A 72,089-nucleotide genomic window follows, 5' to 3' on the forward strand; every position below is an offset into this window, starting at 1 on the left:
CCTGTTTCTCTCTGTATAGGATTCTGAGGGTGCTGACAGGATAGATGCAGGGAGGATGTTTCCCCTCCTGTGGGGAATCTAGAACTAGGGGCAACGCTTCAGGATAAGGGGTCGCCCATTTAAAACGGAGATGAGGAGGAATTTATTCTCTCAGAGTGTCGTGAGTCTTTGGAATCCTCTACCCCAGAGAGCGGTGGAGGCGGAGTCATTGAATATATTCAAGGCGGATATAGGCATATATTTGAGCTACAGGGGAGTCAAGGGTTATGGGGAGCCGGCGGGAAATTGGCGTTGAGTCGAAGATCTGATCAGCCATGATCTTACTGAAAGGCGGGGCAGGTTCCAGTGGCCGAATGGCACACTCCTGCTCCTATTTCTTCTGTTCTTATCCTTATTGCTGTCCCTTCTGCCTATTTGCCCTTTGTTCACAGGTCGATTTTTGCTCTGACAGATTCGACATTTTTCAGGTCTTCGTTAGTATAGTGGTGAGCATCCCTGTCTGTCACGCGGGTGACTGGGGTTCAATTCCCTAATGAAGGAGGATTATTAACATTCCCAATTTTAATCCTTTGGACAGCTCCTTAACATGCCCCTGGGAAAGTTTGAACAGAACAAAATGAACTAAAATAATTTAAGAATATTTACTGGTATATGAAGAACTGTATAACATCTGTCAAATGGACACCTACCCGCACTTGGTGTTATGGTTTTGCGAACATGTCCTTTGTGTTCTCGCCTAAAAGATGTCACCTTGTACGAAAAGTTTGCCTGGCGTGAAAGTGATCTGAAGTTCAAAGCAGCACACAGGAAAGAGGCAGGAAATGTCTTGTAGCTTCCCTAATGGTCTAGTGGTTAGGATTTGCCGCTTTTGCCGCCACGGCCCGGGTTCAATTCCCGGGCACAAAACAGTCCATTTGGGGCTGTTTGAAATGCCACCAATCAAAGCACCTGCGAGAAGTAATTCTTGCTCCTGAGCCAACTTTGAACACTGCTGCTGCTGCCTCACTAGGTACAAAACGCACTTCCATGCCTGCTGTTTCAAAGTCAGCAGGAAATCATATTTGGAACGAGAAAATGTAAATGTTTACATGCCCATATTTAACTGCAGCTCACAGTGTCAGAACAGTCACGGTTATTATCAGTTTTCCATGTATTTTCTTGCCGACTGCATCTCTCTAACTAATTTAGCTTATCACAGCACGGCTATCAATCAACTCAACGCCAGTGTGAAAGATGCAGCATTTGAAAGTTAGCAACGTGTGCAAGACTGGAACAAGAGAGTGCCTGGGCCTTGATAATTATCCTGAGCCGTTAGATATTCATTAGGCCTGAGCCCTTGCTGCGTAAGACAATTCCCCCCATACTGGTTCTTTTGCTGTTTATCTTTAATCGTTCTCCTCTGGTTACCATCACTCCTGCCACTAGAAAACGTTTCTCCGCATTACCTCTAATAAATACCCTTGTAATTTTGACAGCCTATTATGAAATGTCCTCTTAACCCTCTGAGTAAAATAATCCCAGAATCTCAACATAACTGAAGTTCCTTATCCCTCGGACCACTCTGCAAGACGTTAAACTGAGGGTCTCGCTCTGTATGTCTATCTTTGTCTCCCTCTTTGTCCCTGTCTCTCTCTGTATAGGGTTCGGAGCGTGCTTGACGGGATAGATGCAGGGAGGATGTTCCCCTCCTGGGGGAATCTACAACTAGGGGGCAAAACTTCTGGATATCCGGTCGCCCATTTAAAACGGAGATGAGGAGGAATTTCTTCTCTTAGAATGTCGTGAATCTTTGGAATCCTCGACGCCAGAGAGCTGTGGAAGCGGAATTATTGAATATATTCAAGGCGGAGATAGAGATATATTTGTGCTACAGGGGAAACAAGGGTTATGGGGAGCGGGCGAGAAAGTGGTGTTCAGTCGAAGATCTGATCAGTCATGATCTATTTGAATCGCGGGGCAGGCTCGAGGGCCCGAATGGCACACTGCTGCGCATATTTCTTCTGTTCTGATACTTATTTCTGTCCCTTCTGCCTCTGTGTCCCTCTGTTCACAGGTCGGTTTTTGCTCTGACGGATACTGTATCCTTCAGTTCTGCGTTAGTATCGGGGCCTGTTACGCTGGGAGACCGGGGTTCAATTCCCCGACGGGGAGCTGTTATAACATTCCCAATTTTAAACCTTTAGGCAGCTCCTTAAAATGCCCCTGGGAAATGTTCAACAGAACAAAATGAACTAAAATCATTTTAAAATATGTTCTGGCATATGAAGAACTGTATAACAAATCCCTGCACCAGTTCCTCATTAGTATAGAGTTCTCCGTCAATTTGTCTTTTGTGTGGGGCACTGAGGAGGGAGAGAACAGAGACAATGAGATAACAGCGGGAGAAAGCACGACTGCTCTTTCAAAGAGACAGCACAGGCACGATTGGCCGAATGGCCTCCCACTGTGCTGCCAGCCTCCATGAATCCTTGACTCTGATATGGATATCTGACACATACCCACACAAAGAGAGCACTTACGGGTATTTTGTGTGTGTTTGATGCTTTGTCTCTAGCACTGCATAACCATTTCCTCTACAATGTCCTTGATATTATAGTGGTAGTTATAGTATTCAATACCCCGACGGCTTCTCTCTGACTGTGTGTCTCTGTCTCTGAGGAAAGCACAGATGGAACTAAATTTCAAGTGGTTGCCTACCCGCCCTTGTTGCTGTGCTTTCTGGAACATGTCCTTTTGTCATATCGCTCCTGATCAACCTTTCTACTTTCCACACCGCTGTTGCTGCCTCAGCAGCCAGCAGCACCTTATTCAGTACAGAGGTACAACATGAATTTCTTGCTTTCTTTTAAATGCCTGCTGTTTCAAAGTCAGCAGGAAATGCCATTTGGAACTAGACACTTTAAATATTTACATGCCCAAATTTGACTGTAGCTCGCCGTGCCAGAACAGTCACTGTTATTATCCATCTTCCATCTATTTTCTTGCTGACTGCATCTCCCTTACAAACTTAGCTTGGCTATCAATCAATTCATTGCCAGTGTGAAAAATGCCACATTTGAAACATTAGCAACATGTGCAAGACTGGAATGACGGAGTGCCTGGGCCATGATAACTTATCCTGAGCAGTAAGATATTCTTTAGGCCTGAGCTCTTGCTGCGTAAGACAATGCTCCCCATACTGGTTATTTTGCCAGTTATCTTCAATCGGTGTCCTCCGGTTACCTTCCTTCCTGCCACTGGAAAGCGTTTCTCCTTATCTCCTCTATCAAATCCCTTTGTAATTTTTAAAGCCTCTATTAAATTTCCTCTTAACCTTCTGAGGAAAGCAATCCCAGCTTCTGCACACTCTCAATATAACTGAAGTCCCTTCTCCCTCTGACCACTCTGTAACGTCAAACTGAGGCTCTCACTCTCGATATCTGTCTTTGTTTCTGTTTTCGTCTTTGCCTCTGTCTATGCTTCTGATGGAGCTTGACAGGGCAGATGCAGGGAGGATGTTTCCCCACCTGCGGGAATCTAGAGCTAGGGGGCAAAGTTTCAGGAACAGGGGTCGCCCATTTAAAACGGAGATGAGAAGGAATTTCTTCTCTCAGGCGGTCGTGAATCTTTGGAATCATCAACCCCAGAGAGATGTGGCGGCGGAGTCATTGAGTATATTCAAAGAAAGATAGACATATATTTGAGCTACAGGGGAGTCAAGGGTTGTGGGGAGCGGGCGGGAAAGTGGCGTTGAGCCATGACCTTCTTGAATGGCGGGGCAGGCTCGCGGATCCGAATGGCATATTCCTGCTCCTATTTCTACTGTTCTTATTCTTATTTGCGTCCCTTCTGCCTCTTTGTCCCACTGTTCACAGGTCGATTCTTGCTCTGACAGGCTACGCATCACTCAGCTCCTCGTTAGTATAGTGGTGAATATCCTCCATCACCAATTTGAAACCTATGGGCTGCTCCTTGGAAAAGTTGAACAGAAAAAAATGAACTAAAATTATTTTAACTGATGTATTGGGATATGAAGGACTGTATAACAACATCCTGAACGAATTCTTCGTTAGTATAGTGTTCTCCGTCGGTTTGCCTTTTGTATGGGGCACTGAGGAGGCTCGAGAGGCCAGAGCAAATGAGACAACAGCGGGAGTAAGTACGGCTGCACTGACACGATTGGCCGAATGGCCTCCCACTGTGCTGCAAGCCTCCATGAATCCATGACATTCAGATGGATATCTGAGACATACCCACACAAAGAGAGCACACACCTGTGTGTGTGTTTGAGTCTTTGTCTCAAGCACTGCATAACCATTTCCTCTACATTGTGCTCGATATTATAATGGTAGTTATAGTATTCAATACCTCGAAGGCTTCTCCCTGACTGTGTGTCTCTGTCTCTGAGTAAAGCACAGGTGGAAATAGATCTCAAGTGGACGCATACCCGCCTTTGTTGCTGTGCTTTCGCGAAGATGTCCTTTGTGATCTCGGCTAAAAAAAGTCATCTTGAACGAAAAGTGTGCCTGGCGTGAAAGTGATCTGAATTTCAAAGCAGCACGGAGGAAAGCCTGCATTGCTCTGCTTGCTGGCAGGATGCCTCTGGCACCTTCACTGGTGGTCTAGTGGTTAGGATTCGGCGCTTTTATCCCATGCAGCCCGGGTTCGATTCCCGGTCAGGGAACGGTGCGTTTTGGTGCTGTTTGAAATGCCACCAATCAGAACACTCGCGCAAAGCAATGCTTGCTCCTGATCAACCTTTCAACTCTCCACACTGCTGCCTCAACAATCAGCAGCACATCATTCGGTAGAGAGGCGCAAAATGAATTTCCTTGCTTTCTTTAAAATGCCTGCTGTGTCAAAGTCAGCAGGAAATGCTTTCTGGAACTAGACGCTTTAAATGTTTACATGCCCACATTTAACTGCAGCTCACAGTGTCAGAACAGTGACCGTTGTTATCCATCTTCCATGTATTTTCTTGCCGACTGCATCTCCCTAACAAGCTTAGCTTATCATAGCACGGATATCAATCAACGCATTGCCAGTTTGAAAAATGCCTGGGCCGCGATAACTTATCCTCTACTGGGCTCGCTAGACGGGCTCCTATCTTGTTATCCAGCCAGCTAAACACTCATTCAAATAATTCCTGGAGAAGCGGGTTTGCTGTTTTGAAGCTTTACTTGGACACATTTGTGAAACTGTAAACAAAGACAAAGTATGTTTTGTACATAGAACTGAGTACTATACATTAGATGTTAAATAAGATATAAACATATTTGCAACAATAGAATAGACTAATTGTATAACTAAATAGCACTTGAGCTAAACTTCTGTAGCTAACAAATATTAACTTCTTATAAACAACGTATTGTCAAATACTACACTGACAAAGTTGCTATCATGGTAACAAACAAAGATTGTCACAGACATAACAACAGAAAATGCTGGAAAAACTCAGCAGGTCAGGCAACATCCGTGGAGAGAAATTTGAGTTGACTTTTCGGGTCGAACCCTTCTTCAAAACTGGAAAGAAAAGAAACTAGATCGAAGGCAGGGCTGCGATCGGACAAAAGAATAAAAGAACCAAAAGACGTAAAAGAGATTAGAAGCTAGACGAGATGGTAAAAGGCTGAGATTGGGTGTAAAGTGTACTGGCAGGGCAAGAGATAGCTGCCAGGTGTGAGAGAGAAACAAAAGGAAAGGGGGGGGGAAAGGAGTGGAAAAATTACATGAAAAAATGAAACAGGGGCCGAGCTGATGATCTGAAATTGTTGAACTCGATATTGAGTCCGGAAGGCTGCAGAGTGCCTAATCGGAAGATGAGGTGCTGTTCCTCGAGTTTACGTTGAGCTTCCGTGGAACAATACAAGAGGCCAAGGACGGTGAGGTCCGAGTGGGAATGGAGCGGTGAATTAAAATGACAGGCGACCGGAAGCTCGGGGTCACCCTTACGGACTGAACGGAGGTGTTCCGCAAAGCGGTCACCCAATCTGCGTTTGGTCTCCCCAATGTGGAGGAGACCGCATCGTGAGCAGCGAATACAGTATACTAGATAGCGAGAAGTACAAGTAAATCGCTGTTTCACCTGGAAGGGGTGTTTGGGGCCCTGGACAGTGGGAAGGGGGGAGGTATAGGGGCAGGTGTTACAACTCCTCTGCGTGCTCGGGAAGGTGCCAGGCGAAGGGGGAGGGCTTTTTGGGGTGATAGAGGAGTGGGCGAGGGTGTCTCAGAGGGAGCGGTCCCTGCGGAATGCTGAAAGGGGAGGGGAAGATACGTTTGGTGGTGGGATCACTTTGGAGATAGCGGAAATGCCAGAGGATGATCCGTTGAATGTGGAGGCTGCTGGGGTGAATGGTGAGGACAAGGGGAACCCTATTGTGGTTCCGGGAGGGAGGGGCAGGGGTGAGGGCAGAAGTGCGGGAGATAGAACTGACACGGTCGAGGGCAGTGTCAACCACGGTAGAGGGGAATCCCCGGTTGCGGAAAAGGAAGACATATCTGAAGCACTCGTGTGGAAGGTGGCATCGTCGGAGCAGATACGGCGGAGATGGAGAAACTGGGAGAATGGAATAGAGTCCTTACAGGAAGCAGGGTGGGAGGAAGTGTAGTCCAAGTAGCTGTGGGAGTCAGTGGGCTTGTAGTGAATATTAGTCGATAACCTATCCCCAGAGATGGAGACGGAGAAGTCGAGCAAGGGTAGGGAAGAGTCAGAGATGGACCATGTGAAGGTGAGGGAAGGGTGGAAATTGGAGGCAAAGTGAATGAAATAGTCACAGACGTTGCATCCTGCCTAACGTATGAGAAGAGATGGAACCGGATTGAGAATCTCACATTAGTTTTTTTTTTAATTCATTGTTGGGATGTGGGGGTCGCTGGCTGACTAGGCCTGCATTTAGTGCCCATCCCTAACTGCCCTTGAGAAGATGGTGGTGAGCCACCATCTTGATCTGCTGCAGTCGATATGGTGTTGGTACGCCCAGAATGCTGTTAGGAAGGCAGTTCCAGGAATTTGGCAAAGCGACAGTGAAGGAACGGCAAAACAGGTCCAAGTCAGGATGGTGTGTGGCTTGGAGGGGATCTTGCAGGTGGTGATGTCCCCATGCGTCTGCTGCCCTTGTCCTTCTAAGTGGTAGTGGTCGTGTGCTTGGAAGGTGCTGTTGAAGGAGTTTTGGTGAGTTGCTGCAGTGCATCTTCTAGATGGTATACACTGCAGCCTCAGTGCGCCAGTGGTGGAGGGAGTGAATGTTGAAGGTGGTGGATGGAGTGCCAATCAAGTGGGCTGCTTTATCCTGAATGGTGTCGAGCTTCTTGAGTGTTGTTGGAGCTGCACTCATCCAGGCAACTGGAGAGTATTACATCACACTCCTGACTTGTGCCTTGTATTTGGTGGAAAGGCTTTGGGGAGTCAGGAGGTGAGACACTCGCCGCAGATTTCCCAGCCTCTGGCGTGCACTTTTAGGCACAGTATTTATATGGCTGGTCCAGTTCAGTTTCTGATCAATGATAACCTCCAGGATGTTGATAGTGGGGGATTCAGCGATGGTATTGCCATTGAATGTCAAGGGGAGATGGTTAGAGTCTCGCATGTTGGAGATGGTCATTGCATGGCACTTGTGTGGTGCGAATGTTACTTGCCACTTGTCAGCCCAAGTCTGAATGTTGTCCAGTTCTTGCTGCATATGGTCACAGACTGCGTCAGTATCTGACGAGTCTCGGATGGTGCTGAACAGTGTGCAATCATCAGAGAAAATCCCCACTTCTGACCTTATGATGGAGGGAAGGTCATTGATGAAACAGCTGAAGATGGTTGGGCCTGGACACTGCACTGAGGAACTCCTGCAGTGATGTCATGTGATTGAGATGAATGACCTACAACAATCACAGCCAACTTCCTTTGTACTAGGTATGATTCCAACCAATGGAGAGTTTTCCCCTTGATTCCCATTGACTTCAGTTTTGCTAGGGCTCCTTGATGCCACTCTCGATCAAATGCTGCCTTGATGTCAAGGGCAGCCACCCTCACCTCACCTCTTGAGTTCAGAACTTCTGTCCATGTTTGGACCAAGGCTGTAATGAGGTCAGGAGCTGAGTGGCCCTGGCGGAACCCAAACTGGGCGTCAGTAGCAGGTTATTGCTGAGCAAGTGCCGCTTGATAGCACTGTCGACGACACCTTCCATCTCTTTGCTGATGACTGATCGGACGGTAATTGGCCGGGTCGGATGTGTCCTGCTTTTTGTAGACTGGACATACTTGGGCAATTTTCCACATTGCCGGGTAGATGCCAGTGGTGTAGCTGTACTGGAAAAGCTTGGCTAGGGGTGCAGCTAGTTCTGGAGCACAAGTCTTCAGTACTATTTCCGGAATGTTGTCAGGGCCCATAGCCTTTGCAGTATCCAGTGTCTTCAGCCGTTTCTTGACATCACGTGGAGTGAATTGAATGGGCTGTAGACTGGCATCTGTGATGCTGGGGACCTTAGGAGGAGGCCGAGATGGATCATCCACTCGGCACTTCCGGCTGAAGCTAGTTGCAAATGCTTCAGCCTTGTCTTTTGCACTCACGTGCTGGTCTCCACCATCATAGAGGATGGGCCTATTTTTGGAGCCTCCTCCTCCTGTTAACTGTTTAATTGTCTCCCACCACTCACGACTGGATGTGCCAGGACTGCAGAGCTTTGATTTGATCCGATGGTTGCGAGATCGCTTAGCTCTGTCTATCGCATGTTGCTTCTGTTGTTTGGCATGCAAGTAGTCCTGTGTTGTAGCCTCACCAGGTTGACACCTCATTTTTCAGTGTGCCTGGCGCTGTTCCCGGCAAGCTCTCCTGCACTCTTCGTTAAACCAGAGTGAGGGATATGCCGGGCCATGAGGTTACAGATTGTGGTTGAATACAATTCAGCTGCTGCTGATTGCCCACAGCGCCTCATGGATGCCCAGTTTTGAGTTGCCAGTTCTGTTCTAAATCTGTCCCATTTAGCTCGGAGATAGTGCCACACAACACGGTGGAGGGTATCCTCAAAATGAAGACGGGACTTCGTCTCCACAAGGACTATGCGGTGGTCACTTCCACCAATGCTGTCATGGACAGATGCATCTGCAACAGGTAGATTGGTGAGGACTCTGCCAGGTTCTTCCTGGAATACTACTTCCGGAATAAAACAGGAAAAAGGTCAAATGACCTATTGCAGTATACTAACATTGCTATACACTAACTACCACTAGAGGCTGCTATCTGCATGTATAAAGTCCAGAACACTCCCCGTCTGGGATCGTTAGCGACTCCACATAATCCTAACTTTAATTTCACTGGAGTCCTCTGGCGACAAAGAAGGACCACCTCTGAGAAGTCCGCCAGTGTTGACGATAGGATGCAGCTTCCGTAGACTTCTGTGATGGGGCAGGTTGCGTTCTGCTGCTATGCACTTCAACCCTTCTGAGTAACACTCGTGTTGGACACTCTTAATCACAAGGATTTTGGCGCTCTTGATCTCCTCCTCAGAGGGACTCTTACGAAAGATGTGCCACCCATGGCAGCTCCTCTCTTGTGTAGACTGGGAGAAGGTACGAGCGATGTGTGTTCGGCGTGCTACTGTCTTTATGAGAGTGTTCCATTTGGAGAAGCGCTCGAAGCGTTTGGTGCTCATCAGGTCCTTAGAGATTTGAGTAACGTTCGCTGTGACTTGTGGGCGTATCTCGGAGTCAGAAACAGGGTGGAGGATGTCGAATGTCTCATTGAGTTCGGAGGAGTACAGGGACTGATTCTGAAGACAAGCAGGTCCTGACAGCCAATTCATGCTGCTGAGAAGGGACGCTGTTACAGATCTAGACCCATGGTCAGCTGTAATACGTGATGCTGTCGAACTTCAGATCAATCTCCTCTACTATGATCTCTGCAATCTCAACTGCTAATACTGCTGCACACAGTTCCAATCTGGGTATGGTGAGGTCTGGCTGGGGTGCCAACTTGGCCTTACCAAAGACGAAGCCGACTTTGCTTTGTCCATCTTGAGTGGTGACCTTCAGGTAAGCCACACCTGCAATGGCCTTAGCGGATGCGTCTGCAAAGTCACAAAGCTCTTTGAATTGGGCACTTGAGGGAGAGAAGAACGTATAGGAGCGAGGTATTCGGATCTCCTGTATGTCTTGGATTGAGTCTCTCCATCTTTCCCACTCTGCTTCCAGCTTTTCAGGGAGGGGTGAATCCCAATCTACAGCGTGTGCAGAGAGTTCCCTGAGGAGCAGCCTGCCTTGTATGCTGACAGGGGCTAAGAAGCCGAGAGGGTCATATAGGCTGTTGAATGTATAGAGCACTCCTCTACGTGTGAAGGGTTTCTTGACATCCAATGTTTGGAACGTGAACGTATCTGTTGCTATGTTCCAAGACACTTCTAGGCTACGCTGTAGGGGGTGGTCATCAGTGAAGAGGTCTAGATACTTGAGGTCCTCAGCACGATCTTCAGGGGGGAATGTCTCCATCACTGCTGGTCTGTTAGAGGCTGCCTTGTGCAGCCTGAGGTTGGATAGTGCAAGTAGTTCCTGAGCTCGTCCGAGGGTACTGATGGCCTCTGCTTCCGTCAGGAATGACTTCAGTGCATCGTCGACATAGAACTCTCGTTCGCTGAACACTCTCACATCACTGCCAAAGTCGTCTTCTTCTTCCTTGGCAGCCCTCCTTAGTCCGTATATGGCGACAGCAGGGGCCGGGCTATTCCCGAAGACATGGACACGCATTCTGCAGTCCACAATGTCTCTGTTGTGGTCGTTGTTGCGATACCACAGGAGGCGGAGGAAGTCTCTGTGGTGTTCTCTCACCACAAAGCAGTGAAACATGTGCTGGATATCGGCAGTGATGGCGACGGGCTCTTTCCTGAATCTCATGAGTACCCCCAAGTGGCTGTTGTTGAGATCGGGCCCTGTGAGGAGTAGGTCATTGAGAGAAACTGCCTGATATGGTGCACTGGAGTCAAACACCACGCGGATCTGTTCCCGTTTTGGGGTGATAGACTCCGAAGGATGGGAGGTACCAACACTCTTGGCCTTCCTGGAGTGGAGGAGCTATCTCTGCATGATCGTTGACAAGCATGTACTTGACAAACTCTAGGAAGTGTGCTTTAATCTTCGGCTTCTTCCCTAGTGTGTGACGAAGTGAGTTAAGACGATTATAGGCATACTCCCTGTTGTTCGGCAGTCATCGTCTGGGTTTCTGTAAGGGTAAGGGTGTAACCAATCCGTTAGAGCTGTCACGAGAGACCTCATTATCCATAATCTGGAGGAATCTCATGTCGTCGATCAATGGAGGAAGTTTGTGGTCATTGGCGGTGCGACAGAGGACTGACTGACCCGGGTTCTCTCCAGTGAGCATCATCTGTGTGCTGTTTGTGGAGATCAGCGCTGGGGCTTCTGAGGCTGGGCCATATGACTGAACTTCTCTGTCACTCGGATCTGACTACTGCATGGGGTAAGGTAGCTTGGACGACCATTCTCCAACATGGAAGTCTTGAGTGTGTTCACCTGAGATGGCTTGTGAGCACACATGAGGCACACATCTCCAACAACGACCCAGCCGAGGTCTTGCCTTTGGGCGAAAGGGGCATCTTGTGGACCGTTTATCTTTTTCCTTATCTATGTGCCCTCAGGATGTTCCTTCCCAACAACAGAAGTATGTCTGCGTCTGCATCAAGAGGTGGGATCTCCTCTGCAATGCGTCTCCGATGACGGTGGTGATGAGCTGCATTCAGATTGTGAATCTCAGAACGGTTGTCTGGGACTCGATACATTTGATGTGTGTAGGAAGGGGGAAACTAATTTTCCCGTGGGCTGACTCAACAACGTAACCATAGGCTCTCCTGCCGGCTGTCTCTAAAAGACCAGCACACGTCTTCAACGTGTAAGGTGACAGACTTCATTTGACCTTGAAGATGTCGAAGAACTCGGATCTTGCTAGAGAATGGCTGCTTTGTTCTTCTAGTATGGCATACATCTTTTCAGATTCCTGGCGACGTCCTACAGGGTACACTTTAACGAGCCATATCTTGGAGCATGCACTTGCGCTCACTCCTTCTCCACACACCTGGGTGCACTTGGATGTAATCTCCGGACCGGCAGCTCCCTCTCTCTCACCGGCGTGCTTTGAGGCGGGAGGAGGCGACCCTGGCTTCCAAGGAGCTGGGCCTGGGTGGAGTGCTGAAATGTGCCGATCACTTTCACATTCTATGCATATTACATCTACCTTGCAGTTTTTGGCGAGATGGTTCGTGGAAGAGCAGCACTTGAAACATATAGAGTTCTCTTTGAGATACAGTTTGCGATCTTCCAGGGACATCTCCCTGAACCCTCTGCACGTCTTTAATGGATGGGGCTTGTTGTGGATGGGGAATTGTTTGCTCATATCCTCAGATATCTTCTGATCCCTTGTGTTCTCAGTTGAAGACACTTGCATTTTGTGGACAGATATTGGTGTCTTTCCATGTCTGTCAAACTTATCTCTTCTGGCAAGTGCCGTGTGGGTGGAGAAAAGGTTGAAGCTGGGGTCGTTCCTGGCTTTGGCATCTTTATGGATGAAGTTGGCAAACACGGAGAATGGAGGGAACGTAACGTCATGCTTTAGCTTGAACGCTGACCCGAACGATATCCACTTCTCCTGCAGATTGAATGGAAGCTTCTGAACGATGGGACTTACCCCTCTGGAAGTGTCTAAGTACGATACACCGGGTAGGTAGCCGCCCTGCATTGCTGCTTCGAGTTCCGGCAGCAGATCTCCAAGGTTGCGGAGCTTCTGGGGTTCCTTATTTGTCAACTTCGGAAAGTTCTCTAACCTGTCATAGAGAGCCCTTGTAATGGCTTCGGGCGAGCCGTAGCTTTCTTCCAGCCTCGCCCAAGCCTTCTTCAACCCCTCTGGCAGCTGTCCCACTTTGGCTGCTTTTATCCTGCTTGCCTGTCCAGTGGACTCTGGGCTGAGCCATTTGATAAGGAGGTCGAGCTTTTCTCCTGCCGACAGGTCTATGCCCGATATGGCACCGTGGAAGGAGAACATCCACGCCCGATAATTCTCTGGCCTGTCATCAAACGTGGTTTACCCTGTTTCCACCAGCTGGCTGCGTGCAAGATATTTGGCAAGGTCTTAGGTGGTGGGGCCTGTGCCAGGGTTGCCTTGAATAGGGGCTCTGATGGTGTCTCAAGGAAATGAAAGGGGGTTTGCTGCTGACTTTCTCTCTTCAGCGTTCTATTCCTCTGCACCGTGTCTTCTGTTTTGCAGCAGAGGATCCTGCGGCTTGAGGCACACTGTCTATTTTGACCTTGGTTGGTGAATTGGGGCATGTTATATGAAGTGATTGCGTCTGTAGAGATGTGCGGGTCTTCATCCCTCTCTCTCGTAAACTGTTTGTCGGCTTGGTCACTCACGTAATCTCTGGTGCACTGTCATTGACTCTGCCACGGAACAGCATTGGTTGGTTAGCTGTCTCGGGATCAGCTTCCTCTAAAATTGCCTCGAATACTTGTGCCTCAGCTAATGCAGCATCTATCTCTTTTTCTTGCTGCAGAGCATCTAATGGGTCTTGGAGACGGGCCTGTTCAGCCTGGCGTCCAACCTGGTGACGGGCCTGGTCAGCTAGGATTTCAGCTTGGAAACAGGCCTGTTCAGCTTGGCAACGGGCCTGTTCAGCTTGGAGATGGGCCTGGTCAGCTTGGAGTTCATCTTTGAGACGGGCCTCTTCTACTTTTATTTCTATTTCTCTGTCAGCATGCGCAGCTCTGGCTTACGCTGCTTCTAGCTTAGCCCGTGCTTTGGCAATGGCCATGCTTACCCTAGAACCACCTGATGACCGTGAACCAGCTTGCGATCTAGAACCAGCTGATGACTGTGAACCAACTGATGACCATGAACCAGCTTGCGATATTTAGTAACTGGAGCTTTTAAACCGATTGTCACATTCTACAGTTTCATCTAACTGTTTAAAGTCTTCTACTCGCTGAGTATCATTTTCGGTATTATCTTCTGATATGTTAATGTGAGGTAAGTGTGGTGTACAAGGGGAAGACTTATCTGGCTCTGTCGTGAAGGCCTACTCTGATTTCCTGCAGCTCCGCTCTTCACAGCTAGCCGTATTGCTGTCTTTTTATGTACTGGTCTCGCTAGACGTGCTCCTATCTAGTTCTGCAGCCAGCTAAACACTTATTCAAATAATTCCTCGAGAGTGTGACACCATCCACTTTGGAACAAAGTAAGATAGCTCTGAGTATTTTTTAAATAATGGGGATCTATTAACTGCTGAGGAGCAAAGATGTTCATGAGCCCAGTTCACAAATTTTTATTAGCTGGTAGACATGGAGCAAAATTCATTTGATGAAGTCTCGTATAAGGGACTTTTAGCTAAATTTGAAACGCATTTAAGTTAAGGCAAATTATTGACCTGGTTAGGAACTTGGCTGCACAACAGGAGACAACGTTTATGGATAATGATCAGGTACATTAATTGACAGCATATGACGAGTGGCGTCTCTGAGAGATCACTTTTGGGGCCTCAACTATTCACCTATTTCATTAACGGCTTGCTTGATGGGATTGAGAGACACACACATCCAAGTTTGACGATGACAAAAAAGATAGGCGGCATTATAAGCAGTTTAGATGGAAGCAAGAAATTTGACCAGATATTGATAGATTAAGTGAATGGGCAAATCTTTGGCAAATTTAATTAAGTATTAGGAAGTATGACGTCACCAACTACGGATCAAATAGGGGCGTTTAGAATACACTCTATATAATGATAAGCTGGAAACAGTTGAGATCCACATAGACTTAAGGTTCCATGTACATATATCATTAAATGGTTATGGGCAGGTACAGAAAAGATTCAAAAAGGCTAATTGAATGGTGACATTCATATCTGTAGGATTACAATATAAGAGGGAGAAATCATGCACTGGTTAGACCACACCTGCAGTAGTGTGTTCAGCTCTGGGCATCACACCTTAGGAATGGTTGTATTAGGTATAAAAAGTGAAGCATAGATTTACCAGAAGGATACATAGAATCCAAGGGACAAATTACAATGGGAGGTTGCACAAACTAGGGTTATATTCCCTGGAATTTAAAAGTTTAAGTGGTGATTTCATTGAAGTATTCACGATATTAAGTGGAACTGATCGTGTTGAAAGATCCAGCTTGTTCGCAATGAATTCTGGGATACTTGACTATTGTCACACCTCTTTACCCATAGTGTAGGTTTAGCTGACTGAAGCTCATTTGCAGACTGCCACTTTACTTAACAAATTTGGAATGCTTTTTTTCGCAGCCTTAGTAGAACCATTTTCTAAGCACGGCCTGCCCTCCCAGGAGATGAGGGGACAATTAACCACCAACATTTTTCCAGTTACAGGGTACATGAATCACTGCGGCCTTGTAGCCATCCTGCTTGGTCGACAGTTAAGGATAAACATGTTTTCTCAAACTATAATCTATACTGGCAATGGGGAAGAGATAACAGCAGGAATGTGGGGAGTAGGATGAAACGACTAACATCTGTGACTGGCATGGTCAGAGGGTACCTGAGTTCAAGGGGTGGGCCCGACAGTTGAGTGACTAACCACATAAAACAATAAAGAATAGCTGTTGTGACACTGTTTGTACGTGTACGCCCCATTATGTAGTAGGTGGTCATTGCTTAAATAATTGTACAACTTGAATGAACAACTCCTTGTGCTCCCAGCGTGCACCCCTAGCTTGAGGAAGTTGAGTGGCTCTCCGTTGTGCGCAAGTCTTTTGGTTGTTTTAATAAATTCTTTAAATGTCCTCAATTCCGTCTCGGTCTGGAGTTTCTCCAAATTCGAATCTAACAGTTGGTGTCGGAAGTGGGATACTGCAGGTAAGGACCATGGGAGTTAAACGACACTGGAATTGACGGCTGAAGCGAGAACCGTGTCGTGTCCTAAGGGAAGAAGCCACATTAAGTATTTTAGGAGGAACAAGGACTCGCTCGTTCACCAGTGTGGCTAAAATCGTGTATGGGCCAGTCAGTATTAAATTACCCACATAGTAAATTATTCCTCATGGAGACCGCGGACTGACAGAATCGATTAGACATAAGTGTGTATTTCTGATTTAGAGTATAAGGTGATACGTTTGTGCCGATAAAGTATAAGATAGATTATAACAATATACGTAACAGTTAATACGGGACACATGGGTGATGAGGGGAGACTTCTTTCACCGGACGTTCCAGCTATGGCCACCAGTGTCACTGTCGTACAACGGGTCCGAGAGGCTAATTTGAAATTTCAAAGTGGGATGATTAAAAATGGGTGGAAAGAAACAAGCCCATTAGTTGACCAAATAAAGTGGTGGGAGGAACAATGGACGCCAAACAAGCTAATTATGGGGCGGTTTTTTGTGCTAGTTGGATGGATCAAATGGGACCCATAATCATGGACAAGGGGGGGGAGACTGGCCCCGTTACAATAATTCTTGAGACCCGTGCGGGAGGCTAAAGTCCAATTCAGTAGTCTCCTGCACCTCAAGCCACCAGGGACTGAGAATTTGGACGACATAAAAAGCTGAGGTGAAATTGTCGAGGCTCTACAAAAGGAGACTCGAGACATGTCGTCCTTACATCCCAGGCCCCCATCTGGGACCGTAGAGTTTCAACGAGTCGAGGCCACCCAACCCACGTGCCCTGCCGAATACAGTCATATCTACCCGCCGTTACTTCTTCAGTCTGGGGCTGTAAAATCAAATTCCATGGCCCCCGTCTGAGTTAATCAGACGGTAGGAGCCCAAAACCCAGAGATCGGTGGATGAGGTACGATGGACGAGGCACAGTCTTTTATGCCCCAGGAGAGGTCCAGCGTCACCTTTCTCATTCCCGACCTCAAAAGGCACAATCCTAATGTAGAAGTATGGGCAAAAATGCAAAGTGCTGCTCAGCACTTTAATTTGTCGAAACAAGACATCAAAGCTATTATCGACGTGAAATGCCCCTCTATGGTTTATGGGGCGTTGGGACACCATGCCCTAAATGCCCCAGCCACAGCGGCGGAGTATGAGATCCAATTCGATGGTTTGAAAAGTTGGATCCAGTTCAGACTGGGCAAATGCACCGCTATCTGGATGGGGCTCACCGCCCTGCAACAGAGTCCCGGGGAAAACCTCAATGTGTACATTGATCGAGTAATCGAGTAGTATGAACATTGGGGCCAGACAAATGACATTCCCACTAATCACGACGACCCACGGTTTGTAGATAGTCTACTCCAGGGATTGGAAAAGCCCTACCAAACTGCCCTCCGAATGGGGGCCAGCCCCCAGGCCACGGAAGCTGCAATCTGGAAGTGGGCTGGTCGACTTTTTGGGCTCCACCAGGCGGAAATGATGCCACCAGTCAAGCTCCCACCCACAATTATCTGCCATGGTCCACCATAGCTTCCCCGGGCATTAAAACCGAGCCTGTAGCAGTCATACAAGAGGCTCGACTCTGTTACAATTGTAACACACCGGGCCACGTGGCTACAGATTGCACCCAGCCGAGAGTTAAGTGTAACAATTGCGGGCGGACAGGGCATCAAAATGCCAACTGTTATGAACAGGGTGGAGGTAAACAGGGGCAGGGACCGACCCGACCCGCTTCAGGCCCTCAGCGACAAACGAAGAGAGGCTTGTCAAACCAAGAGATGGAGGCGCTCCGAGCCTTCCTCGCCAGCTATTAGGATTAGCCAGTCTCCATGGTCGGGGAGCAGGGGTCCACACGCCCGTCTCTAAATGTACAGTTAGGAGGCCGACAATACTGTGCCATTTTAGGCACGGGGGCCTCGGTGTCGATAACTAACACAGAATTTCCCACCTTAGATCAAAGCATTCCGATAACTGGCGTTAGTGGAGAAAGGGTGATCTTCCATCGGAGTGTTCCACTTCCCTTGCAGCTGTCACCAGGAAGTCATACCTGGTGGATCACCCTGTGGGTAGGTCCTAACGGTGAGGGCCTGCTCTTAGGTATGGATATTCTCCATTAGATAGAGGCAGATATGCTCCTAAGGGATCATCCATGGACTTAGGGGGGCCCCGAGTGGGGAGATTTCCCTTCCAGGAATATAAATCCCGACAATGCAGAGTACAAGCCCTCTGGCCGGTAAAGCGCGCATGGATAGAGGAAGGACCATGGGGGAGAGTTTGTGAGGTTTACCCTCTTGCATGGGCCAGCCACAAATTAGACTGTGGTAGAGCGGAGATGGACCCAGTGCGGGTCCACGGACCCTAACCCGAGACCCACCGACAATACCCCCTCCAATCAGAAGCACATAGTAGTAGACTTATTAGAAACTGGTATAGTGACAAAGACATGCTCCCGTACCAACTTCCCGGTATGGCCAGTGCAGAAGCCAGATGGATCCTGGAGAATGACCATTGATTATACAGCACTGAAACGGGTCACTCCCAAGCTCCATGCCTTAGTGGCGAAACCTGCCACTATTTTAAACGGCCTCCACAAAGCCCTGTCCATATTCACGGCACTGGACATCCAAAACGGACTTATGACATGTCCTTTGGATCCCGGATCCCAACAGCACTTCGCTTTCACTGTTCGATCCACCCAGCATACTTGGACCCAGTTGCCTCAGCGATTTCACAATGCCCCTACTATTTTTCACAAGACCTGGAAAAGGCTCTCCAGCCAGCATTAGCAGATAGCCAAATGCAAGATTCAGCCTGCCTTCAATATGTAGATGACATTCTGATTGGCAGTCCCTCGCCCTCAGCTCATCTGGCCGCCATGACGTGTGTCCTGGAGACTTTAGTTCAAGGGGGGTAAAACTGAATCCGATCAAAGCTCAAATTGGGCTTCCTCGGGTTACCTTCCTGGGTCAGATCATCTCCCCAGAGGGTAGGACCTGACCCCGAGAGGGTTCAAGCACTCTTGCAGATGCCGTGACCCGTCACTGTCTCTGGCCTGCGAAGCATGATGGGATTGTTTCAATATTGCTGCACCTACGTAACCGACTTCACCTAATTGGCAAGCCCAGTAAACAACCTCCTAAAGGGAGGGCCTCGGGAGAGGCAAGGTTAACTTGGACACCAGAGGCAATTGAAGCATTTGAGATGGTCAAAATCACTTTGGCCAACGCACCTGCCCTAGGTCTCCCAGTCCCAGCTAAATCATTCCACCTGTGGAATTGGGTGGGCAATCGGGCGTATAGTGCGGTAGTGGGACAATCACGGAATGATCAAATACGACCAGCAGGATATTACTCGTGCCCGGTACCAGTCTCCATGATGGGACAGGCCCCGTGCCTGGTGCCCACTGATTGTGCAGCCTGGGCGGTAGATTCAATAGAGTCTATGGCAGGTCCCGGGAAGGTAATCTTTCATAGCCGCCACAGCCTCGTGAAAGTTCTTGCAGGCAGCCTGGATACTATTTCCGAACAGAGACGTGCAAAATGGAAGGCTTGTTTATTGGGTAGGGGGTTTCGGCTCGAGGTGTTAACAAACCCTCGAATGAACCCTGCATCCTTCCTAATCGACGAAGGAACCCCCCATGATTGCACCACTATCTTACATCTCGATAGTCAGGGACCCAACCTAACCGAACCCATTGCCGTGGCCTGCCTAGAGATGTACGTGGATGGGTCCAGGAATAGGTCAGTTCAGAGAGCATTAGATGGAAGATAACAATGTGCCATCTATGCTCAGAATTTTATTACCACAATTCTCAAATATTTGCCTATGGAAATGATTATCTTTCTTGCTTTCTACCGTTGTTTCTTTCTTCCCTCAGGCTCGTTTTCACCGCTCTCACTGACTTTCTGCCACTAGTTCTCCCTAGCGGCGGTGGCAGACCTGAGTGGACCGAGGCAGCGGCGGTGATTAAAAGAGGGGGAGAGGCGCAGGTAGGCCCCACAGCGGCGGCAGCGGCGGATCTGAGTGGCGCGAGTCAGCGGCAGTGATTTAAAGAGATGGAGAGGCGCAGGTAGGCCACACAGCTGCGGCGGCGGCGGACCTGAGTGAAGTGAGGCAGTGGCAGAGACAGTGTGACATCACCAGAAAGCATGTAAGTTTTTTCAAACTTAAATTTGTGGTTTATAGTTTATAGGTTGTCTGTGGTAGAGTGGGGCCTGCTGGTAAACCACGGACCTTAAGTATATCATTTATTTGTATTGGAGTTGGTACGATTGATTTGATCTAATTTAATTTGAATTAATTAAAGGGTAATTCATTACAGGGCTGCTCGGCCCCGTGAAATGCTCCTCCTGCGCTATGTGTGAAATCAGGGACACTTCCTGTGTCCCTGCCGACCATGAGTGTGGGAAGTGCATAAAGTTGCAGCTACTGACAGACAGCATTGTGGCGCTGGAGCTGCGAGTGCATGCATACTGGAGCATTTGCAATGCTGAGGAGGTAGTGCATAATACGTTTAGGGAGTTGGTCACACCGCAGGTAAAGGCTGAACAGGCATAAAGAGAATGGGTGACCATCAATCAGAGTGGTAGGCGCAAGCAGGTAGTGCAGGGGTCCCCTGTGGCTATCAACCTCTGAAACATTAATACCGCTTTGGATATTGGTGAGGGAGATGGCTTATCAGTGGAAGGTAGCAGCAGCCCACATCCTGGCACCGTGGGAGGTTCTGCTGCACAGGACGGGAGAAAAAAGAATGGGAGATCTATAGTAATAGGGGATTCTATTGTAAGGGGAAGAGATTGGCGTTTTTGTGTCCGCAAACTAGACACCAGGATGGTATGTTGCCTCCCTGGTGCGAGGGTCAAGAATGTCTCAGACCGGCTGCAGAACATTTTGGAAGGGGAGGGTGAACAGCCAGTTGTCGTGGTGCGTATAGTTACAAACAATATAGGTGAAAAACGGGATGAGGTCCTAAAAGCTGAATATAGGGAGTTAGAATGTAAATTAAAAGTAGGACCTCAAAGGTAGAAATCTCAGGATTGCTACCAGTGCCAAGTGCAAGTCAGAGTAGAAATAGAAGGATATTTCAGATGAATATGTGGCTGGAGGAATGGGGCAAGTGAGAGGGATTCAAATTCCTTGGACATTGGAACCGGTTCTGGCGGAGGTGGGACCAGTATAAACCAGACTGTTTGCACCTGGGCAGGACCAGGACCAATGTACCAGGGGGAGTGTTTGCTTGTGCTCTGGGGGAGTGTTTAAATTAAAATGGCAGGGGGTTGGGAACCTGAGCAGGGAGACAGAAGAAAGGAAAACAAGGATAGAAGCAAAAGAATGGAAGATGAAAAACAAAGGTGGCAGCCAGTCTAATCAAGGGTTTAAATCAATCATGGCCACAATAAATAGTAATTCTAAAAGGAGTAAGAGTGTTTAAAAAACAAGCCTGAAGGCTTTGTGTCTCAATGCGAGGAGCATTCGTAATAAGGTGGATGAATTGGCTGCGCAAATAGAGGCAAACGAATATTATTTGGTTGGGATTACGGAAACGTGGCTCAAGGATGGCCAAGACTGGAAACTCAACACCCAGCGGTATTCATAATTCAGGAAAGATAGTCAAAAAGAAAGAGTTGGTGGGGTAGCATTGCTGGTTAAATAGGGGATTATCACAATTGTAAGGAAGGATATTAGCTCTGATGATGTGGAATCTGTATGGGTAGAACGGAGAAATATCAAGGGACAGAAATCTTTTGTGGAAGTGCTTTATAGACCTCCAAACATTAAGGCGGAGCTCGGGGATGGCATTAAAAGGAAAGTTAGAGAAGCGTGCAATAAGGGCACAGCATTTATCATGGTTGACTTTAGTCTACATATAGTTTGGGCTAACCAAATTAGTAAAAATACTGTGGAGGAGGAATTCCTGGAGTGTATACGGGATGGTTTCCTGGACCAATATGTCGAGGTACCAACTAGAGATCAGGCCATCTTAGACTGGGTATTATGTAATGAGAAAGGATTAATTAGCAATCTTGTTGTGTGAGGACTTTTGGGTTGGAGCGATGATAATACAATAAAATTCTTCATTAAGATGGAGAGTGAAGTAGTTGATTCAGAGACTAGCGTCCTGAATTTGAGGCATCATTTGGGCAGGATTGATTGGGGACAGTCACTCAAAGCGTTGACGGAGTATAGGCAATGTCAAACATTCAAAGATCACATGGATGAACCACAGAATATGTTCATCCGAGTTTGGCAAAAAAATAAAACAAAAAAGGTGACTCCACCATGGTTAACAAGGGGAATTAGGGATAGCATAAGATCGAAGGAAAGGACATAAAAATTGGCCAGAAAAAGCAGTAAACCTGAGGATTGGGAGCAGTTTAGGATTCAACAAAGGAGGAAAAAGGGATTAATTAAGAAGAGTAAAATAGAGTATGAGAGCAAGCAATCAGGGAACATAAAAACAGACTGTAAAAGCTTTTATAGATATGTGAAGAGAAAAAGATTGGTGAAGTCAAGCGTAGGTCCCTTGCAGTCAGAATCAGGGGTATTTATAATGGGGAACAAAGAAATGGCTGACCAATTAAATACATACTTTAGTTCTGTTATCACAAAGGATCACACATATAAACTCCACGAGATATCAGGGAGCATAGGGTCTAATGAAAGTGAAGAACTGATAGAAATCAGTATTTGTAGGGAAATGGTGTTAGGGAAATTGATGGGATTGAAGGCCGATAAATCGCCAGGTCCTGACAAACTACATCTTGGGTAATTAAGGAAGTGGCCCCAGAAATAGTAGATGAATTGCTGGTCATCTTCCAAAATTCCATGGACTCTGGAATAGCACCCATGTATTGGCGGGTAACTAAAGTTAACTCACTGTTCAATAAAGGTGGTGGAGAGAAAATGGGGAATTACAGACCAGTAAGACTGACATTGGCAGTGGGGAACATGCTAGATGACATTGTAAAAGATGTAATAGCAGAGCACTTGGAAAACAGTGTCCGGATCTGAAAAAGTCAACATGGATTTAGAAAAGGTAAATCGTGCTTGACTAATCTACTGGAATTCTTTGAGGAGGTAACTGGTAAAATAGATAAGGGAGAACCATTGCATGTGGTGTATTTTGACTTTCAAAAGGCTTTTGATAAGGTCCCACATAAGACATTAGCGTGTAAAGTTAAGGCAGATGGGATTGGTGGCAAGATATTGACTTGGATAGAGAACTGGTTGGCAGACAGCAAGCAAAGAGCTGGAATAAACGGCTCTTTTTCCGAGTGGCAGGCAGTGACTAGTGGAGTACGGCAGCGATCGGTCCTTGGACCCCAGCTACTCACAATATATATTAATGATTTGGACGAGTGAACTACATGTTATATCTCCAAATTTGCAGAAGACACAAGCTGGGTGGGCATATGTGCTGTGAGGAGGATGTCGAGAAACTCCAGTATGATTTGGACAGGTTGGGTGATTGGGCAGAAACATGGCAGATGCAATATCACGTGGATAAATGCGAGGTAATCCACTTTGGTGCGAAAATAAGGAAGGCAGATTTTTATCTGAATGGCAATAGTTTGGGTGAAGGAGAAGTGCAACAAGCCCTTGGCGTCCTTGTGCACCAGTCGCTGAAGATAAGCATACAGGTGCAGCAGGCGGTTAAGAAGTCAAATGGTATGCTGGCCTCCGTAGCGAGAGGTTTTGAGTACAAGAACAAGGATGTCTTGCTGCAGTTGTACAGGGCCATGGTGAGACCACATCTTGAGTATGGTGTGCAGTTTTGGACGCCTTATCTGATGAAGAATGTTCTTGCAATGGAGAGAGTGCAGTGGAGATTCCCCAGGCCGATACCTGAGATGGCAGGAATGACGTATGAGGAGAGATTGGGTCGATTGTGCTTGTACTCACTGGAGTTTAGAAGAATGCGAGGGAATCTCATTGAAACTTACAAAATTCTAACAGGACTAGACAGACTAGATGCAGGACGGATGTTCCCGATGGTCGGGGAGTCCAGAAACAGCGGTCACAGTCTAAGGATTTGGGGTAAGCCATTTAGGACAGAGTTGAGCAGGAATTTCTTCACCCAGAGGGGGGTGATCCTGTGGAACTCTCCACCAAAGAAGGCAGTAGAGGGCAGTTCATTAAATGTATTCAAAAAGGAGATAGATATATTTCTTAATGCTAAAGGCATCAAGGGCTATGGAGAGACGGTAGGAGCAGTCAATTGAGTTTGCATGATCAGCCATGACCTCATTGAATAGCGGAGCTGCCTTGAGGGGCTGAATGGCCTATGCCTGCTCCAATCATCTATGATTCCATGTTTCGCACAGCACTCCCCACACACAGAGCCTTCCCCATACACACACATCCGTCACCACCGACACATACCCCTCCCCACACACAGGCCGCCACCCACAGACACGCCACTCCCCACACACACAACTCTCCCCACACAAGCCGCTACCCACACACAAACACCTCCTTCACCCACACACTTTGCCCTCCCCCACACAGACAGGCCCCACCACACACTCATTTCTCCACACACACACATATATTCCCCTATGCGCACGCACTCCTCCCCAACACACACACTCCCCACACATTAACACCCCTCGCCCTCACAAACACCACTCCCCCACACACGCACTCTGCTCACCACACACACCCCCTCTCCACACACAAACACCCCTCCGCACGTAGACACTCCTCCCCACACATACACACCCATTCCCCACACACAGATCCCTCCCCACACACACCGACCCCTCCCCCATGCACATAATCCTCGCCACATACACACACACAACCTACCCCACATAAACACACCACTCCCCGAACACAGACCCCGACAAATACACACACATCCCTCCCCACACACAGACCCCTTACCACACCTACACATTCGTCCCCCCACACACACCCACACACAGACCCATACCCACAAACACAACTCCCTCCCACACACACACACCTCCCCACTCAGAGACCCGTACCCAAACACGCACAAATAGTGTCAGTTCCAGACTGGCCTGTAAAATCCTACTTGATCCTGAATTATCCCAATGGAGGAGCAGAAGAGGTGGTCTCATCTCTCACTGATGTTGTACCAGAGACAGACACATTATTAATCACAGAAACCGGGACCTTGTCTTGAGTCAGGCAAATAATGTCCCATATGAATCCCTCTCTTGCCTTTTGTACTCTCTGCAAATTCCAGCTCAGGGCCATTCGGTATTAATCTCAGTGACCGTGTGTTTCACTCTGATTAAATTAATCTGGGACTGTTTCTGTCTGAAATTATCTCCAACATGGTCCCAGCAAAAATACCGACTTCCTCTTTCCTCCCATGTTTCTGCAGGATTGCTTTGTGAAGACGGGCTCTTGAAGAACAAATACCCTGCAGAGAATGAGCCAAATTCAGCATCTTATAAGGCCAAGCCCCAGCTTCAAACATTCCCTGACGACCACCTGCCCCACACCGCTCATTCCCAGTTCCTTTGCTCAGACCCTAATAAAAGCGAATCGCGAAAGTTCCCTTTGATTATTGTGCTGAATTATTGCAGAGAGCTGCGCATGCGCGGGTAAGCCCTGCCACCGAATCGATTCCCAGTGAGCAGAAGAGATCATGCACGCTGCCCTCACCCAGCACTGCCTGTGACCGGCATTCACTCAGTGAGTGGAAGAAGATCATTTTGAATCAGCCGGGAATGGAGACATCACAGCCCCAGAGTAAGGCAGCAACCAGCAGGCTCCTTATAGCAGCACATCGCTTTGGGACCAAGCCCAGAAACGGGCTCAGAGATCAGCATTGAGTCCGGGGAAAGTTCAGGGGGAGTTGCGGGCTGTTTTGCGAGGTGGAGTGGAGGAAGAACTGCTCTCAGAACCTGGAGTGAGTGCGGTAAGTTAGAGCCCATTCTCGTCTTGTGTGTGGACAACATGTTTCCAGGGTAAGGGAGACAGTATGGGAAGAATTTGCTATTTACAATCATTGCTGCTTTCTCTCCCCAGGCCAGTAGTGACTGTTCCTGGTTTAGTTCCGGTCTCAGCGTGCGTGTTGTTATTGGACAGTGAGCAGTGGACAGTGCCGGAGAGAATCATGTGGAGAGATATAGAAAGAGCATCTATTGCAGGCACCAGGGGAGAAGCGTGAAGGAAACGTTTCAAACAGTGGCTGTTTGTTTTTGGTTCAATGGTTAATCCCATGGGATGTGTAAATTGAAATATGATCTGTGCAAATGTCCCTGCTCCATCGGGTAGTCCCATTTACAGAGCATTGGATTGTGTCTGGATGTCAGTAATATGTTGTAAAAGTGCAAAAACACCTCGTGTGCAGGAGTCTTGCAGTGGATTTCCTTGCAGTTGTTCACTATGATTATTAATTGCAAGTTTACATTGATCAGTTTTCCACTTTCTAAAATGCCTGTTTTGGAGTTCGAAGAGATAATTTTTCTTCCTGCAGGTAAATCCATGAAGAAATCGGAATAGACGTGATCTTCTCTGCACCCGAGTCACAAGGAACAGTGCAGCCAGCTTCTTCTCACACGCAGTAAGTGCATTATCACTCACAGAGTGCTGAGACACAGTCAGCTCATCAGCTCCACAGTCCCAGCCAGCAGAAGCAGTCAGACCCACACTGATCCCAAGATCCATAGACACATTTTCATTTCATTTCAACATTCAAATATAGCAGGAGTGACACATATTGGTTCCAAGTCACCACAACTCAGTAGCACTGACAGGGAGATACAGCAATCCCAGTCATAATTCACGGCCACTCTCTTGACTCAAAGGCATTGTGTCAATCTCAAATGAGTGCAGCCTTAGCTACAACTTAAATATGAGATGGAACATACAAACGGTACATGATTGAAATGGATCTCAATAATTTACCCCAGATTGCAGACTGAGCGATACATTACATACCTGCCTACATATCTCATACAGTAACGGACTGCAAGCTACCTTATGAATTCAATTAGTGCAGCCTGAACTACACATTCAAATACAGTGCCGGAAACGGACACAGACAGATGGACCCCCCACTCACACAGAGTAACAGAGTCTGACACATACAGAGATAATCTGACACTCCCATACAATACCAGAGAATGACACATACAGAAATAATCTGATACTCCCATACAGTACCAGAGACTGCCTGATACAGGATGAATCTGACACTCCCACATAGTACCAGAGACTGACAGATACAGAATGAATCCCAAACACACACACAGAGTAGCAGGCATTGAGAGATACAGAAGGAATCCCAATCAGACACAGAATACCAGATACTGAAAGATACAGAATGAAACCCACACTCCCAAACAGTACAAGAGACTGACTGATAATAAATGCATCTCAAACAAACATAGAATACCAGAAACTGATAGATACAGAATTAATTCCACACTCACACAGAATAACTGGGCTTGACTGATAAAGAATGCATTTCAGTCATCTACAGTGCCAGAGACTGACAGATACAGACTGAATACCACACTCACACACAGTACCAGAGACTGACAGATACAGAATGAATCCCATACCACAGAGAATATCAGGGCCTGACAGATAAAGGATGCATTTCAGTCATATACAGTGCAAGAGACTGAAAGAAAAAAAATGAATACCACACTCACACAGAATAACAGGGACTGATCGATACAGTATTAATCCAAACACACGCAGTACCAGAAACTGACAGAGACAGAAGGAATCCCGCACTCACGTATAATACCAAAGACTGATAGATATAGAATCACTACCACACTAACTTACTGTGCCAGGGACTGACAGATACATAATCTTTCGCAAAATCTCTCATGATACCAGAGATAGACAGGTACAGAAATAATCCCCCCACACACCCACATTACCTGAGACTGACAGATACAGAATGAATCCCACAATCACACCCAGTATCCAGTAAAAAACAGACAATGAATAAATCCCAAACACACAGGGCCAGAAATTAGGATTGGAGGCTTTCCGTGCGTGCAAGCCCCCGATGTGCACTCACACTGCACGGCAACATCTGAAGCCTGGGCCTGCTTGCCTTTCTGGTCACTGGCCCGGTTCAGATGTCGGCGTGATGTGCTTGCCTGATCCAGCGGCGTAATTAGTGCGATGTGCCAGCTGGGATCAGGTGAGCACTCTGCAGCCAATCAGGGGAGGGGAAACTCATTCATGAGTTTGATATTAAAGACTGTCAAACTCATGAAAAGTACGGGCGCCCAAAAGACGAGTTTAACTTTAATTAAAATTTTAAAAATCATCCCAATAATTAAATAAACTGTAAATAACTTTAAAAAAACTATTTAAAACAATTAATAAAAATTTTGAAATAAATATTATTTTACGAAATCTGGTCTAAAAATAAACTTACCTTACTGTAAAGTCGTTAAAAACAATGAAACTGAGGAATTATTTTAACAATTTTAAATAATAGACCACTTACCTGTAAGAATCCACTCCTTACGCCTCCTTTTATCATTTCTAAAAAGTTCAGTCCCTTGCACACGCGCAAACCTGTCAAAAAGAAGGAAGTTCAAAGCGTGCTCCTGCACACACGCGTTGGACCTCTTAACCCCTTGGTTCGATGGAGAGGAAATGCCGGTTTCCCGCGCATGCACTGTGCATGCTGAAATCCGGCACTTCCAATGGGCCCACGCATGAGTGCACCGTTCGTACTCACGCGTTGGGTCCGGAATTACTGGCTCACAGTCTCAGAGGCTGACAGATCAGAATTATTTTCTGTCACACAAAGTACGAGAGAATGACAGATACAAAATGAAGCTGAGAACCTGAGATTTTCATGGAATCATAGAAATTTACAAGAGAGAAGGAGGCGATTCGGATGATCTTGTTTTTGCTGGCCCGTAAAGAGCTATCCAGTCTAATCCCACTTTCCGCTGCTTGGTCCGTAGTCTATTAGGTTACAGCACTTCAAGTGCACATCCAAGAACCTTTGTAACGTATTGAGGGTCCCTGCCTCTAGCACCCTTTCAGGCAGTGAGTTCCAGGTCCCCACCACTCTCTGGGTGAAAAGATTTCTCCTCAAATCCTCTCTGAACCTCCGATCAATTACTTTAATTCCATGCCCCATGGTTATTGACCGTTCAGGTGAGGGAAATATCTACTCTATCTTGGCACTCAATAATTTCAAACACCTCAATTAAGTCCCCCCTCAGCCTTCTCTATTCGACTGAAAACAAATCCAGCCTACCCAAACTTTCCACATGACTAAAGTTCCCCAACCCAGGCAACATCCTCGTAAATCTCCTCTGCAAACTCCCTAGTGCAATCGCATCCTTCCTGTAAAGGGGGGATCAGAATTGCATGCAGTATTATAGCTGCAGCCTAACTAGTGTTTTTTACATTTCAAGCATAACCTCCCTGCTCTTATATTCTATGCCTTCGCTAATAAAGGCAAGTATCCCGTATGCCTTCTTATCCACTTTATCGACCTGTCCTGCGGTCAAGGATCTCTGGACATGCAGTAATATATACAGAATGAATGAAACACTCATGCAAATTTCCACAGAGCTACAGAATGGATCCCGCACTCACACACAGTACCAGAGACTGACAGATACAGAATCAATCCCGCACTCACGCACAGTACCAGAATTTGACAGGTACAGAATTAATCCCACACTCAGAGATATTACCATATACTGATCAATACAGAATGAATTGCGCACTCACACACTGTACCAGAGACTGACAGGTACAGAATGAATCCCACACTCAGACATATTTCCATATACTGACCGATACAGAAAGAAACCCACACTCAAATAGAGAACCAGTGGGTCATAGATACGCAATGATTGCCAGGACTCATGCACAGTTCCAGAGCCTGAGAATTATAGAATGAATCCAAAACTCACTTTTAGTGTAACGGACTGACAGTTCTAACGAAACCCACGCTTACACACAGTACCTGAGATTGAGAGAGACAGAATGACTCCCACACTCGCACACATTACCAGAGACTGGCAGATACAGAATCAAGTCCACAATTACACACAGTACCAGTAACTGACTGGAACAGAATGAATCCCACACTCACACACAGTACCAGAGATTGACAGATACAGAATGAACCTCACACTCACACACAGTACCAGAAACTGACTGGAACAGAATGAATCCCACACCTATACTCAGAATCAGAGAATGACAGATACAGAACGAATTCCACCATCACGTAAATTAGCACAACATTGTAACTCGTGCTTGTCTAACAAAATGTCCTCTCCTAGTATTTGGAAATCGCATCCGTCCAATACACCGTGAAGAGTTATTGCCTGTTTTGTCCCTCTCTGTTCTGTAAACGTCACTGTACCGGAGATTGGTGACATATCCTGGCCGGAAGTGAGAAATTCAATAGCGCGGAATATCTTTCAGTGTTACAGAAACAGTGCAATGTGAGGAAATAGTTTCACTCTGTAAATTCTACACTCATATTGTTTCACATTTTATATTGAAAACAAAAATCAAACGATTCGTAATAATTACCTAAGAAAGGATATACTTGCCATGCAGGGAATGCAGCGAAGGTTCACCAGACTGAATCCCGGGATGGCAGGACTGTCGTATGAGGAGAGATTTGGTCTGTAACGTATGTACCTTTAAGGGGGAGAACTACTTTTTACGGCTCATGTATACTGTAGTACCGGCATTGACCACACCTGCATATAACGTTGAGTAGTAATCTGTACAGTTCAGTTGCAGTCTGAGCCACGTTGAGTAAGCACCGTTTGTACCAGTCTCTGCAGTCTGTGTCTGATTATACACGGACATAACAGTGGCGAGGAGGCAGATTCGAACCTAGCTGCTACTCTGTATCACCTCCCAGGGATTCGCTCCTGGAGAACAGAGGAAGAAGGTCTAGTCCTGAAGCACGGGCGTCGACCACGGGCAACCGCCCAGTCATCCAGTGGAGATGTGAGTATTGCAGGGGAGGCTGTCGAGAGCCAGGCTTGGCTTTCCAGTCACGGTGGTTCAGCGAAACGGGCTGGCAACAGGTACTGCGCAGACATTTCCCGGACAGCGGCGGGCTAGGGCCCGACAGAGCGGCACAGAAAAAGGCCGAGCAGCGCCGATGGGGAAGAGAGAGATGGCAGTGCGCACAGGGCACAGCCGGTGTTCAGGACCGAGCGGCATCAATGGTGGAGAGAGACGAGAGAAAGCAGAGCACAGCCAGTGGTCAAGGGCCAAGCTGCTTCAACGGGGGAGAGAGGCGCGCAGGAAAACACGAGGTGCTGCCATTGCCATGAGGATGGCAGAGAGCAGCGTTGGCAGCAGCGCAGGAGCAGCACGCGAAACCCACGAGGCGTCGCCATTTGCCACGAGGGCCGCCGAGAGTGGCGTTGGCAGCAGTGCGGGAGATGCCATTTTAAGCCGCAGTGGGGAAGAAAGGAAAGCGTGGGAGACGCCATTTTATGCCAGTCAAACCACACCCAAAAATGCCGAAGAGTGGCAGTATCACAGCGTTCGACAATGAAGTCGAAGATTGGACGAAATATGTCGAACGCATAGAAGTTACTGCAAGGTGAATGAAGTGCCAGATGACAAGAATGCGCTGGTATTGCTGAATTCAATGGGTGCAAAAACGTATGGCTTACTACGAAACCTAGTAACCCCAGAGAAGCCAGTAGAAAAGGATTTTGAAAACATAGTGTCCATCCTACAGGACCACTTAAACCCCACACCACTGCTGATAGCAGAAACATTTAAGTTTCACAAAAGGAACCAGCATAAAAATGAAAGTAATGCTGAGTACTTAATGGAACTGCGCAAGCTATCAAAACACTGCCAGTTTGTAACGGGACTAGCAGATACATTAAGGGACAAGTTTGTGTGTGGGCTTCAAAGTGAAGGAACCCAGAAACGGCTTCTATCTGAAAAGGACCGTACACTGGAAAAGGCTTTCAGCATTGTTGTATCGATTGAAGCAGCAGAACGGGGCGCTGCAGAGATACAGCAGAGACCACAAGAATACGGCAAACAAAATGTCATATGGAACAGAGAAGTGCTGTCGCTGCGGCAGAACAACACACGACGTGAATGATTGCTGGTTCAAAGAAAAACTGTGCAGAATGTGTGGAAAAGTAGAACACATAGCACGAGGCTGCAGATCGGGAAAGAAAACCAGCAAAAAGAAACCGACCAAAGGAAAGTACAAGAAGGTACATAAGATAACGGAGAATAGTTCAGACGAACAAAAGAGTGATAATGACTCCGAAAGCAGGGAACTGAGTTGTCTGAAACTACATAATGTGATCACAAGAGAGGATCACCGAACCATTTGCGTCACTCTCAAGATAGCAGGAATCAAGGTACAGATGGAATTGGACACAGGATCAGCCCTAACAGCCATAAGCCGACGGGAGTACGAGCGGCTATTCTCACACATATTCTTGAGAGAGACAAAAATTATTTTGAAGACGCACACGGGGCACAAAGTCTACCCCAAAGGAATAATAAGGGTGACCGTTATATATAGCTGTAAGGAAACACCAAAACTAGACCTGTATGCATTGCAAGATGGAGCACCAACATTACCGGGACGTGAATGGATCCAGAAAATACAACTGGATTGGCATTACATACAGGCACTGACTGTGGCTGACAAAAAGGATGACAACGTCACACCTGGGCGACTGTCAAAGATCATAACTGACGCAAAAGAAGTGTTCCAGCAAGGACTCAGAATACTAAAGGCATGACAGCGACGATTAAAATTGAAGAAAATGGAAGTCCAAATTTTTTTAAGGCCAGTCCGGTACCTTATGTGATCCGCCCAGCCGTCGAAGCAGAGCTGTAGAGTCTGGAACGTTCAGGTGTACTGTCCAATGTAGATTGGAGCGACTGGGCTACACCCATCGTCCTTGTGATGAAAAAGTCGGTCAGCAGCACGCCTGGGGAACCAAGGAAGGTTCGCATCTGTGGTGACTTTAAGGTAACAGTGAACCCGATCCTTCACACCGTAAAATATCCACTTCCGCTGATTGAAGATATTTTCACCTCACTATCTGGAGGGAAACGCTTCACTAAGATTGACCTGGCCCAGGCGTATCGGCAAATGGAGGTAGAAGAAGCATCAAAAAATACCTCAAAATCAACACCCATAAAGGTCTCTACAATAACAACCGGCTGGTATTCGGGGTAGCATCAGCTCCGGCTATTTGGCAGATGGCAATTGAACAAGTCCTGCAAGGGATCCCAGGAACACAGTGTTATTTGGACGACATCCTGGTCACGGGCGAAAATGACAGTGATCACCCTGCCAACCTGGAGAAAGTGCTCACCAGATTGCAGGAATATGGGCTCCGAGCTAACCGTCCCAAATGCCAGTTTTTTAGAAAACAGATCTCGTATTGTGGCCACGTTATCGATAAAGAGGGGTTACATAAGTCCCCAGAGAAGATTGAGGCTGTCGTCAAGGCTCCAGCGCCGGAAAATGTATCACAACTGCGGTGGTTCGTCGGGCTGGTAAACTACTACCATAAGTTCTTGCCAAATTTGTCCACAATACTACACCCACTGAACACCCTACTGCAAACTGGGGTGCCATGGAAGTGGAGTGACGAATGCAGACGAGTTTTCCAGAAGAGCAAAACACTAATCACATCGAAAGAGGTATTGGCCCATTACAACCCGGCATTACCAATTCAGTTGGCATGTGGTGTGTCACCGTACGGCGTTGGAGCAGTGCTGTCGCACAAATTCTCGGACGGCTCAGAGAGGACAATAGCCTTTGCATCACGATCACTAACCTCAGCCGAGCGTAACTCCACCCAGATTGACAGGGAGCCCCTCAGCCTAGTGTGGGGAGTGAAAAAGTTCAATCATTATCTGCACGGGCAGAAAATCACCTTGCTGACTGATCACCAGCCTCTTATCTCCATTTTACATCCAAAGACGGGCGTTCCGGTGATGACTGCGCAACGACTACAAAGATGGTCACTTTTTCTCGGGGTGCACCACTATGAGTTTGAATATAAGGGCACGAAACAGCATGGAAATGCTGATGGGCTATCATGCCTGCCACTGCCTAATGCGGAGCAAGCACCAGCAGTGGATCCTGTCGAAATATTCCATTCGACTATAGTTGAATACCTACCGGTAACTAACGCTTGTATCAAAAAGGAAACCCGAAATGACCTGACACTGTCTCGGGTATATGATTTGACGGTGAAGGGATGGCCAGCACATGGCGACTCACTGTTGCCAGGATTCTCGACAAGGGGAGAACAGCTGTCAGTGTGCCAGGGTACCTTGATGTGTGGATTCCGAGTGGTAATTCCACCCAAGTTAAGGGATAGAGTGCTCAATGGGCTTCATGAGGGTCATCTGGGAGGCGTAAAAAAGAAAAGCCTAGCCAGGACTTATGTGTGGTGGCCGGTAATCGATAAACAAATCGAGGACCTGAACAAGAGCTGCTCAGGATACCAGACAGTCCAAAATGCACCACCACAGGCCCTACTACACCCATGGGATTGGCCCTCCTCTCAATGGCAACGGTTGCATATTGATTTTGCTGGTCCATTCATGGTCTCAATGTATTTAATAGCCGTGGATGTGCACTCGAAATGGCCTGAGGCCATCAAAATGTCCTCTACCACCACGGAGAAAACGATTGCAGTCCTATGGACCATTTTTGCCAGGAATGGCTTGCCAGAACAGATTTGCTCCGACCACGGACCACAGTTTGTGACCAAAGAGTTCCGGAGGTTCCTGAAAAAGAATGGGGTAAGGCATTACACATCCGCCCCATATCATCCAGCCAAAAATGGATTGGCTGAGAGGTTCGTACAAACCTTTAAGAAGGCAATAAAGGCCATGCACAATGACAACATTCCACTGCAGCACAAGGTGGACAATTTCCTGTTCACCTACTGGAATGCGACACATGCAGTCACCAACCAGGCCCCAGCCATGACGTTCTTTAACCGAAGGTTAAGATCTCGCCTGGATTTGCTCAGACCAAACGTACGAAGAGATGTTGAGAGTAAGCAATTCCAGCACATCCATGAGAAGCCAACAAGGAGCTTCAATGTCGGGCAACCAGTCTTGGCCGGCGACTACCGAACAGAAAAATGGCAGCCAGGAACGATATGCACACGGCAGGGCCCACTAATGTACACAGTGGACGTTGGGGAGAGCATCGTGAGACGCCATGCTGACCAGATCCTAGAGTCACAGGAAGAACTCAACCCCATGCCTCGCCCATACATACCTGGTGATGAACCCGATGTACAGGTAGCATCTACCCCAGAATCAGCAGCATCGGATGCTGATGAACCAACCGACGACAGGGGGCCAGAATCACCTCCGCACCAAGAGCAAGACACTCGGGAAAGGCGCTATCCAGAAAGGACCAGGAAGCCTCCCCAAACACTGAATTTATAAATAGACTATTTTCAGCTAATGTTGCATGTTAAAAGTGTTAATTGTAATTAGTTTGATATTTAATTATTAAATAAGTGTTATGGTACTGTTAGTCTAAAAGGGGAGAAATTGTAATGTATGTACCTTTAAGGGGGAGAACTACTTTTTACAGCTCATGTATACTGTAGTACCGGTAGTGACCACACCTGTATATAACGCTGAGTCGTAATCTGTACAGCTCAGTTGCAGTCTGAGCCACGTTGAGTAAACACCATTTGTACCGTTCTCCGCAGTCTGTGTCTGATTATACACGAACATAACACGGTCGACTAGGCCTCTATACACTAGAATTAAGAAGAAAGAGAGGGGATCTCATTGGAACTTATAAAATTCTGACAGGTCTAGACAGACTGGATGCAGGGAGGATGCGTCCCCTGGCTGGGGAGTCTAGAACGAGGGGTCACAGTCTCAGGATACCGGGTAGGTCATTGAGGACTGAGATGAGGAGAAATTTCTTCACTCAGAGGGTGGTGAACATTGGGGAATTCTCCACCACAGAAGGCTGTGGAGGCCAAGTTACTGAATATATTTAAGAAGCAGATAGATTGATTTCTAGACACAAAATGCATCAAGGGGTATGGGCAGAGTGATGGGGCATGGTATTGAGATAGAGGATCAGCCATGAAAATATTGAATAGTGGAGCAGGCTCGATGGCCCGAATGGTCTACTCCTGCTCCTATATTTCTCTGTTTCTATGTTTAACGTTATATGGAAAAGAAAGCAACGTTGAAATTATTTTTAATTAAGTTATACCCGTTTGTATTTTGGAATTAATCTCACTCTGAACACCATCAAATTTGATTCCAATACTTGGAGTTTCTGATGTAAGGGCATTAATAAACGGTCAACTGCTCTGCTCACTACTATGACACCAGTGCAAGAGATAAATCAGCCGTTTCCCTGGAGTTGGGGTCTGATCCGCTTCCATTGGTTCTCTGGCAGAAAAAATCCTAAACCTCAGCCCGTGAACAAACACTGTTGGATTTTGTCCTACATTTAAACTGCTTTCTTACGGGGCATTTCTCGCTTTGTGGCTGTTCACGTGACAGGATGTGAAACAATTTTACGCAGCGAGTGGTTCGGATCTGCAATGCACTGCCTGAAAGGGTGGTGGAGGCAGACTCAATCGTGCAGTTCAGAAGACAATTGGATAAACATCTGAGGGGAAAAAATCTTGCAGCTTTATTGGGGAAAGGGCGGGAGAGTGGGCTTGGCAGAAATGCTATTGTAGAGAGCAGGCACGGGCTCGACAGGCCAAATTGCCTCCTTCTGTGCTGTAACCATTCTATGATTCTATGAAGTGAGCCTGCCAGCCTTCCAGTGCCATACTAAGTGCTTGATTCCTGCAGTGAGACTGCGAACAGTCTACTTCCCATGCCAGGCTGGTCAAGTCGAGGTTGGTGGAGTGAATTTCTCATTAATATAGTGGGCAGTGTCCCCGCCTTTCTCGCAGGCGACCGGTGTTTAATTCCCCGACAGGAAGAGGTTTTATTGTTATGAAAATGAGAGTGAACGAAATTGGCAATTGAACTTGCAGTGTAAAAAATGTCTCCTCATCTCCCTTCTGGTTCTTTAGCAAATTACCTTTATTTTGTGTCCTTTGGTTACACACCTTCATCAACAGCATCAGAGAGAGAGAAAGAGTATCGGTATTACACTTCCTATCAATGTGTCCATATCTCGCTCAATAACAGCAGTCAACATTCATGTCCAGCGCTGGGTAAAGAGACAGACAGAAAGACACAATGTCAGTCTTACAATTCCTATCAATGTGTCCATATCACGCTCAATAACAGTATCCTACCTCCTTATACAATTCAACATATAACGGAAAGTGCCAGAGAGCGACAGGGCGGAGGGAGAGTCACAGACAGATTGAGGAAGGACAGTGAGAGACATTGATAATCTCAGCACCAGACTGACCTGTGAAGTGTCGCTTTATCCTGAAAGATCCCAGTGGAGTGACAGAAGATACGGTCTCAACTCTCACTGATATTGGATTAGAGACAGCTATTATTAATCCCATACTCTGGTGCACGAATTTGAACAGCGACATTAAGTTTTGTGTCAAGGGATTTACGTTTCTTGAACTGATATTCTCCAATAATTAAACAAACTGTAAAAGAGTGCTAGTGAATTAAGACGGGCACATTACTCTTAAATCGGGTTTTACTGACCTCTTTCTGAGAAGGGGCGGAATATGAGCGGGTCTGAGACCAAAGCGTACAAACGATCAGGGCCAGTGTTTAGTTTATGGGACATCAATTGAACAGGACACAAAGATTCTGCCAGGTAATGAAACTGCATTCCCGATAATCCTTCTACCAGATTAAACAGAAATCAGAGGGAATTAGAAAGTTCCAGAAATACACATATTAAAATCAATAGAATAAATCGATTCAACAGGCAGATGTTGGTGCAGCTTTTTCAGAGAGGCTGTGGGTGGCTCTTAAAAGATCTGCTGTGTTTTGTCTTGTCAGCACATTGTGGAGTTTTACTTGGAGCTGATGTACTTGGTCACTGCATTTGTCCTTTCCGACAAGGTGTGCTTGGCCAGCTCCCAGGGCAGTAGCAGGCGCACGATGGTCTGAATCTCCCGGGAGCTCATGGTGTGCCGTTTGTTGTAATGGGCCAGGTGGGAAGCCTCACCCTCGATGCGCTCGAAAATATCGTTCACAAACGAGTTCATGATGCTCATGGCCTTGGAGGAGATGCCGGTGTCGGGGTGAACTTGCTTCATCACTTTGTAGATGTAAATGGAATAACTCTCCTTCCTCGACTTTCTTATCTTCTAGCCGCCCTATGTTAGTGCTTTATTCAAGGTTTTCTCGGCGTCCTTCTTGGTCGCTTTCTTCTTGTCCTGCTGCATCTTGCCATAGAGGGAGTGCAAGGAAGACTGCTTCCTGGAATGGGGGGATTTTCCTATGAGGACAGATTGAGTAGACTAGGCCTAGATTCTCTAGAATTTAGAAGAAGGAGAGGTTATCTCATTGAAAAATGCAAAATTCTTACAGGGCTTTACCGGGTAGATGCAGTGAAGATGATTGGCCTGCCTGGCAGTCCAGAGGCAGGAGTCACATTCTCAAAATAAGATGTCGGCCATTAAAGACTGAGACAAGGTGAAATGTCTTCACTCAGAGGGTGGTGAATCTTTGGAATTATCTACCCTGGAGAGCTGTGGAAGTTGAGTCGTTGAGTATCTTCAAGACAGATCTCGATAGATTTTTGAATATTGTGGGTATCAAGATCAAAGGGGATAGATCATGAAAGTGGAAATGAGGTAGAAGATCAGCCATGGTCTTATTGAATGGTGGAGCGGCATCGAAGGGCGAAATGGACTACTCCTGCTCCTATTTCTTCTGTTCTTCTGTTCTTGTGTTCAAACTCAACTTCAGACCAAGAAATAACCCGAAACCGCTCCGAGAGCGGATTAAATAGACAGCCCCATAACCCTATGCTAATGAGGGATGGAGGAAGGCAGTGATTGTGATTGGGCTACTGGAAGCGATGTCACAGTGCTTCTGAAAGGTCCTCTCCTTAGATATCCTATCGGATTAAGCGGCTTCCACCAATCACAAGCTCTCACACTGCAATCAGAAAGTCAATTTCTTAAGCACTCTCTCCAGCCACAGATTATGTTGAAAGAGCCGCTCACTTTGTGAAGATACACCGGGAAATCTCGCCTATCCGTCGTTGAGAAAGGATCCTTTTGCTCAGGGGATTACCACACACATTTGATTATCCCAAGCAGTGATTTCGTGACAGTTGCGGCTCAGTGGGAAGCACCCTCGCCTCTCAGTTAGTAGGTTTGTGGATTGTAATCGCACTCCAGTGCAAAAATAAAGGTAAAAGATCCCATGAGCACAATGAAAAACAGTGGAGTTAATCCCGGTGTCCTGGCCAATATTTATCCCTCACATCACAAAAAGAGATTTTCTGGTCATTATAAAATTGCTGTTTGTGTGAGCTTTCTGTGAGCAAATTGGCTGCCGTGTTTCCTACCTTACAACAGTAATTACAATTCAGAAGTCCTTCATTGGCTGTAAAGCACTTCGGGACGTCCGTTGGCCATGGAAGGCGTGATATAAATGCAAGTGTTACTTTTTTATTTATTGACAATTATTATTTATATCGATCCCTGCTTCAGTGAAATTCATTGATTTGCTGAAGCTTTTTCCCCCGCTGATTCCTGTTCCTGGTTTAAATGTCGAGTCCCTCCTAGGATTTGCTTTCCTGTCCTTTTTGCTCCTCTGAATCGTCCTTCTGACCCCCTTAACGTATCGCTTTAATCCCGCGGTCAGGGGTGTGAAACGGTTACTGGGCTGAAACAAATGCGAGTCTCACAATCTGTTCAAAGGGGTTGATGTTCAGGGTTGATTATACTGTATCTGATTAAAGTCCTAGGACCACAAAGGGAGCGGGACAGTCCCCAACTCCACAGAAATACTCGGTTTATTTTCCGTCCTGAAAGCTGGTGGTATAGTGGTGAGCATAGCTGCCTTCCAAGCAGATGATCGGGTAGGATTCTCAGCCATCGAAGTTTGTTGTTTTTTAATTCCATTATATCAGAATCTCCAATACTGGACATTTATATTAACATTGCTCATTTTTTCCAGAACACAAACTGGTATAATGTATATAAAAATACTTTGAACATTGCTTTCTTTTCCATATAATGTTAAGTTCTCCAGCACGAGACATTTTTGCGATGTAGAAGGATTGGACAGGCTGGATTATTATGCTTTGGAGGAGAGGAGGCTGAGGGAAGATTTAATTGAGGTGTATAAAATTATGAGTGGTCCAGAGTTAGGACCTATTTCCCTTAGCAGAGTGAACAATAAGCAGGGGGATAGGTTTAAAGTAATTGGTAGAAGGAGTTGAGGGAAGTGGAGGAGATGTTGTTTCACCCAAAGGATGGTACGGGTCGGAAGGGTGGTAGAAGCAGAAACCCTCATCACATGTAAGAAGTATTTGGATATGCACTTGATGTGCTGTGGACCGCGAGCTGGAACGTGGGATGGGGGCTGGAGAGGTCCTTTCTGGCCGGCACAGACACGGTGGGGAAAATGGCCTCCATTCTGTGCCGTAACTTTCTATGGTTCTATGATTTAACTCAGGTTCTGCTCCATTTTAATGATATTTATTATATGTCCTGTACTGCATAGTGGAACCGGGGTAGAAATACTCTGATTCAGTGAAATTCATTGATTTTCTGAAATTTTTCCCTCCGCTACACCCTGTTCCTTATTTGAAAACCGATTCCCTACCAGGGATAGTTTTATTCTTCAAAAAGCGATATACTGAACAGGCTGGCAATCTGAAATAATAACTGAAGATGCTGGAAAGCCTCAGCAGGTCCGGCAGCATCTGAGGAGAGAGGAAGGTAGGATTAACCTTGTAGGTCTATAGATGGAACACAGATCTGAACTGTTAACCCGAGCTTCCCTTCTCCAATGATGCTGCCGGACCTGCTGAGTCTTCCCAGAATCTTCTGTTATTATTTCAGATAATTTCAGCTTCATTCTTTCTGTATTTCATCCCATTCCCCTTTGACTGTTTCCTGTTGCACTTTCATGGTTCCAGTCGTTCATTCCGTATTGATGTTTTGTTTATTTGAAGTAATGTTATTAGTGTCCTGAGAAATCAGACGGAAATACTACTCAAAGTACTGTAAAGTACAGGGTAAATTCCCAAATATCTAATCAATAAAGGCAAACATTATATTACGAATTATTTGTTTTTTGATTTCAATATAAAATGTAAAACAATATGAGTGTAAAACATACAGACAGATGCTATTTCCTCACATTGCACTGTTTCTGTAACCCTGAAAGATATTCCGCTCTACTGCAGTTCTCACTTCTGGCCAGTAAATGTCACCAATCTGCGGTACACTGACGTTTCCAGAACAGAGAGGGGCACAACAGACAATGATATATAGTAAAAGACAGCGGGTCAAATTTACAGCAATCAAATGAGTAAGGAAAAGCCTTTATTATGCCACGATTTTGTTGTTTTTACACTATGAAAAGTGTGCAACAACGCGAGAGCAGAATTTGCAGACTGAAACCATTCCTCACATTGCATATGTCCTGTTTCTGTAAACCTGACAGATTAAAATCCATTTGTTTTGCTCTTAGTCATAGAGACATAGAGTCATAGAGGTATATAGCACAGAAAGAGGCCCTTCGGCCTATCGCATCCGTGCCGGCATTCAAGCCCTGTCTAATTTAATTCCATTTTCCACCACTTGGCCCGTAGCCTTGTATGCTATGGCATTTCAAGTGCTCATCCAAATGCTTCTTGAATGTTGTGAGGGTTCCTGCCACTGCCACCCGTTCAGGCAGTGAGTTCCAGATTCCAACCACCCTCAGGGTGAAATAGTTCTTCCTCAAATCCCCTCTAAACCTCCTGCCCCTTACCTTGAATCTATACCCCCTTGTTATTGACCCCTCTACTAAGGGAATATCTTCCTTTCTATCTACCCTATCTATGCCCCTCATAATTTTCTGCACCTCAATCAGGTCCCCCCTCAGCCTTATCTCTCTTCCAAGGAAAACAACCCCAGCCTGTCCAGTCTTTCTTCATAGCTGAAGCGCTCCAGCCCAGGTAACATCCAGGTGAATCTCCTCTGCACCCTCTCAAAGCAATCACATCCTTCCTATAGTGTGGCGACCAGTACTCCACACAGTATTCCAGCTGTGGCCTAACCAGCGTTTTGCAATGCTCCATCATAACCTCCCTGCTCTTATAGTCTATGCCTCGGCTAATGAAGGCAAGTATCCCATATGCATTTTTCACCACCTTATTCACCTGTTCTGCTGCCTTCAGGGATCTATGTACATGCACACCAAGCTCGCTATAATCCTCTGTCTTTCCTATGGTCTTACCATTCATTGTGTATTCCCTTGCCTTGTTGGTTCCTCCAAAATGCATCACATCACACTTTTCAGGGTTAAATTCCATTTGCCACTGTTCCGCCCATCTGACCAACCCATCTATATCGTCCTGCAGGCTGAAGCTACCCTCCTCGCTATTTACCACCCCACCAATTTTCCTGTCATCTGCGAACTTACTGATCATACCTTTTACATTCTCATCCAAATAATTAATGTAGACCACAAACAGCAAGGGACGCAGCACCGATCCTTGCGGTACCCCACTGGACACAGGCTTCCAGTCACAAATGTAAGACGTCACACAACACCAGTTTATAGTCCAACAGTTTTATTTGAAATCACAAGCTTTCGGAGCGCTGCTCCTTCGTCAGGTGAAGTGGAGAGATGCATAAAGACACAGCATATAAAGTCAGAGAATAATGCCAGATGATTACAGGTAATCTTTCTAACTGCCATTTATCACACCTCGGCAGAGAGACAGTCACAGCAATCAAAGGTGTGAATGGTGTGTAAACATGTTAGTCAGGAAAACATTACATCAAAGAATAATGAGGCAGGGTCACAAGGGGTCAAATGTTGCAGATGCTGGGGTCTGTATGAAAAACAAAAAACAGGCAAAAAAACAATTATTTTGCTGGAAATCACAGCAGATCCGGCCGCATCTGTGTAGAGAGAAAAAGCAAACGACGACTCGAGTCTGGGTGATCCTACATCAAGTGGGGTTACATGTAACGTGACATGAACCCAAGATCCCGGTTGAGGCCAAACTCATGAGTGCGGAACTTGGCTATTAGTTTCTACTCTATGATTTTGCGTTGTCGTGTATCTCAAAGGCCGCCTTGGTGAATGCTTACCCGAAGATCGGAGGCTGAATGTCGTTGACTGCTGAAGTGTTCCCTGACTGCCTGGCGATTATTGCACAGTGTCCGGTCATCTGTTGTCGCAGTGTCTGCATGGTTTCGCTGATGTACCATGCTCCGGGGCATCCTTTCCTGCAACGTATGAGGTAGACAACGTTGGCCGAGTCACATGAGTATGTACTATGTACCTGGTGGGTGGTGTCCTCACGTGTGATGATGGTATCTGTGTTGATGATCAGGCATGTCTTGCAGAGGTTGCCGTGGCAGGGTTGTGTGGTGTCGTGGTCACTGTTCTCCTGAAAGCTGGGTAATTTGCTGCAAACGATGCTCTGTTTCAGGTTAGGCCGCTGTTTCAAGGCGAGTAGTGGAGGCGTGGGGATGGCCTTAGCGAGCTGTTCGTCGTCATCGATGACATGTTGAAGGCTGCGAAGAACATGGCGTAGTTTCTCCGCTTTGGGGATGTACTGGACGATGAAGGGTTCTCTGTTGGTTGTGTCCTGTGATTGTCTTCTGAGGAGGTCTATGCGATTTTATGCTGTGGCCCGTCGGAACTGTCATTCGACGAGTCGAGCATCATATCCCATTCGTACGAGGGCGTCTTTCAGCGTCTGTAGGTGTCCATCGCTTTCCTCCTCGTCTGAGCAGATCCTGTGTATTTGCAGGGCTTGTCCATAGGGGATGGCTTCTTTAACGTGGTTAGGGTGGAAGCTGGAGAAGTGGAGCATCCTGAGGTTGTCCGTGGGTTTGCGGTAGAGTGAAGTGCTGAGGTGTCCATCTTTGCTGGACATTCGTGTGTCCAAGAATGAAACCGATTCTGAGGAGTAGTCCATGGTGAGTTTGTTGGTGGGATAAAACTTGTTGATGTTATCGTGGAGTCTTTTCAGTGATTCATCGCCGTGGGTCAATAGGAAGAAAATGTCGTCGATGTATCTGGTGTATAGCGTTGGTTGGAGGTCCTGTGCAGCGAAGAAGTCTTGCTCGAACTCGTGCATGAAGATGTTGCCGTATTTGGGTGCGAATCTGCTCCCCATGGCTGTTCCGTGTGTTTGGGTAAAGAACTGGTTGTCGAAGGTGAAGACATAGTGGTCAAGGATGAAGCAGATGAGTGGTATCCACATCCAGTCACAAAAACAACCTTCGACCATCACCCTCTGCCTTCTGCCACTAAGCCAGTTTAGGATCCAATGTGCCAAGGCATCCTGGATCCCATGGGCTCTTACCTTCTGGACCAGTCTCCTTTGCGGGACTTTATCGAAAGCCTTACTGAAATCCATGTATACCACATCCACTGCACTACCCTCATCCACACACCTCGTCTCGTTCTGCAGTTCTCGTTTGCGGTCAGTAGATGTCAGCAATCTCCGGTACAGTGAAGTTTGCAGATCAGAGAGGTACACAACAGGCAATAACTCTTCACGTTATATTAAACGGATGGGATTTACAAATACTAGGAGTTGAGATGAGCTAATATTACATTTTGTTAGACAAAACACGAGTTATAAATTGCTAATTCATGTGAGCGTCGGATTCGTTTTATTTCTGTCATTCTCTGATACTGAGTATTGATGTGGGATTCATTCTGTTCCAGTTAGTTTCTGGTACTGCTTGTGAGTGTGGGATTCATTCTGTATCTGTTAGTCTCTGGTAATGTGTGCGAGTCATTCTGTCTCTCTCAATCTCAGGTACTGTGTGTAAGTGTGTGTTTCATTAAACCTGTCAGTCCCTTTCACTTTAAGTGAGTGTGAAATTCAGTCTATAATTCTCAGAATCTGGAACTGTGCATGAGTTCCGTCAATCATTGCGTATCTATGAGCTCTTGGTTCTGTATGTGAGTGTGGGTTTCTCCCTGTGTCGGTCAGTAGATGGTAATATGTCTGAGTGTGGGATTCATTCTGTACCTTTCAGTCTCTGGTACAGTGTGTTAGTGCGGGCTTCATTCTGTATCGGTCAGTATATGGCAATATTTCTGAGTGTGGGATTCTTTCTGTACCTGTCAGTTTCTGGTACTGTGTGTGAGTGCGGGCTTCATTCTATATCGGTCAGTAAATGGCAATAATTCTGAGTGTGGGATTCATTCTGTACCTGTCAGTCTCTGGTACTGTGTGTGAGTGCGAGATTCGTTCTGTACCTCTCAGGATATGGTATAGTATGTGAGGGTCGGATTCATTCTGTTCCTGTCAGTCTCTGATGCTATGGGAGATTCATTCTGTATCTGCCAGTCAGTAGGGTTTTGAGTGTGTCTGGCATTAATGCTGCGTCAGTCAATATTTGACATTGTAAACGAGTGTGGGATTAATGCTGTATCTAAAATTCTCTGGCATGGTTTGTGAGTGTGGAATTCGTTTTATATTTGTCAGTCTCTAGTACAGCAAGTGAGTGTTGTATTAATTCTGTCTCTCTCAGTCTATGATAATGTGTGGATTAATTCTGTATATCAATTTCTGGCACTGTGTGTGAGTGTGAGATTATTTCCTTATCTCTGCCTCGTGTAGTTTATGTGAGTGTGGATATCCTTCTGTATCCTTCAGTCTCAGGATCTGAATGTGAGTGTGGGATTAATTTTGTTTCAGTCAGTGTCTGGTAATGTATGTGAATGAAATGAGAGTCTCTGGGATTGTATATGAGTGCAAGATTGGTTCTGGTTCTGTCAATCTGTGGTACTGTGTGGCAGTGTGGGATTAATTCTGTATCTCTCAGTCTCTGGTTTCGTATGTGAGGGTGGGATTCATTCTGTACCTGTCAGTCTTTGATGCTATGTGAGACCCATTCTGTATCTGCCAGTCAGTGGGGTTTTGAGTGGGTCTGGGATTAATGCTATGTCAGTCAGTATTTGACACTGTAAACGTGTGTGGGATTAATGCTGTTTCTAAAATTCCCTGGTACGGTTTGTGAGTGTGGAATTCGATTTGTATTTATCAGTCTCTGGTACAGTACGTGAGTGTTGTATTAATTCTGTCTCTCTCAGTCTATGATAACGTATGGATTAATTCTGTATATCAGTTTCTGGCACTGTGTGTGAGATTATTTCCTTATATCTGCCTCGGATAATCTATGTGAGTGTGGATATCCTTCTGTATCGGAATGAGAGTGTGGGATTAATTTTTTGTCGGTCAGCATTTGGTAATGTATGTGAATGAAATGAGAGTCTCTGGGATTATATATGAGTGCAAGATTAGTTCTGGTTCTGTCAATCTGTGGTACTGTGTGTCAGTGTGCGATTCGTTTTCTTCAGGCCCTTACACAGTAAGTGAGTGTGGGATTCATTTTGTAACACTCCGGAACTTTGCATGAGTGTTTAATTCATTCTGTATATGTTAATGCATGTCCACAGATCCTTGAAAGTAGCAGGACAGGAAGCTAATATGGTTAAGAAGGCATACGCGATAGTTGACTTTATTAGCCAAGGCATAGAATATAACAGCAGCAATGTTATGCTTGACCTGTATAAAATCTAGTTAGACCACAGCTACAGTACTGCATGCAACTCTGAGCACCAGATTACAGGAGCGATGTGATTACACTAGAGAGGTTGCAGAGGAGATTTATGAGGATGTTAACTGGGCTGGGGAATTTTAACTATGAGGAAAGTTTGGAATTGTTGGGGTTGTTTTCTTTCGAACGGAGGAGGCTGAGGGGAGACCTTTTTGAGGTGTATGAAATTATCAAGGGCCTAGATAGAATGGATATTTCCCTTAGATGAAGGGTCAATAAACAAGGTGCATATATTTAAATTAATTGGTCGGAGGTTTAGAGGGGATTTGAGAAGGAATCTTTTCACCCAGAGAGAGGAGGGGTTCTGGAACTCACTGCCTGAAAGGGTGCTGGAGGGAGAGACCCTCATGACGTTTCAAAGATACTTGGATGTGCACTTGACGTGCTGTAACCTACAAGACTACGGACCAAGAGCTGGAAAGTGGGATTAGACTGGATAGCTCTTTATGGGCGAGCACAGACAAGACAGTGCGAATCGCCTCCTTCTCTGTTGTAAATGTCAATGATTCTATGTTAATCTCAGGTTCTCAGGTTCATTTTGTGTCTGCCAGACTCTCGTACTTTATGTGACTGAAATTCGTTCTGTTTCTGTCAGCATCTGAGTCTGTGTGTGTTTGGGATTCATTCGTTATCTGTTATTCACTGGTACTGGGTGTGAGTGTGGTATTCATTCTGTCTCTGTCTCTGTCAGTTTCTGGTACTGTGTGTGTTTTGGATTAATATTTTATATGCCAGTCCCTGTTACCCAGTGTAAGTGTGGGATTCGTACTTTATCTGTCAGTCTCTGGTACGGTGTTTGTGCGTGAGATTGATTCTTTATCTAACAGGATCTGGCATTCTGTGTCTGATTGGGATTCGTTCTGTATCTCTAAGTATCTGCTACTCTGGTGTGTGTGTGGGATTCATTCTGTATCTGTCAATCGTTGGTACTGTGTGTGAGTGCGGGATTCATTCTGTGTCTCTCAGTCTCTGGTATTGTTTGTGAATGTGTAATTCAGGCTGCACTAATTGAATTCATAATGTAGCTTGCAGCTGGCATCTCTATGAGATATGTAGACAGGTATGTAAGGTATAGCTCAGTCTTTAACCTGGGTTAAATTATTGAGATCAAATCTGTACCTTTCAATCAGGTACCATTTCCCTGTTCCATCTGATATTTAATGTGTAGCAAAGGTTGAACTCTTTTGAGGTTGACACAATGACTTTCAGTCATAGAGTGGCTGTGATTTTTGACTGGCATTCCTGATTGGGAGAGATTTGGTCGATTCGGCTTATATTCGCTAGAGTTTAGAAGAATGAGAGGGGATCTCACTGAAACGTATAAATTCTAACAAAACTAGACAGCCTAGATGCAGGAAGGGTATTCCCAATGGCGGGGAGTCCAGAACCAGGGGTCACAGTCTAAAGAAAAGGGGTAAGCCATTTAGGACAGAGATGAGGAAAAATTACTTCACCCAGAGAGTGATGAACCTGTGGAATTCTCTACCGCAGAAGGCAGCTGAGTCCAATTCATTAAATATATTCAAAGAGGGGTGGGAGGAGTTTTGTGTCGAGCATAAACACCGTCAGGAAGCAGTTAGACCGAATGTACTGATTCTATTTAATAGGATCATAGATTCATAGAAAAATTACGACACAGAAGGAGGCCAATCGGCCCATCATGTCCGTGCCAGTTAAAAAAGAGCTCCCCAGCCTAATCCCACCTTCCAGCACTAGCTTCGTAGCCCTGTAGGTTACGGCTCTTCAAGTGAACATCCACATACATTAGAAATGTGGTGAGACATTCTGCCTCTACCACCCTTTCGGGCAGTGAATTCCTGACCCCCACCAGGCTCTGAGTGATATTTGTTTCCTCATCTCCCCTCTAATTTTCTACCAACTACTTTAAATCTATACCTCTTGGACCTTGAACACTCTGCTAAGGGAAATAGGTCCTTCTTATCTACGCTCACTAGCCCCCTCAAAATTTTACACAGCACAAGTAATTTTCACCTAAGCCTTCTTTGTTCCAAGGAAAGCAACCCCAGCCTATCCAATCCTTCCTCATAGCTAAGGTTTTCCATTCCTGGCACCATCCTCGTAAATCTCCTCTGCATCCTCTCCAGGGCAATTACTTCCTTGCGGCATTTCCTGTGTCCCTGATGACCATGTATGCGGGAAGGGGAGTCTATCCAGCTGCAACTACTGAAAGACCGCATTGCAGCACTGGAGCTGTGAATGGATACATACTGGAGCATTTCTGATGCTGAGGACATCGTGGATAGCACGATTAGGGATTTGGGCACACCGCAGGTAAAGGTTGCACAGGCAGGAAGGGAATGGCTGACCACCAGGCAGAGCAGTAGGCACAGGCATGTAGTGCAGGGGTCCCCTGTGGCCATCACCCTCTCAAACAGATATACCATTTTGGATATTGTTGAGGGAAATGGCTTATCGGGGGAAGGCAGCAGCAGCCAACTTCCTGGCACCATGGGTGTTTCTGCTGCACAGGACGGGAGGAAAAAGACTGGGAGAGCTATAGTGATAGGGGATTCTATCGCAAGGGGAATAGATAGGCGTTTCTGCGGCCTCAAACGAGACTCCAGGATGGTATGTTGCCTCCCTGGTGCAAGGATGAAGGATGTCTCTTGCTGCTGCCGGGCATTCTGGAGGGGGAGGGTGAACAACCAGTTGTCGTGGTGCATATAAGTACCAACGATATAGGTAAAAAGCGGGATGAGGTACTACAAGCTGAATATAGGGAGTTAGGAGGTAAATTAAAAAATAGGACCTCAAAGTTAGTAATCCCAGGATTGCTACCAGTGCCACGTGCTAGTCAGAGTAGAAATAGAATGGTATTTCAGATGAATATGAGGCTGGAGGAATGGTGCAAGGGGAAGGGATTCAAATTACTGTGACATTGGAACCTGTTCTGGGGGAGGTGGCACCAGTACGAACTGGGCGGGACTGGGACCAATGTCCTAGGGGGACTGTTTGCTAGTGTTGTTGTGGAGGGTTTACACTAAAATGGCAGGGGTTGGGGACCTCTGCATGGAGAAAGAGGAAAGGGAAGCAAGGGTAGAAACAAAAGACAGGAAGGAGAAAAGCAAAAGTGGAAGTCAGATAAATCAAGGGTGTAAATGATACAGTGCTACAGTAAATCATAATTCTAAAAGGATTAAGAGTGCTAAGAAAACATGCCTGAAGGCTTTGTCTATTAATGCGAGGAGCATTCGTAATAAGGTGGATGAATTAGCTGCGCAAATAGATGTAAACAGATATGATGTAATAGGAATTAAGGAGACATGGCTCCAGGGTGACCAAGGCTGGGAATTCAACATCCAGCGGTATTCAATATTCAGGAAGGACGGGCAAAGAGGAAGAGGAGGTGGTGTAGCATTGCTGGTTAAAGAGCAGAATAACACAATAGAAAGCAAGGATATTAGCTAGGATGATGTGGAGGCTGTATGGGTAGAGCTGAGAAATACCAAGGTGTGGAAAACGTTAGTGGGAGTTGTACACAGACGCCCAAACAGTAATGCTGAGGTTCGGGATAGCATTAAACAGGAAATTAGAGACAGGTGCAGGAGGACACAGCAGTTATCATGGGTGACTTTTATCTACATACAGATTGGGCTAACCAAATTAGTAACAAAACATTGGATGAGGAATTTCTAGAGTGTATACAGGAAAGTTCCCTGGACCAATATTTCGAGAAACCAATTAGAGATCACGCCATCTTAGACTGGGTATTATGGAGTCAGAAAGGATTAATTAGCATTGTTGTTGTGCGAGGTCCCTTGGTGAGGGCGATCAGAATATGCTAGAATTCTTCATTAAGATGGAGAGTGAAGTAGTTGAGTCAGAGACTAGGGTCCTGAATTTAAATAAAGGAAACTATGAAGGTATGAGTCGCGAGTTGGCTTGGATGAATTGGGGAATGTTACTTAAATGGTTGACAGCGGATAGGCAATGGCAAACACTTAAAGATCGCATGGATGAACTACACAATTTGTTCATCCCTGTTTGGCATAAAAATAAAACAAAAAAGTTGACTCAACCGTGGCTAACAAGGAAAATTAAGGATAGCATAAGATCCAAGTAGAGGACGTAGATAAATTGGCCAGAAAAAGCAGCAGAACCGAGGATTGGGAGCAGTTTAGGATTTATCAAAGGAGGAAAAAGGGATTAATTAAGAGAGGGAAATAGAGTATGAGAGTAACCTTGCGCGGGACATAAAAGTTTCTGTAGATATGTGAAGAGAAAAAGACTGGTGAAGTCAAGCGTAGGTCACTTGCAATCAGAATCAGGGGAATTTATAAAGGGGAACATAGAAATGGCAAAGCAATTAAATACATACTTTGGTTCTGTCTTCACAACGGAGGACACAAATAACCTTCCAGAGATTTCGGGGAACATTGTGTCAAATGAGAGGGAGGAATTGAATGAAATAAGTATTTGTAGGGAAATGTTGTTAGGGAAATTGACAGGATTGAACGCCACTAAATCCCCAGGGCCTGATAATCTACATCCTGGGGAACTTAAGAAAGTGGCCCTAGAAATATTAGGTGCATTGCTGGTCATCTTCCAAAATTCTATAAACTCTGAATAGTTCCCATGGATTGGATGTTAGCTAATGTAACCCCACTGTTTAAAAAAAGTGGCAGAGAGAAAACGGAGTACTATAGACTGGTAAGCCTGACATCGGTTTTGGGTAAAATGCTAGAGTCTATTTTAAAAGATGTACTAGCAGAGCACTTGGCAAACAGTGACAGGATCGGACAAAGTCAACATGGATTTACAAAAGGTAAATCATGCTTGACTAATCTACTGGAATTTTTTGAGGATTTAACTGGCAGAATAGATATGGGAGAACGTGTGTATGTGGTGTATTTGGACTTACAAAAGGCATTCGATAAGGTCCCGCATAAGAGAGTGGCATGTAATGTTAAAGCACATGGGATTGGGGGTAAATACTGACTTGGAGAGAGAACTGGTTGGCAGACAGGAAGCAAAGAGCTGGAATAACGTGCCTTTTTCCCAGTGGCAGGCAGTGGCTAGTGGGGTACCGCAGGGATCGGTGCTAGGACTCCAGATATTCACAATATATATTAATGATCTAGACGAGGGAACTAGATGTAATATCTACAGGTTTGCAGACCAGACAAAGCTGGGTGGGGGTGTGTTTTGTGAGGAGGATGCAGAGAAACTCCAGTATGATTTGGACAGGTTGGGTGATTGGGCAGATGCATGGCAGATGCAGTATAATGTGGATAAATGCAGGAAGGATGTTCCCGATGGCGGGGCAGTCCAGGACCAGTGATCACAGTCTAAGGATAAGGGGAAAACAGTTTACGGCTGAGATGAGGAGGAATTTCTTCACCAAGAGATGTGTGAACCTATGGAATTCTCTGCCACGGAAGACGGTGGAGGCCAATTCATTAAATATATTCAAGGAGTTGGATATATTTCTTAATGCTAAAGGGATCAAGGGGTATGGGGAGAAAGCAGGGACAGTGTACTGAATTTGGATGATCAGTCATGATCTCATTAAATGGCAGAACAGACTCGACGGGCCGAATGGCCTACTCCTGCTCCTATCTTCTATCTTTCTATGTTTCTATTACCCTTTGCTTCCTGCCACTGAGCCAATTATGGATCCAATTTGCCACTCTGTCTTGGTTCCCTTGGGATTTTACTTTTTTGACTAGCCTGCAATGTGGGTCCTTGACAAAAGCCTTGCTTACATCCATGTAGATTACATCAAAGGCACTGCCCTCATCGGCCTTCCTTTTCACCTCATGAAATAATTCAATCAAGTAACTCAGACACAACCGTTCCTTCACAAAACCATGCTGACTGTCCTTGCTTACCTACACGTGTACAGCTCAAACTAATTTAATTTGCTCATAAACTTTAACAATATTTAGAACATTATCAGTTCCGCATTTTTCTGTATTAAATAATTTAAAAACAGAACTCTTTTAGTTACATAAATTAAGTTCCAGGAAATAGGACACTGGGGAAATACAGTCTAGTGCTAGTGAATTCGGCAGGGGGGATGTGATGCCTGAGGCACAGATTTTGGTTGAACAGCATGCTGAGGTTGTGTACAGTCAGATTAAAAGTGAGCCAGCAGCCAAGGGAAAGCAGTGAGTCTGAGGCTGATTATGCAGAGTTCCTCCAGGCCCAGAAAATGATGGGATGTGATGGGTCTATGCATTTGTCAATGGGAGGAAATTCTGGCTCATCTGTGATTTAATTTATTCGCAATCTGGGAGCACAGCCATGGCGCAGTGGGGGTGGGGCAGGCTAAACAATAACAACAACCTACATTTATATAGGGCACTTAACGGAGCTAAACGGTGTCATAGACAATCCACTGGAAGTTCACCGTGTCCACACATCATGTCACCGAGTGGCAGTGCACAGATTCGAAAGGGCAGGGACTGAGGGTATATCAACATGAAATTCCAGAGAAGATCATGTGAGTGCTGGAGGATAAGCAATTCTTGGCGGTGCTTTGTATAGTGTGGTGGTTCTACAATCCCAATATCCATCTTCTTCGGAAAACTCAGCCACATTACTATCTTCTCCATACCCGCAATCTCCACGACCATTGCTCCTCCATCTCTTAGCAGCCCTACTCCCATTGTGGCTAATTTTCTACTGTTTATATAAATCATAGACTGGTTTGTCAGTGCCATTTATGTTGTTTGATTTGCTCATTCCTCTGCTGTTGCATCTTAAATGTTATAACCCCAATTAATCCACCCATGAAAAGAACGTATCCATAGCAGAACCCATCAATGCCAATTTTTGGCCTTTCCTATGCTCTCTCACATGTCTCAAAATTATACATTTATTATATATCACAGAACCATAGAATGATACCACACAGAATGTGTTATTTCGGCCCATCATGTCTATGCCTGAAGGACAACTCTACTTTAATTATCCTAATAATAAACCTACTATATATAGACAAATCATTACTTTGTAAATCTATGTCTTTCCACAGTTCTAGTGCCAAGTTACGGTCTGCAGCTAACACCATTACCCTTTTCCCTTTCTTCCATCCAAAAATTTATTCATATCTTGTGTTTGTACCTAAAAATGATATTAATGCATTTTAAATGAGCTGTGAGTTTCTTCATTTGTAATCTGTGCTACTTCAATATTATTTACCTCAATAAAGAATCTAGTAAATAGATCAACTCCTTGCTGCTCGAGTTCACTTGATTAACAGGGAAATACATTGAGGAAGCTCAATGTCTTTTAGAGGTTCCCTGTAATAATGAGCAACGTTTACTATCTAAAGAGATAGATAATCCAGTCAGCTTGTTAATGTAAGTAATGTTGACGTGGCTGACGCCGATCCCTAATTCCCTGAGAATGGGCTGTTGACCCTTGGCCTTGAACCATTGCAGTTCCTGTGCTGATGGTGCTCACACGATCCCGCAAGTTCAGGAGTTCGAGGATGGTGCATCAGTGACGATGTCGGGACGACCATATAAACATCCAGGTCTGGATGGTTGGTGCGTTGGAGATAAACGTGCAGGTATTGGTGCTACAACGACATTGCTGCTCTTGTCATTCTCGGTGAGGTGGTGGCAGAGGTTGGAGCCGCGGCCCAATAACTTTGGTCCAGTTGCTCACCCCTGGAACTAATGTAATATTCGACAATTCCAGCGGTTTAGTTTACTGACATAAGTTGCATAAACCATAACATGATTAGACACGCTTGACCTTAATCTGTTTGTTCAAAGGACTGTAACATATTCCACTCCCACAGCACATTAGCTGCCTCCCTGGAGCTTTCCCTTTTGGTACAAATAACGGCGGCTCTGGGTGAATATTGTCCGTGTCACTATCACAAACGGGAATGCCCACTTGCCATTGCTCCCTGCTCCCAGAAAATGGAACTACCAGCCATCCTGCAGATAGTCTTCAGCTACTATCACATCCTTGCGTTCTTTGGACTTCCTGGTGAGATGTCAAATCAGAGGTGCTTTTTATTGTTTGACTGCCGTGTTGTTCTTTTTGTCTGCCTGATATTGTAATGTGGGTTCTTTTCTCCTCTGGTGCAGTTCATGTTTCCTTTTATTATTCTAATAAGGAGAGTGTCTCCATTTATAATATATACGGTTTTTTATGTCCTTATTGAATCTATATTATGCTCTGAGCTCCGAGGAAATCGTTTTATTCTGAATATATCCCTCCTGATTCAGGACCCCGCACAATTCAAGGTGGTAGCTCCGATTACTGCTCTGTTCAATGGTCGCTAAGCTCAGGCACCATAACACGGCATTAAAGTTTTGAAAGTAGAAAATATACTGAAGCTATAGGGTCCTCAATGCTCACGCGTACCTCATGTGGAATGTGCCCCATGTGTCGATCTGATCTAAGGGAAAGAATAATCTGCCATGCATTCCTGGTTGAGTTGCCGGCAGTCACTTGGGCGAGGTACCAGACAGTGAATGGTACACTTGGAGTTAACTCCTTCAACAGAAGAAAGGAGAAATCTGGACTTCAATTAATAGAATGTGGTTTCCCACAGACACTTCAGCAGGATTGTTGTGCTGATACAAAGTCTCCCAGCTTCACCATCTGATCCAGGACTGGCAATGAGGTATAAATCCGCCATGATCCAATTGAATGGTGGAACAGGCTCGAGGGGCCGCGGGGCATGCTCCTTCCCCTATGTTCCTTAAAATTCCCTCCTAATGAGTTGCCATGGCTTTGTTTGACGCACAGATCAGTTAACTGAAACAATGAATGGTCGCTCACTTCACAAAGTGACTGCCCCTTAAATGGTCGAAATCATGTTTGTTGCTGTTGAAACCCAAGATTCTATCAGAAAAATGATCCATGATAGGCCTCTCCTCCTCACTTGATCCATCCACATGATTTGCCATTTCTGACTCCCAACCCCAGGCTTCTTCCCTCTGCCTTATTAGGTCCCGTCTTCTCTTGAATAGTGAAATATTTCCGATCAGCCTCCACTCCTGACTGACGGAGCATTTAGTCGCCCCCTCCGAGAGCGGTACCTCAGTCTTTGCTGGGCTGAGACTTCCTCTCACACAGAGTGTTGTTGGCCACCAAGAGACAGGCTGCACTCAGTGAGATCAGTCAACGTGCCAAGAATTAAATGCCTCTTTGGTTTGAAGGTTAGTACCAGTTTGGCCAGGGAAGCAGGCTGTTGTGAGCTTTCAATAAGTGAACTTCCAAAAGTGCTTCAAGTTGATAAAGGCAGCACATTGCTCAAGACTTTTATATGTGTATGATTGGAGGAAATTTATCTAAGCTTTGTTAAATTATGCTGTCAGTTCAAATATGAACTTTAGATTCACTTATTTACTGTTCCGAAACCCATGAGTTCTTGTCCAGTCATCTCTTTACAGAGAGAGAGGAATCACGGACAGGCTGGAAGGAAGTGCATTCTCTTATCTACACTGGGGTCTTCACACACACCCTGCTGTGATAAATATCCTGCCTGGCATCGCTCTGTGTCTCTCACTAGTGTGTTTTAAAGCTTCTATATTATATCATTCTGCATAATGTCTATTAGCTATTTCTATTTAATAATCGATACATGCTTACCCTCACACATTCCATGTTCTAATGGCCCCGTGTATGAAATGAACCGACTGACTGCACCTTCAATCTTGTATTAACTGAGTCCTAATCACGTGATTGGCAAACTGTTAGCAACATGCATGTATTATTGAAATTCTCAGAACCATTCATAAATATTAATCTAATTTCTTACTGTTAATGCTATATCGAAATAAAGGCTCAGATGTGCCATTGAATATTTCTCAGCATGTGTCAGTGTTTCATCGTGCTGACTCTATCCCATACTGAACCATTCTCCCCATCCATTCCCATTTTCCCCATCCTGCCCTATTCTCCCCATCCTGTTCATTCTCACCATCCTATCCCATTCTCCCCAACCTGTCCCATTCTCCCCAACCTGTCCCATTCTCCCCATCCTATCCCATTCTCCCCAAACTGTCTCATTCTCCACAAACTTTTCCAATCACGCCACCCTGTCCCATTCTCTCCATCCTGTTCCATTCCCCCCATTCTGCCCCATTCTCTTCATCCTATCCCATTCTCCCAATCCTGCCCCATTCTCCCCAACCTGTCCGAATCTCGCCATCCTGTCCCATTCTCCCCATCCTGTTCCATTCCTCCCATTCTGCCCCATTCTCTTCAGCATATCCCATTCTCCCCATCCTGCCCCATTCTCCCCGCTTTGTCTCATTCTCCTCATCCTGTCCCATTCTCCTCACCTTGTCCAATCTCGCGCTCCTGCCCCTTTCTCCCCATCCTATCCCATTCTTTCAATCCTGTTCCATTCACACCGCTATTTCCCTTTCTCCCCATCATGCCACAACCTGTTCCACTCTGCCCACGCTGTCCATTCTTTCACATCCTGTACCACGTGATGCACAAATATCAACATCTTAAACTGATCCCCATTTGCAATCATTAGCTATTGCTTCACAGATCAAGTATTTCTCCTTCCAGCACGCTGCCCATGTCCTGTTACTAATTGAGTTCTCAATTAATTGCGGCATTTTGTTATCTATCCCATTAAAGTGTAACCTTGCTCCTGATTTTTCCCATTTTTCTCTTTCCTTGACAGCGAATTTACTGACGATCTTCATTCTTTCCCGAGCAAACTGCGGTCTTTCTAAAGGTGTCACTCTCTACCTATTGGGCATGACCACAGCGGATCTGCTGGTTATCGTTTCTAATGTAATGGTCGGTTATATTCTTTTTTACTATTTCCCATTTTCATTCCTGAACTACACTGCCGTGCGTCGCTTGAATGAAGTTATCAACTATGTGTCCATTGACTGCTCTGTCTGGTTCACGGTCGCTTTCACCTTTGATCGATTTGTGGCCATTTGTTGGCAGAAGCTGAAACCTAATTATTGCACTGAGAAAGCGGCGGCGGTGGTTATATGCACCTTGTGCGTTATGTTCTGTTTAAAAAACCTCCCCTTGTACTTTGCCTTTCAGCCAGTCTCTATAATTGATGACACAGAGTGGGGAGCTGGCATCAAACCCAGCTACTACGAGCAACCTGGCTGGCTGGCGTTTGACTGGCTCGACACAATCCTCTGCCCACTGCTGCCGTATATTCTGATTTTATTCTTCAATGCTCTGACCATAAGGCATGTCTTGATGGCCAATGGAATCCGTCGGGCCCTTCGGGGGCAGTGCACGAGTGGCAATGACAGCGATCCAGAGACCCAGAGCCGAAGAAAATCCATCATTTTACTCTTCGCCATTTCTGGTACTTTCATCATGCTGTGGATGCCTTATGTTACGTTTTTCCTGGTTTCCCGGATCACATTGAACCATTACAACCCAAGTGATTACAGAGACCCTTTCCTTATCGCTGAACACACCGGAGATATGTTTCAACTGCTCAGCTCCTGTACAAACACATGTATTTATGCGCTGGCTCAGACTAAATTCAGAAAGGAGTTGCTTAAGGCAGTAAAATATCCATTTACTCTAATTGTTAAGTTGATCAAATAAGAAACAACACTTTCTGCTGTCAGTGTTGAAATGGACTTCCAGAAGGTCGCGTCACTCCTGCACTATTCTCTACATTGGAGCCAGATGAATGATGAGGCGCCACCCCTTGTGAGGGCCATTGGTTCATAGAGTCATAACGGCACAGAAGGAGGCCGTTCGGCCCATCGAGTCCCTGTCGGCTCTCTGTAAAGATATCCAGTCAGTCCCATTCCCTCGCTCTATCCCCGTAGCCCTGCAAGTTTACTCCCTCAGGTGCCAATCCAATCTCCCCTTGAAAAGAGTGAGTTTCTCCGCTTCCACCATTTCTGTGGGCAGAGAGTTCCAGGTCCTCACCACTCGCTGTGTAAATATGTTTTTCCACACATTCCCCCCTGTATCTCATGCACAGGGTCTTAAATCTGTGTAATCTAGCCCTTATACCATCAACTAGTGGGAACAGCCTTTCCCCGTCCAGCCTATCCAAACCCGTCATAATCTAGAACACCTCTATGAAATCAACCTACAACGTCCTTTGATATAAAGAAAATAACACCAGCTGCTCCAACCTGTACTTGTAGCTCAGATCCCCAGCCCTGGAACCAATCTGGTAAATCTCCTCTGCACCCTCTCAATGGCCTTTACATCCTTCCTAAAGTGTGGTGACGAGCACTGGATGCAATACTCCAGTGATGGCCTAACCAGCGCTTTATAAACGTTCAGCATAACGTCTCTAATTTTGTACACAATAATCTATATATGAAGCTCAAGATCCAAAATGCTTTGTTAACAACACTCTCGTTATGTCCTGCCACCTTCAGGGGTCAATGCACATTAGCTCCCACGTACGTCCGTCCCTACACACTCCTTAAAACTGTGCCGTTAACTGCATATTTCCACTTCCTGTTCCGTCTGCCAAAACGCATCACCTCACACTTCTCTGTATTAAATTCCATCTGCCACTTGTATGCCCATTCTGCTAGCCTTTCGATTGGTATCATCCTCATTGTTTGCCACAAATTTGGTGTTTCGACAAATTTAGGAATTTTACTTTGTATTCAAATATCCAGTTCATTTAAATATATCAAAAAAAGCAGTGGCCCCAGCACTGACCATTGGGGAACGCCATTGTCTACCATCCTCCATTCGGAAACGAAGCCATTTCATACAACTCGCTGTTTTCTGTCATTAAGCCAATTCCATATCCAAGATGCCACTGATGCACCTATTCCATGAACCTCAATTTTGTTAACCAGACTTCAGTGTGGTACTTTGTCAAGCGCCTTCCTAAACCCCATGTTGACAACATCCATTGCAATTCCCTTCATCGATCTTCCCTGATACTTCCTCAAAAAATTCAATTGGATTCGACAAACACGATCTGCCGTTTACAAATCCATGTTGGATTTCCTTAATTAGCTTAAATCTCACCAAGTGCCCGTTAATTTCTTCCTTGATTATTGTTTCTAAAACTTTACCCATCACTGATGTTGAACTGACGGGCCTATAGTTACTAGGATTGTTCTTACACCATTTCTTGAAAAATTGTGTCACATTTGGTAATTTCCATTCCTCGGGCATCTCCCCCGCATCATATTGAATCCTAGAATCATAGAAAGTTACAGCATGGAAGGAGGCCATTTCGGCCTATCGTGTCCGCGTTGGCCAACAAAGAGCTATCCAGCCTAATTCCACTTCCCAGCTCTTGGTCCAAGTACTTTTTAATTTTGGTTAGGGTTTCTGCCTCTACCGCCATTTCAGGCAATAGGTTCCAGACCCCCACAACCATCTGGGTGAAGACATGTCCCCTCGAACCCCTCTAAACATTCCAACAATTTCTTTCTATCTTTGCCCCCGGGTTTCCGACCACTCTGCGAAGCGAAATAGGTCCTTTCTCTCCAGTTTATCGAGGCCCCTCATAATTTTATACACCTCAACAAGGTCTCCCCTCAGCCTCCTCTGTGCCAAGGAAAACAATCCCAGGCTATCCAGTATTTCCTCATAGAGAAGATTCTCTAATCCCGGCAACATCTTTGTAAAACTCCTCTGTAGCCTCTCTAGTGCAATCACATCTTTCCTGTAATATGGTGACCAGAACAGTACGCAGTACTTTAGCTGAGGCCTAAATAGAGTTTTATACAGTTGAAGCATAATTTCCCTGCTCTTATATTCCATGCCACGGCTAATGAAGGGAAGCACTCCGTATGCCTTCTTAACAACCTTATCTAACTGGCCTGCGACCTTCAGGGATCTGTAGAAATGCACTCCAAGGTCCCTTTGATCCTCTACACTACTCAGTGTCGTAACATTTAACGTGTATTTCCTTTCCTTTTTATCCCTCCCCAAATGCATTACCTCACCCTTCTCCAGATTGAACTCCAATTGCCACTGTTCTGCCCACCTGACCAATTTATTGATATGTTCCTGCAGTCTACAACTTCCTTCTTCAGTATCAACCACACAGCCGATTTTAGTATCAACTGAAAAGTTCTTAATCATGCCCCCTATATTCAAGTCTAGATCATTGATCTAAACCACAAAAAGCAAGGGACCTAGTACTGAGCCCTGCGGAACCCCACTGAAAACAGCCAGCCAGCCACAAAAATACCCATCAACGATTACACTCTGCTTCCTGTCTCTGAGCCAGTTTTGAATCAAACTTGTCACTTATTCCTGGATCGCATTGACTTTCAACTTCGTGATCAGTCTGCCATGTGGAACATTATCAACAGCATTGCTAAAGTCCTTATTCACTATATCAAATGCACTACCCTCATCTACCCTCCTTGTTTAACTCCTCAAAAAATTCAATCACGTTTGTAAGACACGACCTTCCCTTAAATAATCCGTGCTGACTATCGTTGATTAATCCGTGGCTTTCTAAATGAAGATTTATCCTGTCCTTTAGAATTCATTCCAATAGTATTCCCACCACCGAGGTTTGGATTACAGGCCTGTAATTACTCGGTCTATCCAGTTCTCCATTTTTAAAGAAGGGCACCACATTAACAGTGCTCCAGTTATCCGGCACCACACCTGAAGACAGAGAGTATTGAAAAATGATGGTCATTGCCTCTGCTATTTACTCTTTCGCTTCGCTTAACAGCGTGGGATGCATTTCATCCGGGCCTGGGGAATTATCCACTTTTGAATCTGCTAAACCACTTAAGACATCCTCTCTCACTATCTTTATTTCATCGAATATCTCACACTCCTCCCCCCTGATGGCAATGCTTGCTTCGCATCTCTCCTTCTGAAAACAATGTATTCTTTAAGAACCCTACCGACGCCTCCTGCCTCCTCACACAGATTACACGCATGATCTCTAACAGGCCCTACAAGTTCTTTAGTTATCCTCTTAATATATTTATAAAACATCTCTGGGTTTTCCTTGATTTTACTTGCCAAGAATTTTTCATGCTCTCGCTCTCTTTGCTTTCCTAATATCTTTTTTAATTGTGCCCGTGCACTTTCTGTACTATTCTAAATATTCTGGAGTATTTAGCCCTCGGTATCTGTCATACGCCTCCCTTTTTTTCTTTATCTTATCCTGCATGTCCCTAGACATCCAGGGGGATCTAGATTTGTTAGTCCAACCTGTTTTCTTTAAGGGCACGTATTTGGTCTGAACCTCCAGAGCTCCGCCTTGAAAGCATCCCACGGCTCTGACACTAATTTACCTCAAGTAGCAGCTTCCAGTCCACTATGGCTAATTCCCTTCTGAGCTTAGCAACATTTGCTTTTCCACAATTTAGAATTTTTATTCCTGGTCTATTCTTGTCCTTTTCCATAACTACCTTAATTCTAATAGAATTATGCTAAGTAAAACTAAAATGATCCCCCACTGATATGCCTTCCACCTTTACAGCTTCATTCCCTAAAACAAAGTCCAGAACTGTTCTCCACCCTTGTTGGCCCTGCTACATAGTGGCTAAAAAAGTTGTCCTGGATGCATTTTAGAAATTCCTCACACTCTAAACCCTTCACACTAAATGTATACCATTTAATTGTGGAGTAGTTGAAATCCCATACTATTTCCTCTCTATAGATTTAGCCCTTCTCAAAAATGTATCTAAGTATTTGTTCTTCTCTCTTCCACTCACTGTTTGCGGGTCTGTAGTACACTGACAGCAGTGTGATCGGCGCTTTTTGTTTTTCAATTCGACTCTTATGGCCTCGTTTGATGATCCCTCCATCATATCATCCCTCCTCACAGTTGTAATAGTTTCTTTAATCAATACAGCAACTACCCCTCCCTTTTTACCTCCATCTCTATCCCGGCTGAAAATCCTATAACAATAATGTTGAGCGGCCATACCAGCCCCTCTTTCAACCACGTCTCTGTAATAGCTCTAATATCACAGTCCCAAGTACCTACCTGTGCTCAGCTCATCTGCCTTGTTCGCTATACCCTTTGCATTCAAGTATATACCATTTAGTACAGGCAAACCTCCTTGTTGACTGCAATCTAGCCCTTGATTCCTCTGTCCCTCCAATTTAGTTTCTACATTTTTGTTTTAAAATTCCAGTATTTGTTCCCTCCCTATTGACTCTATACATAGGTGTCCATCCCCGTGCAGGGCTAGTTTAAACCCTGCCCAACTGCACCGGCAAACCCTCCCGCGAGGTTATTGGTCCCGTTTCCATTGAGTTGCAACACTTCTGGCTTGAAGAGGTCCCACCTCCCCCTGAAACGGTTCCAATTCCTCAGGAATCTAAAGCACTCCCTCCTACACCATCTCCCCAGACTCACATTTGTAATGTATGTACCTTTAAGGGGTGAACTACTTTTTACAGCTCATGTATGCTGTAGTACCGGCAGTGACTACACCTGTATATAACGTTGAGTAGTAATCTGTACAGATCAGTTGCATTCTGAGCCAGGTTGAGTAAACACCATTTGTACCATTCTCCACAGTCTGCGTCTGATTATACACGGACATAACTTTGGCGACGAGTCAGGTTCGAATCTACCTGCAACTCTGCATCACCTCCCGGGGATTTGTTCCTGGAATTCAGCGGATTGGACGTCAAGGCCAGAGACTCGAGCGTCGACCACGGGCAACCGCCCAGTCATCCAGCAGAGACTCGAGAATTGCGGGGGAGGCTGTCGAGAGCCAGGCTTCGCTTTCCAGTCGAGGTGGTCCAGCAAAACGGGCTGGCAACAGGTAGTGCGCAGACCCTTACCGGACAGCAGCGGGCTAGAGCCCGACCGATCGGCACAGCAAAGGGCCGAGCAGCGTCGACGGGGGAGAGAGAGAGAGGGCAGAGCACACAGGGCACAGTCGGTGTTCAGGGGCCGAGCAGTGTCGGAGAGAGGGAGAGAGAAGCGCGTGAAACCTACAGGGCGCCGCCATTGCCACGAGAACTGGCAGCAGCGGGGGATGAAGGAAAGCGCGGGAGACGCCATTTGAAGCCATTGGGAGACGCCATTTTAAACCACACCCAAAATGCCGAAGAGTGGCTGTATCACCGCAGTTGACAATGAAGTCGAAGACTGGACTACATATGTCGAACGAATAGAAGTGTACTGCAAGGCAAATGGGGTGGCAGATGAAAAGAAAGCATCGGTATTGTTGAATTTAATGGGTGCAAAGACATATGGGTTATTGCGAAACATAGAAACCCCAACGAAGCAATGGAAAAGAGTTTTGAAGACATAGTAACGATACTAAAGGAACATTTAAACCTCACACCGCTGATGATAACACAAAGATTCAAGTTTCACAAATGGAACCAGCATAAGGATGAAAGCAATGCTGATTATTTAACAGAACTGCGCAAACTATCAAAACACTGCCAGTTTGGAGCGGGACTGGCAGATACCTTAAGGGACACATTTGTGTGTGGGCTTCAAAGGGAAGGAACCCAGAAACGGCTTTTATCTGAAAAGGACCTTACGCTGGAAAAGGCTTTCAGCTTTGCGGTATCATATGAAGCAACAGCACGGGGCGCTGCAGAGATACAACAGAGACCGCAAGAATATGGCACAAACGAATTGTCATATGGAACAGAGAAGTGCTATCGCTGTGGCAGAACAACACACGACCAGAATGATTGCTGGTTCAAAGACAAAGTGTGCAGACAGTGTGGAAAAGTAGGACACATAGCACGAGTCTGCAGGTCGGGAAAGAAAACCAGCAATAAGAAACCGACCAAAGGAAAGTACAAGAAGGTACATAAGATAACGTAGAATAGTTCAGACGAACAAAAGAGTGATAACAACTCCGAAAGCAGGGAACTGAGTTGTCTGAAACTATATAATGTGATCACAACAGAGGATCACTGAACCATTTGGGTCACTCTCAAGATAGCAGGAGTCCAGGCAAAGATGGAATTGGACACACGATCATCCCTAACAGTCATAAACCGACGGAACTACGAGTGGCTATTCTCACACATACCCTAGAGAGACACAAGCATTATTTTGAAGATGTACATGGGGCATAAAGTCTACCCCAAAGGAAAAATAAGGGTGACCGTTACATATAACGGTAAGGGCACACCAAAACGAGACCTGTATGTATTGCAAGATGGAGGACCACCATTGCTGGGACGTGAATGGATTTGGAAAATACAACTGGATTGGCATTCCATACAGGCACTGACTGTGGGTGACAAAAAGGATGACAACATCACACCTGGGCGACTGTCAAAGATCCTAACTGATGCGAAAGAAGTGTTCCAGCAAGGACTCGGAACACTAAAAGGCTTGACTGTGACGATTAATATTGAAGAAAACGCAAATCCAAAATTTTTTAAGGCCAGACCGGTTCCTTATGCGATCCGCCCAGCCGTCGCAGCAGAGCTGGAGAGTCTGGAACGTTAAGGAGTACTGTCCAAGGTAGACTGGAGCGAGTGGGCTACACCCATCGTCCCTGTGATGAAAAAGTCGTTGAGCAGCACGCCTGGGGAACCAAGGAAGGTTCGCATCTGTGGGGACTTTAAGGTAACAGTGAACGCATTCCTTCACACCGTACAATATCCACTTCCGCGGATTGAAGATATTTTCGCCTCGCTATTTGGAGGGAAACGCTTCACTAAGATTGATCTGGCCCAGGCGTATCTGCAAATGGCGGTCGAAGAAGCATGAAAAAATACCTCACAATCAACACCCATAAAGGTCTCTACCAATACAACCGGCTGGTATTCGGGGTAGCATCAGCTCCGGCTCTTTGGCAGAGGGCAATGGAACAAGTCTTGCAAGGGATCCCAGTGACCCAGTGTTATTTGGAAAACATCCTGGTCACGGGCGAAAAAGACAGTGATCACCTTGCCAAACTGGAGTGGATGCTCACTAGATTGCAGGAATATGGGCTCCGAGCTAACCGCCCCAAGTGCGAGTTTTTTTAGAAAACAGATCTCGTATTGTGGCCACGTTATCGATAAAGAGGGGTTACATAATTCCCCAGAGAAGATTGAGGCAGTAGTCAAGGCTCCAGCACAGGAAAATGTGTCACAACTGAGGTCGTTCCCGGGCTGGTAAACTACTACCATAAGTTATTGCCAAATTTGTCTACAATGCTACACCCACTGAACACCTTACTGCAAACTGGGGTGCCATGGAAGTGGAGTGACGAATGTAGATGAGCTTTCCAGAAGAGCAAAACACTAATCACATCGAAAGAGGTATGGGCCCATTACAACCCAGCATTAACAATTCGGTTGGTATGTAATGCGTCACCCTACGTCATTGGAGCGGTGCTGTCGCACACATTCTCGGATGGCTCCGACAGGCCAGTAGCCTTTGCGTCACGATCACTAACCTCAGCCGAGCGTAGCTACGCCGAGATTGACAGGGAGGCCCTCAGCCTAATGTGGGGAGTGAAAAAGATCAATCACTATCTGCACGGGCAGAAATTCACCTTGCTGACTGATCACCAGCATCTTGTCACCATTTTTAATTCAAAGAAGTGCGTTCTGGTGATGACTGCGCAACGGCTACAAAGATGGTGACTTTTTCTCGGGGCTCACCACTATGAGGTTCATTATAAGGGCACGAAACAGCATACAAATGCTGATGGGCTATCACACCTGCCACTGCCTACTGCGGAGGAAGCACCAGCAGTGGATCCTGTCGAAATATTCCATTCGACTATAGTTGAATAACTACCGGTAACTAACGCTTGTATCAAAAAGGAAACCCGAAATGACCCGACATTGTCTCGGGTAGATAATTTGACGGTGAAGGGATGGCCAGCATGGCGACTCACTGTTGCCAGCATTCTCGACAAGGAGAGAACAGCTGTCATTGTGCCGGGGGACCTTGATGTGTGGATCCCGAGTGGTAATTACACCCTAGTTAAGGGATAGAGTGTTCAATGAGCTTCATGAGGGTCATCTGGGGGGGTAAAAATGAAAAGCCTAGCCAGGGCTTATGTGTGGTGGCCGGGAATCGATAAACAAGTCGAGGGCCGGACCAAGAGCTGCTCAGGATGCCAGGGAGTCCAAAACGCACCAACACATGCCCCTCTATACCCATGGGAGTGGCGTTCATCTCCATGGCAACGGGTGCATATTGATTTGGCTGGTCCATTCATGGACTCAATGTTTTTAATAGCCGTGGATGCGCACTCGAAATGGCCTGAGGTCATCAAAATGTCCTCCACAACCACGGAGAAAACTATTGCAGTTCTGCGGACCATTTTTGCCAGGAATGGCTTGCCAGAACAGATTTGCTCCGACAACGGACCACAGTTTTTGTCCAAAGAGTTCCTGAGGTTCTTGAAAATGGATGGGTTAAGGCATTACACATCCGCCCCGTATCATGCAGCCAAAAATGGATTGGCTGAGAGGTTCGTACAAACCTTTAAGAAGGCAATAAAGGCTATGTACAATGACAACATTCCACTGCAGCACAAGGTGGACAATTTCCTGTTCGCCTACTGGAATGCGACACATCCAGTCACCAACCAGGCCCCAGCCATGATGTTCTTTAACCGAAGGTTAAGATCTCGCCTGGATTTGCTCAGACCAAACGTACGAAGAGATGTTGAGAGTAAGCAATTCCAGCACATCCATGAGAAGCCAACAAGGAGCTTCAATATAGGGCAACCAGTCTTGGCCCGCATCTACCGAACAGAAAAATGGCAACCAGGAACGATACGCACACGGCAGGGCCCACTAATGTACACAGTGGACGTTGGGGAGAGCATCGTGAGACGCCATGCTGACCAGATCCTAGAGTCACAGGAACAATCAACCCCATGCCTCGCCCAAATGTACCTGGTGATGAACCCGACGTACGGTCGCAACTACACCAGAAACAGTATCATCGGAAGCTGATGAACCAACCGATGACAGGGGGCCAGAATCTCCTCCGCACCAAGAGTAAGACACTCGGGAAAGGCGCTATCCAGAAAGGATCAGGAAGCCTCCCCAAGGACTGAATTTATAAATAGACTATTTTCAGCTAATGTTGCATGTTAAAAGTATTAATTGTAATTAGTTTGATATTTAATTGTTAAATGAGTGTTATGGTACTGTTAATCTAAAAGGGGAGGAATTGTAATGTATGTACCTTTAAGGGGGGAACTACTTTTTACAGCTCATGCATACTGTAGTACCGGCAGTGACCACACCTGTATATAAAGTTGAGTAGTAATCTGCACAGATCAGTTGCAGTCTGAGCCACGTTGAGTAAACACCGTTTGTACCATTCTCCGCAGTCTGTGTCTGATTATACACGGACGTAACAACATTCATTTGCTTTATCTTCCTATTTCTGTACTCACTAGCACGTGGCACTGGTAGTAATCCGGATATTACTACCCTGGCGTCTTGCATTTTAACCTCTTTCCAAGTACCCTTATCGCTGCCTGCAGGACCTCAAACCTCTTCCTACCTATGTCATTGGTACCGATATGGACCATGACCTCTGACTGTTGACACTCCCCCCTCAGAAGGTCCTGCAGCCGCTCAGTGGCATCCTTGACACTGGAACCAGGGAGGCAACATAGCATCCTCGAGTCACGTCTGCAGCCGCAGAAACGCCTGTCTGCTCCCCTAACTATTGAATCCCCTGTTATTATTGCTCTCCCTCTCCTCTTCCCCCTGCCTGTGCAGCTGAGCCTTCCATGGTGCTGTGGACTTGGCACTGGCTGCACTCCCAAGAGGACCCATCGCCCTCACCAGTACTCAGCACCGAGCACTGGTTGGTGAGCAAGATGGGCTCAGGGGACTACTGCACTATCTGCCTGACACTCCTCTTCTCTCTGACGGTCACCCATTCCCTCTCTGCACAGTCTTAATCTGCGGGGTGACCACCTCCCGAAGCGTGCTATCCAAGTTGCTCTCAGCCTCGCAGATGCACAGCAGTGACTGCAGCCACTGCTCAAGCTCCGTAATCCGGTGCTCGAGCTGCTGTAGCTGGCGACACTTCCCACACATGTAGTCGCCCAGACCACGGCAGGCGTCCAGGACTTCCACATGGCACAGGATGCATTGCACGTGTGTGAGCTAGCCTGCCATACCTCTAATTAACAGACTATTTACTATCCGAACTGGAATAAACTTAAAAACTTGAAGAAAATCAGGTAAAAACACTTACCAGATACTCACCAAGTAGCTCCCTGTTTTCGAAGGTTTAACTTATAATCCCAGCTCTTAATTTAAACCAATGCCCAAGGTAAAATAGGATATACTGACCAACCAATTACTCCACTGCTTTCCTGTGATGTCACTCCTTATTTCTGTTTTCTGGTCCACTGCCTCCGCTCTCGGGCCTCGCTCTGCTGCGCTTTTAATATCCTCATGTTCCGCTCTCGCTCCCTCTCATGTCCGCTGCCTCTGCTTTCGGGCCTCACTCTGCCGTGCTTTTAATATCCTCAGCCTCCGCTCTCGCTCCCTCTCATGTCTGCTGCCTGTGCTCTCGGGCCTCACTCTGCCGTGCTTTTAATATCCTCAGGATCCGCTCTCACTCCCTCTCAGGTCCGCTGCCCTCACTCTCGGAGTAACTCCATACTGTTGAGGATCAGTTACTACTATTTACTGGGAACCATCTTGGACTTTACCCCTGTGTGTTGTGCGAACTTTGTCCTGGTTTATGAAGCCGTAGATTGTTCTGTCTGGTTTACCATCCCTTTCCCCTTTGATCGATTTGTGGCCATTTGTTGCCAGAAGCTGAAAACAAAATATTGCACCGGGAAAACGGCGGTTGTGGTTCTATCAACAAAGTGCATCCTGCTTTGTTTAAAAAACGTTCCCTGCTCTTTTACCATGCAAACTGTAAAAATAATAGACAACGTACCGTGTCTCTGTTATACTAAAGCCAGCTATTATACAGAGCTAGGATGGCTGGGATTTGACTGGCTTAATACTATTTTAACCCCATTGCTCCCATTCGCTTTAATTTTGTTACTTAACGCCCTGACTGTCAGACACATTTTAGTGGCCAGTCGAGTCCGTAAGGGACTGAGGGGTGAGAGCAAGTGAAAGAATCGCAGTGACCCAGAGAAGGAGAGCAGGAGGAAGTATGTGATATTACTCTTCACCATATCCGGCAGCTTCATAATTCTATGGTTGATATATCTTATAGATTTATTTTATTAAAGCATTACAGGATCAAATTCCTCAGGTTACAAGGATTCTTTATACATCTTCCAACAAGTCGGATCTCTGCTGCACATTTTTAGTTGCTGCAGAAACAAATTTATTTACGGGGTGACTCAGTCCAAGTTCAGAGAGCAGTTCAAGAGCGCGGTGAAATATCCAGTTACCTCAATTATTGAATATGTCAACAATCAGAACAACTGAACACAGCCCAGAGGCGGGACCCCGTGTTCCCAATCCAGGAATGTAATATTTTGTCCCAGACTTCCTTTAACTAAATTACACCAGGAATCGCTGGCGATCTGAAAATATACCAAGCGGCGGGGAAAGCACTGTGTTTAGGGCACGACACAATTTTGATTGACATGTCCAACATTATCTTTCGGGACAGGACCTTTAGTTTGTTTTAGCTCTTCTGTAAAGAGTCAGTTCAGCGACTTAGTGCAGCAACTCATCTGCAGCATCCAGAGTAAGAGCCTCCTCAATAGGGAGGCAGATGGAGCTGGTCTGTATTATAGAGAATTACATTGCACAGAATATAAAACACAGAAACAGGTCGTCCGGCCCAAATAATCTGTTCCAGTGTTTATGCTCCACACGAGTCTCCTCCAATTCAATCTAACACATCTTTTATCCTACTCCGTTTCCCCTCATGTACTTGTCTAGTTTCATTTTGAGAGCAATGAGTTCTACATTATAACTACTAGCAGAGTAAAGAAATGTTTCATTCCCTTCTCTCTTTCTTAGGCAGTCCCTGGGAATTGAAGAAGACTTGCTTCCGCACTAAAGTTTAGTTCTCAGGTAACTGATGAGTCCAATGCGGGGCCTACAGTCTCTGTCAAAGGTGGGGCAGACGCTGGTTGAAGAGGCGGGCGGGTGGGGTGCTTCGGTTGGCGTGCGCTCCTTCCACTGCTTGCGCTGGGCTTCTGCTTGTTCCCAGCGAAAAGGCTGGAGTTGTTCGGCGCCTCCCCGAATGTTTTTCCTCCACTTCATGCGGTCTAGGGCCAGGGGTCCCCATGAGTCGGTGGGGATGTTGCACTTTTTCAATGAGGCTTTGAGGGTGTCCGTGAAGCGTTTCCTCTGCCCACATGAGGCTCTCTTGCCGTGTCGGAGCTCTGAGTACAGCACTTGTTAAGGGAGACTTGTACCGGGCATGCGGACAATGTGACCCGTCCACCGGAGCTGATTGAGCGTTGTAAAAGCTTCCATTCTGGGGATGTTGGCCTGACCGAGGACACTGACGTTGGTGCACCTATCCTGCCAATGGATTTGCAGGATCTGGCTGAAGCAGTGCTGGTGTTTCTTCCCCAATGCTTTGATGATCCTGCTGTACATGGTCCATGTCTCTGAAGTATACAGCAGGCCGGGAATCACTACTGCTCTGTAGACCATGAGCTTGGTGCTAAGTTTGAGGTCCTGGTCTTCAAACACTCGCTGCCTCAGGCGACCGAAGGCTGCACTGGCACACTGAAAGCGGTGTTGGACGCCATCTTATTCCTGTATACTATTTATTAGTAACTTTCTTCAACTTTTGTCCTAGCTTTTGGAATCTCCCTGAAGAGGAAACATTCTCTCCAGATCTACTGTGTCCAACTCAAGCATAAGTTTAAAGATCTCTATTAGTTCTCATCTTCATGCCTCATCTTTTCTAAAGAAAATTCCCAAACATTTTAATCTTTCACCTCAGCCTTACACAGAAACATAGAAACATAGATGATAGGACCAGGAGTAGGCCATTCGGCCCCGCGAGCCTGTTCCACTATTTAATGAGATCATGGCTGATCATTCAATTCATTAGCCTGTCCCTGCTTTCTCCAGATATCCCTTGATCCCTTTAGCCTTAAGAAATATATCTAAATCCTTCTAAAATATATTTAATTAATTGGCCTCAACTGCCTTCTGTGGTAGAGAATTCCACAGGTTCACCATTCTCTGGGTGAAGAAATTCCTCCTCATCTCAGTCCTAAATGGCTTTTCCCATATCCTTAGACTATGACCCCTGGTTCTGGACTCCCCCGACATCGGGAACATCCTTCCTGCATCTAGTCTGTCTAGACCTGTTAGAATTTTATAAGTTTCAAAGAGATCACCTCTCATTCTTCTAAACTCTAGCGAATATATGCCTAATCGACGCAATCTCTCTTCATACGTCATTCCTGCCATCCCAGGTATCAGTCTGGTGAATCATCGCTGCACTCACTCCATGGCAAGAACATCCTTCCTCAGATAAGGCGACCAAAACTGCACACAATACACAAGGTGTGGTCTCACCAAGGCCCAGCACAACTGCAGCAAGAAATTCTTGCTCCTGTACTCGAATCATCTCGCTCTGTAGACCAGCATACCATTTGCCTTGTTAACTGCCTGCTGCACCTGCATGCTTACCTTCAGCGAGAGGCACACCATGACACCCAGGTCTCTTTCCACTTCCACTTTTTCCAATCTA

At 46.0% G+C, this 72,089-nt stretch overlaps 1 protein-coding gene and 1 pseudogene across 1 annotated transcript; both read right to left on the reverse strand.

Moving 5' to 3' along the window:
- Nucleotides 1-37,822: 37,822 nt before the first annotated feature.
- LOC147087193 (histone H2B 7-like) lies at nt 37,823-38,197 on the reverse strand. Its single transcript, XM_085978107.1, has one exon. The coding sequence runs from the start codon at nt 38,066-38,068 to the stop codon at nt 37,823-37,825; it is 246 nt and encodes an 81-aa protein (XP_085834233.1). The 5' UTR covers nt 38,069-38,197.
- Nucleotides 38,198-42,949: 4,752 nt separating this feature from the next.
- Nucleotides 42,950-44,118, reverse strand: LOC147087194 (uncharacterized; annotated as a pseudogene).
- Between the last annotated feature and the right edge of the window lie 27,971 nt (nt 44,119-72,089).

The sequence above is a fragment of the Somniosus microcephalus genome, unplaced genomic scaffold, assembly GCF_052327205.1.
Source record: "Somniosus microcephalus isolate GS21.2 unplaced genomic scaffold, FLI_Smic_1.0 unresolved_chr6, whole genome shotgun sequence".
Lineage (NCBI taxonomy): Eukaryota > Metazoa > Chordata > Chondrichthyes > Squaliformes > Somniosidae > Somniosus > Somniosus microcephalus.

What these genes read in the sequence shown, in the direction of transcription:
- LOC147087193 (XM_085978107.1), bottom strand. Translation starts at nt 38,068, where the DNA reads ATGAAGCAAGTTCACCCCGACACCGGCATCTCCTCCAAGGCCATGAGC.